The sequence below is a fragment of the Cotesia glomerata genome, linkage group LG7, assembly GCF_020080835.1.
Source record: "Cotesia glomerata isolate CgM1 linkage group LG7, MPM_Cglom_v2.3, whole genome shotgun sequence".
NCBI lineage: Eukaryota > Metazoa > Arthropoda > Insecta > Hymenoptera > Braconidae > Cotesia > Cotesia glomerata.
This window is the reverse complement of record NC_058164.1, coordinates 14,157,532-14,229,620: the sequence shown is the minus strand read 5'-3', so window position 1 is coordinate 14,229,620 and position 72,089 is coordinate 14,157,532. Positions and strand designations below refer to the sequence as shown.

The 72,089-nt window shown below is 36.3% G+C and overlaps 3 protein-coding genes and 1 long non-coding RNA gene across 4 annotated transcripts; all 4 read right to left on the bottom strand.

The window, feature by feature from the left end:
• Positions 1–32,432: 32,432 nt before the first annotated feature.
• LOC123268290 lies at positions 32,433–32,991 on the bottom strand. The gene is made up of 2 exons (XR_006510204.1): positions 32,954–32,991; positions 32,433–32,587 (listed from the first exon to the last, which is right to left on the bottom strand). It is a non-coding gene; the product is annotated as an uncharacterized LOC123268290 (long non-coding RNA).
• A 7,794-nt stretch (positions 32,992–40,785) lies between these two features.
• On the bottom strand, positions 40,786–41,202 carry LOC123269637. Its single transcript, XM_044735470.1, has one exon. The coding sequence runs from the start codon at positions 41,200–41,202 to the stop codon at positions 40,786–40,788; it is 417 nt and encodes a 138-aa protein (XP_044591405.1).
• Positions 41,203–43,292: 2,090 nt separating this feature from the next.
• LOC123269636 lies at positions 43,293–47,008 on the bottom strand. Its single transcript, XM_044735469.1, has 2 exons — positions 45,239–47,008; positions 43,293–43,727 (listed from the first exon to the last, which is right to left on the bottom strand). Exons 1-2 carry the CDS (start codon positions 47,006–47,008, stop codon positions 43,293–43,295), a joined length of 2,205 nt encoding a protein of 734 aa, XP_044591404.1.
• Positions 47,009–59,446: 12,438 nt separating this feature from the next.
• On the bottom strand, positions 59,447–61,181 carry LOC123269634. The gene is made up of 2 exons (XM_044735468.1): positions 61,059–61,181; positions 59,447–59,923 (listed from the first exon to the last, which is right to left on the bottom strand). The coding sequence occupies exons 1-2, from the start codon at positions 61,179–61,181 to the stop codon at positions 59,447–59,449; spliced, it is 600 nt and encodes a 199-aa protein (XP_044591403.1).
• Positions 61,182–72,089: the final 10,908 nt, after the last annotated feature.

Sequence of the window (72,089 nt, the reverse complement as noted above, 5' to 3'; positions counted from 1 at the left end):
ACAGGTGTCACAAGCCTGTACGAAGTCTTCAACGTCCTTCGACATCCCCGGCCAGTAAAATTTCGTTTTAATGCGCCCATACATCTTATCACGACCTAGATGACCAGCATCTGGTTTCTCGTGATTTCTTCTTAGTGTTTTTGGTACTTCGTGGTCTCTCAGTACCTTTTTCCACTCATCCTCGTCACCCAGGATCTCCTTAAGGGGATCGGGTCTTCTATAATAAAGATGATCCTCCAAGATTTTCCAGTCTGGAAAACTCTTAGAATGTTTCCTGACATTGTTGAATTTAATATCGTACCAATTTGATGTTTGAATGTGGACAAACCTAGCTGTTTGTAATCTGTCCTTTATTTTCATCCAATCTTCTGGAGAATCATCTTCATATAGCCGAGAAAGAGCGTCTGGGCCCTCGTTTGTCGTACCTCGTTGATGCTTGATGGTAACTTGGTGAGAAAAGAGCTCAACTGCCCATCTTGCCAGGCGTCCGCTTGGTTCTTTCAGTGAGTGCAGCCACAATAGAGAAGCGTAATCTGTGACCACCGTAAACGAAGCACCTTCGAGATAGCATCTCAGCTTCCTTACCGCCCAGACTACAGCTAAGCACTCCTTTTCTGTAGTCGTAAATCTAGTTTCTGCACCACGGAGCTGACGACTGAGACAAATAATCAAATGCTCTTTGTCTGTTCCGGGTTCTTTTTGAACTAGAAATGCCCCAAGACCGGTATCGCATGCATCAGTATATAATACATACGGCCAGTCGGGTTTTGGAATTGACAAGGGCTGAGCATCAACAAGAGATTGTTTAAGCAGTTGAAACGACTTTTCCTCTTCTGGACCCCACCCTCACTCCGAATTTGCGCCTGTTAATTTGTTCAAAGGACCTTGAGCCTTCGCAACATTCTGGAGGTGACGGTGGTACCAGTTAACGAGGCCCAGAAAACTTCGTAATTGTTTTTTGTTGGTAGGAGTGGGAAAATTAACAACTGGTGCAATTCTTTCAGGATCTGGGTATAACCCAGTTTCGTTTACCACGAATCCCAAGAATCTCACTTCATTTCTGCAGAACTTACACTTCTACGGGTTGATAAGGAGACCAAATTCTCGAAATACTTCAAAAAGGAGAGTTAGGACTTTCAGATGTTCTTCAAAGGTTTCACTTATCGCGATCCAGTCATCAAGATAAGCGAAAACTTGTTCAGCCCATTTTAGTGGAAGCTCTCTTTGGACTAATATTTCGCGAAAACGTGTTTTTACGTGGTCCATAGCTTTTTGAAAAGTACTAGGAGCTCCTACGAGTCCATATAGCATACGTAGCCACTCGAATTGGCCTCTACCCTCCACGGAGAATGCTGTTAGTGGAACTGAGTCAGGTGACATGAGAATTTGGTGAAATGCCTCTCTTAAATCCATAGTTGAGATGTAAGTGTAGCCCCATGGAGAGCACTCAATATTCTGAGCATGTTCGGCAGTGGGTGAGCTGGTGGAATTGTCACCTTGTTGACTGGACGATAGTCTATGCAGAATCTCCACTTGTTGTTGGGTTTGGAGACCATCAATGGCGAACATGACCAGACACTGAAGCTCGGGCGAATGAACTTTTTCTCCAGGAGTTCATCAATCTGTTTATTCAACTCCTCGTTCACAACTGGACTTCTACGATACGGTTTAATTCGTAACGGTTGTGTTCCTGGTTTTAAGACAATTTCATGTTGAATAATTTTCGTTGCTCCTAGATTTGACACTTCACCAAATTTTCTCAACTCAGTTTCCAAGAAGTCTTTTAGTTTTGTTTCTTGAAGTTCAGACATAGCACATAAATGTGCTGACTTCTCATGACAGTTGATAGTAATTATTAGGTTGGAATAGAAAGACCTCTGGAGAATCCGAAATCTTCCACGTGCAGTTCTTGCAGTCAATTTGTACCTCGAATTTTGTCGCGAAGTCCATCCCCAGGACCAAGGAATAACCTAGGTCGGGTAATACACTCAAATATTGTTCCCCAGCGACAGATCCGACTTGAATTATGAAAGGGGCTCCACCTCTACATTTACAAGTAGAGTGATTAGCAAGAAGCACTCCTTTCTTGGTCTGATCGTCTTGTAGCTCACCAGCAGCCAGATGTTTGATGTCCTTATACACCTTTTCGTTAATGTAAGACCTCTCACTGCCAGTATCCAAGATTCCTTGGAGCTTCACCCCAAATATCCAGACGGATATGGGTATCCGTGACGTTTTTTCCGGTGGTGACCCGTTTCCGGGCTTGAAAATACGTCGACTAGCTAGTGTATGAATGAAGGACGCAGTGAGAGGTTTTTCCTGTAGTATATGAGGTAAAAACGAAGCTTGTGATGGCTTGTTGGTGTCCGTAGGGACCGCTGGTTGAGATACTGCTGGTTCACAGAGTGTTTCGACTTCATCTTCCCACTCGGAGTCAGATGCTTGTTCTGGCTCTGAGTTATCATCAGAATTTTGTTCCAAAGCAAATATACAAGGATCGAGTAAATCATCAGACAGATCCGATACAGGATCTTCTAATAGTGCGATTACTCTCAATACCTCTTCTGAGCAAAGTGGTTTCACAGTTTTTGTGTCTTGTACACTAACTTCAGAGCCAGAAACAAACGTATTGTTTATTTTGTCCCTTTCTGGCCCACAAGAAGAGACTGGTATAAACCTCTCATCTCTTCTAGGGGATGAATCCAGACGGGTATCATTTTCAGATTTGTGAAATTTGTTTCCCTGACTATCAACATGTTCTGGTGAGCACGTGGGGAACTTCCGCGCTACCTCTACGCGTTTTTTTGAATTTGTTGATCTACATCTTCATCCAGGATTTCAGTAATAACTGGTCCTGATGTAGGTTGATTATTTACCGGGACAAACAGAGGACACTTTTCTCTAGTATGTCCTATCTTGTAGCACACATTGCAAACTTCTCTCCTAGGACTTGGACAAACATCAAATGTATGACCAATTACGCCACAGTTGAAACATGGTCTAGGTCCACATAAATAGCTCAAGCTGTGAAATTGGCCCACATTCTGTATTGGTACATTCAAAGGATGTGCTGCTGTTTGTTGATGCTGCTGAGGAGCAGCAAATTGTCCTGGTGGTATAGTATTAGAAGTTCCAGGTTGTGTATTTTGTGCAGGTGTTTGTTGGGTACCAGGTTGAGCAGCAGGCTGTTGTCTCGGATAAAACCCTCTACGGACATATTGTCTATTCGTTGGAAACTGGTTGTTAGCACGTCTGAATACTCCATAGCGATTATCGTACTCCCCTGAGTTTAATTGCATGGCATTAAATTCAGGAAGTTCGATATATTCTTCCAAAATTTCCATCTCTTCATTTGGCTGTTGAATCGCCCCAAAGCGAGGTTTCTCGGGTATTTCAATCTGGAATTGCGTCGCCATTTCTCAATAAATAATTTCCAATAAATAAAATAAATTCCTAATAAACAACATTGTAAATCAATAAATAATGATAAATAAATGATAATTCAATTGTTATAATTTATAATAATGGTCCAGTTGTTAATTTTACAATTTACTGCGTAGTTTAATTCACAAAGGAATTTCCACGCTCAAAATGGACGCCGGTGTACGTAACTGCGTAGCAAGCTTTGACTTCGGGTATACGAGCGGCGCTTGCCCGATCGTGAGCTGCCGATTGGAATTATTCTCAGTGTTCAGAAATTAATTAATATTTTATTAATAAAAATGAATTTATTTAAACCAATCTAGGATGTTAATAATTATTAACCGGCCGAATCAATAATTTAATTTCTCACGACTCCTAAACCTAAGAGGTCTAGATCATTCCTTAGGTATAAAATCCCTCAAGAGGAATGCTCACCATGCTAACGATCAAATCAATTAAAATAATTAATTATTATTGAGCAAATTATTATAAACAATTGAATTACCAAAATTTAATTAACAATGAGAAGTATTCAAAAAAGTGAAAGTCTCAATACCTGGTTAAATTTGTGCTGAGGAAACTCTTTGTTCGAAACTGGCTTCCTCCTTGGACTTTTTGGTTGCTGATGTTGTTGAACTGAGCACTGCACTACTTGTAACTCACCGCAGCTACGCGATCAGCCAAGAAACCTCAGACTTACCCCCACTTAACACTAATGGGTCACGAAGACCGAGACGCGCCAGTGCTGCGTCGAATAATTATCATGCGTGATCGGTTTTACCGATACAGGGTAAATAACCCTGTTACATAATATTACACTCGACTCTTAGTAAACCCTAATAATTGTCCTATAGAGTTTTTTGGTTCAAAATCTATAAATTGGTGACATTCAATTTCACTTTTCAACTCATTATTATTCGCTTTTAATTTTAAACTGAGTTTTGGCAATGATTTACGTATATATGTTTTATCTTCAATTTCATAACTTCCAGTTGGTAAAGTTAACGCTAGAGTCCTTGGTTTTGATGCTATTGCAATAGTTTGTGGTATATTATAATCATCATCAATCCTTGTAATAATCGATACATTTCTTTCGGCTCTTTTTCCATTATTATTTTCCACAACTTTTTTTCCCCCACCACCAACATTATATTATGCATTCACATCATTGCTATCATCATCATAAGGTCTTTGTTTAATAACGCCATTTTGCAGATATGTAACGTATAATTTATTAGCACCATTATCAATATTGGATATTGAATTAAATGTAAGCAACTCTACAAGTCCTAATACATAATTTTTGTCTGGTGATAATTTAAAAGGAGTGAAATATTTAGCCTCCAACACTGATGATGATCCTGTAAGTGTTAATGTAAATGACTCAGCCATGCCTGTTAACTCAAGCGTAATTTCCATGAATTTATAGTTATCCAGTGATAAATTTAAGACATAAATGTCCGCATATAATTGTATTGAAATTTTGATATTTTTTGTGATTATATTTAATGTTACCAACACCGAGATAATCCACAATTTCTTGTGGTGATTGTTAATTTCCAAAACTATCAAAATAAGTTACATTATTACAAATCTTTGTGTAACATACCCAGTGGGTACCAGGTCCATATTTGTCATCTAAGTTGACTATCGCTGATTCATTTCTTTTAGGACCAGTTTTTGGTAAATCGTTTTTCTCATGAAAACTCCTCTAAAATTTGGAATTTTCAATTCTCTGACATACTTTAATATATCCTTATTTGTAAGTGCTCGGTGTGGTAGCTCTACTTGTTTTTTGATACTCCTTTACCTTTAGGATAAGGTCTTAAATATAAACCCATTCCACGTCTGTAAGGTCTTAAGTATAATCCTTTAGCAACAGCAATTTCTTCCATTTTTGCATTATGTCTCTTACTCTCTGCTAGTTGATTTTTAGCTGCACTTGCACTATTTACAGCTTTTAAAATAGCTGCAGCTCCACCTGCAAGAGCACAAGTTGCTGAAAGACCTGCAAATAATGGAATCATAAACGGAATAAAGCCACCAGTTTTGACTGGAACTGGCAAAATACGTGGGACTCTAATATTTTTTCTTCCACCTGATTTTTTAACTGCCTTACGTGCACCAATCATTGCCGTTTTAATTGGATCACCACCAGCTGTCATAGATTTTTTAGCTTCTCCTACAATTTTCCTCAGTGCTACCTTCTTATTCATCTTTTTCTTTTTACCGATACTTTTCACGTTTGATTTTCTTTTTCTAACACCAGTCTTCTTCTTCTTTCTCTTTAAACCCATTCCAAATCGTCTCTTTAGCTTCATAATTTTATTTACACTCTAAGCGGCGGATTTTTCACCAATACCAGCGTCTTTTGATTGAACTCTTTGCCACGCTTTTTCAGCAAGTACTTTGTCAGCCTCGTGACGCGCTTCTAAGTTTTCACGATTATTCAAGTAAGCTATAATATCGTGTTCTTTGTACGCTGCATCCAATTGATTAATACCAGAATCACCACAAGCTAACCTTTTAGCTAATTTTGTGCCAGGTCCACAGTATTGATAGCCAGGTATATGTAATTCAAATGGGAGTTTATTAATAATTCTATTAACTAAACCTTTACCTTTGACACGTCTATGCTCCATCACAGTAGCATAATGACTAATAAAAAAATCGTATAAAAGCCTATACTTATAGCAAAAATCAAAGAGTTGATGATACTGCTGTGAGTAGTAAACATGAAGTTCCAACATCAACCAGCTAAATTACCAGTGACCAATTTTGATCAAATAGTTCAAGGTACTGGAGTGAAAAAAGTAAAAAGACACGGTTCTCTGTTACCCAACAGTGTACGTGCAGTGTTTTGTGGTCCATCAAACTGTGGAAAGACTAATGCTTTTTTATCCATCATTATACATCCGAATGGATTGAGATTTGATAATATTTACCTCTACTCAAAATCCCTTGAACAGCCAAAATATAAGATTTTAGAGTCACTATCGGAACCTATAGAAGGCATTGGATTTTTTCCTTTCAATGAGCATGGAGATGTAATAAAACCTGAAGATGCTAAACCCAACTCATTAATGATATTTGATAATGTGGCATGTGAAAAACAGGCTCATATAAAAGCCTATTTCTGTATGGGTAGACAAAAATGTCGATAGTTTTTATCTTTGTCAAACATATACACGCATTCCCAAACATCTGATTCGTGACAATATTAATTTTTTAGTTATATTTCGACAAGATGAAATGAATTTAAAACACATTTATGATGATCATGTAAATACTGACATGCAGTACAATACTTTCAAGGACTTATGCTCAGCGTGCTGGAATGATAATAAATATGGCTTTGTAGTAATTGACAAAGACAGTTAATTGGATATTGGAAGGTATCGTAAGGGTTTTGACTATTTCATTAGTATAAATTAACCTGTATCGGATAAATAATAATCATACATGTTAATCTGTTTGTTAAACTAACATGAAGTCGGAGGATATTTTAAGACAAAAGGATGTCTTACATCAAATCCCTCAGGCAAGTGATGCAATCTGACGCAAACATAAACTCTTGAAGTTAGGGAAAGATACAGCTGAAAAAGCGATGGATGAAATGTTCAAGCCGATAGTCACACCATTGAAAACTCTTATTGAATCATCAGGGCGAAAAATTAAACAAGAAGATATAAAAAAAGAGATAAAAGAAGAAACGAAAAATGAAAACTCAGACCAACAACCAGATGACTTTGGTAGTTTGATCTCTGATGATGAAAGTTTCATTAATAGCAGCAGAAAGCATCGATCCACAGAACCACTAGCTTCAAGTAGTCCTATTAAAACTGATTGTTAATTCAAAACTTACATACAAAAATTAAATCGAAATCACAAAGAGAACGATTTCAGGTATGGTGTTCGCAAAAAAAATAAAGCAATGTACATTGGAAATTCAAATATTTATTTCAACAATGATGAAATTAATGTTCAAGACAAAGTTTATCCTATGACTCATGTTTTATAGGAATTATTATTCAAAAAAGATCCTCAAGATTCTGTAGTAACACAGAATGATAAATATAAATAATGCTGTGAAGCGGGAAAGAATAGGAGTTACGGTAATTATTACGTAAAACGTTCCACATTCATGTAACAGGATATTGGTAAGAAAGGATTGGGAAAATAATGTGGAGAGGATCATCTTAATGTGAGTTTATAGAATATGCGAGAAAAAATTATTAGATAGCTCGGACTGGGATTCGAACCCAGAACCTTCCGAAGACATGTCGGCTACTCTACCATTTGAGCTATCCGGTCTATACTAAATTTCCTTTCGCTTATTCTATATACATTTAGACACACCGTCCATCTTACGGTAAGCATTTTTATAAATATAAATAATGCTGTGAAGCGGGAAAGAATAGGAGTTACGGTCATTATTACGTGAAGCGTTCTACATTCACGTAACAGGATATTGGTAGGAAAAGATTGAGAAAGGAATCTATACAACCATCCGGTCTATAAGAAGATAAATTAGAAATAATTTCCCACTTACATTCAGAAGTTGTATCATTGAGGATTTCTATTGATTTGTTGAAAAACGAAAATCAAGAATTAAAAAGAAAGAAACCGAAACATGAAGAATTAGGAAAAAAAATGGAAGATAAAAAATCGGTAATAGCATATGAACTTCACAGACCAGCTCGTAAAAATTATTAACGTCGCCATGTTGATATTCGAGGACTTGATGAGACTTGGCATGCTGATTTAGTTGAAATGATTCCTTATTCAAGAGTAAATAATAATTATAAATATTTACTAACAGTGATTGATATATTTTCCAAGTACGCTTGGGCTGTGCCTATAAGAAATAAAAGTGCTAATGATGTAACCAAAGCAATGGATTCTATATTTAAACACGGAAGAATTCCAAAAAATCTGCATGTTGATCACGGCAAAGAATTTTATAATCAAGAATTCCGTAATCTTATGAAAAAGTATAAAATTAATATGTACTCAACATTTAGTAATTTGAAAGCATCTATATGTGAAAGATTTAATAGAAAACTAATATGTGGCAAAAATTCACAGCTCGTGGTACTTATAAGTGGATCGACATGATTAATGATTTAGTAAATACTTACAACACTAAACATAGAACAATACAAATGAAACCTGCAGATGTAACTGTTGATAATGAACAAGACTTGAAAAAGAGTATTTACAAACCCCTTACTACGCTGAGAAAAAAATAAGTGAAAAAAAAAACAATTTTAAGTTGGAGCTAAAGTCAGAATTAGCAAGTACAAAAATTTGTTCAAAAAAGGTTACACAGCAAACTGGACAACTGAAATATTTACAATAAACACGGTGCAGAATACGAATCCAACGACGTACAAACTTGTAGATTACCAGGATCAGCCAATTAAAGGAGCATTCTATAGTGAAGAACTCAGCAAAACAAAATCCCCTGATGTATAACTAGTTGAAAAAATTGTAAAAAAGAAAGGAAGAAAATATTATGTTAAATAATTGGGATTTGACACCACCCATAACAGCTGGATTAATAAAACTGATTTATAAAAATGTTTAGTTTTATTAATAAAATTTTAATTAAAAAAAAAAAAATAAATTCGATTTTTCTTATTTAAACATTTAACACACAAAAATAAAATAAATATCTTTTTAATCGCAATCACTTAAAGTGTCCACATAACTTACAATAACCGTTTCTGCATCCGATAAGTCAATAGAAGAATCGTCAAGCATTTCATAAAAACACTCTAAATTTCGATCTTGTAGATCATCTTGTGCTGCTTGTCTCTCTTATTTCTCTTGTTCCTCTCGTTCCTGTTGTGGTATATAAACATTAATAATCCACCAATGTTAATACATTACTTGGATTCTGTATAAACGCCAACCGTTCACCATGATTGGAGGCTCAGGGTCTGTAACATTGATTAACTCAAACGATCAACGCAAAATTTCATCAGTGATGATCAGGGTGGCTCGATCATCATCTACACTGATAGTGCACTTATTGATGTCATCACCGCGCATCACAACGTTCTCTAATTGTCGCTCGATGTGAAAAAATAGACTCGAGATTAAATAAGTCTTAATCCATCTTCTTGGCCGAAGCACGTTGTATTTCAGGAACATTATCGAACGAAAGGCTATAAAAAATTATATTTATAATAGTAATTATAATAGTAATTAGAATAGTAATTATAATAGTAATCTTAATATTAATCAACTTACCAAATGATAAAATTATTTCCTTTTTAAATAGCAATGAGTCTTTACAATTTCCTACTAATAGATCATTGAAAAAAAAATAATGAGTATCAGATGATTCAATATTAATTACTTGAAATTTCCATGTTAACGTGTTGTGGTTGATCTCCAACCGTGTAATGACATTATCTACTTGAAAGCGAGATCCATGGAAAGTCTCTCTTCTTGAAATTATCTCATCAAATTCATCATTTATGTATTGTAAAATTGCAACCATTTTTATGGAAAAAAATTTCTTTATGAAAAAAATTATTTAAAAAAATTTTGTATGAAAAATTCTCATTAATAGAAAAAATGATAGGTGGTTCCAAAACGTATTTTTAAATATTTGAGAAAATAAAAATGTTTTTTTAACTCATATATGGAAAAAATAATAAAATTAAAAAAATTATAAACTTACGTCCATTTTTTCTTACGAAAAATATTACACTTTTTCCGAATAAAGTTAAAAAAAAACAATATAGCACTTTCAACTATATATTTTTTTTAATTTGAGAAATATTGTTTATTAACTTAGTATATTTTTTTTTAACTGTAGCAGTACGAGAATGTAATATGAAAAATATAATTTATTTGATGCTTATTCCAAGCAGAAGACTTATAAACTGAGACAAAAAATTATTAAGTATGATTAAATTGTAATACAAACATTTAAGAAGAATTTTTTAAAATCAATATATTAAATGGGAGAAAATAATAAGCATGGAAAACTATAGATCAGTGTGTATGGGAGCGAGAGAGATAGTTAGTAAAGTGAACTCAGCCATGCATTGTCTCAAAGTAAGGAAAAATATCTTTTCAACTTCTATAAGGAAATTACTAGTATCAGCAACCATCTTACCACTCGTTGACTATTGTTCCGTTGTATTGGTCGACTCAACTTCTGATAACAATTTAAAACTACAACGTGCGATTAACTGCTCTATCAGATTTATTTTTAATCTCAAAAAAGATGAGCACATTACACCTTTCAGACGTGAGCTGGGATGGCTGTCTGTAAAGTATCGCCGAATGTACTACATGAGCTGTTATTTTTACAAGTTACTTCAAGTTGAAAAGCCCAAGTACTTACGAGAGCTATTCATTGAAGACATTGATGTTAGACGTTCCAATAGACTAGCAGCTAAAAAACATACTTCCTTCAAGATACCTCATTTTGCTACCACCTATATGGAACACTCATTCTTGATCTCCGTGATTCGTCTGTGGGAAGAACTACCAGAATAAATCGTAAACTCAAGTAGCAGTGAAGTCTTCAAAAATAAAGTTTTTGACTATTTGCTAAATTTAGACAGTTAATTAATTGAACAATTGATAGATTAAATTTGTTGATTACAGTACTTCTATACTAATTAAAAAATTTAAATTGAGATATTAGTCGAATCAGTTTAGAAAAGTTTAAAATGGTTAAAAGTTTTTGCAATATTATTCTAAAATTTAGGTTAAGAACTATGTGCTTACATTTAATATTATTATTTTTAAAATGTAAATATTTTGTATTTAAATTGCCATTTGGCCTGTGCCTTGGCATAAATAAATTTATCAATCAATCAATCAATCTCTGTAAGTACATAAACACACTAAATTTTTCGCTCTGTCTTTAGAACATTTTTCTGCTTAAAATTGCCCCCGGGCATTTTTTGTTTCAGAAATATTGCAAGCAACAAATTGCAATCTGCAGATTGACCTTAAATTTTCCTTATTTGTTCGTTGTGGATTGCAAAATAATTAAATATCAATTTTTCATTATTGAAGAGGTTAAGTTGACAGTGATTTTTTGTGCAGTGGACTGTTAGCTAAATTAGCGTCAGTTGATGTCAACTTTCACTTGAAGTTTACGAGGTTTCGATAACATCATCGATTTGATAACTACTCTGTTGGTTACTGTCATCAATTTGACTCAATTATAGTTGAGAACTTATACAAGACCTACAGTGTGTGCATCAAGAAAGTTAAAGTGACACTATTCATGACTGGTTAATTACCTGGTCATTTACCTTTCACTTTATCTTGTATCAGTGATGACTTGTCAGTCGTGGTAACCTACCATCGAAATTGCTACAAGTGGCATCAATTTGTTGTCGTCAGAAAAGTAGTAAGATACATATAGTGTGTGTACATAGGATAGTATTTAAACTAAACTGACATCTTAAATTGGTTATTTGTCCAGTATCTGACTAGCAATTTATAATTTAACGTTAAAATTGTCTAACCATTTTTAAGGCCATATTACAGTATTCGTGGTATGCCATTAGCGTCTGATATATGTATCAAATGTAAGAGACCTGTCAAATCATCTGTTATTTGTAACACTTGTCAACAGCATTTTCATCCTGGTTGTGCACGAGATTATGTAAAAAACAGGCCGCTCACTGATTGCTGCAGGAAACAATTTAGCTATCTCCTGGGAAATTCAGATGCAAAAACGAGACTTGCTTCGCTAAAATCTACTAGCTCCAACACCTCTTCAGTTTCTAGCTTCAAGTCTGCCAGCTCTTCTCCTCTTGATCCTACATTTAAAGCTCGTGGATCTACCTCACTTGTTCGTTCATCCACAGCTCGTGATTCGACCTGCTTACAATCACCCATCACTCCAAATACACTGATATCACCTGGCTCAGACGCAGTATTTAATACCTCTATAACCTCACCAACGATGTCGTGTTTGCCAGTTGATTGGGCTGAAAAGTCTCTGGATGATAAAATTACTCTTCTGATGGAGAAATTTTGTAATTCAGAAGTCACGACCAATGAAAAACTGAACGATTTGAGTGTGAAACTGCTCGAGGTCAAAGAATCACAGAAGCAAACTGCTACAAACCTGACAGAATTAACTACAAATGTTAGAAAAAATACTAAGTCAATTGCTGCTATCAGCTTAGATCTTTTGAATTTGAAAGAAACGCGAAAATCTGATTTGGAGCAAATTTCTAAAAGACTATCTAATATAGAGAAATCAGCACCTGTATCGTCTGTTCCTCAGCAAGTTTTGGGTAGCACTTCTGAACTGGTGATTTCAGGTATTCCTGATGCAGTTGCAAATCATTTAACACCAGGTGATATTTCAGCTGAAGTGTTGAAAAGTCTAGAGTTGCCAAATCTGATTGGTAGTGTCTTGAATGCTCGTAAATTTGAAAATAAAAATAAGCAATTGCGAAATCAGAATACATCTAATACCCACTCTTATATTATCTCATTGATGTCAACTCCTGCTCGTGATTTCATCGTCGATAAGAAGAGCAAGTTAGGAAATCTTTTAGCAAAAAAAGTTTTTCCTGTACAAGTTGATGAGGCTTTTGAAGGTTCTATCTACGTTAATGAATTTTTGCTTCCTGAGACTTATCGATTGCTACTGAAAACCAAAGAAAAGGCGAAGAATAGAAATTTCAAATTTGTCTGGGCTAAATATGGGCAAATTTTTGTTAAGAAGGATGAGGATTCAGAAAGGCTTATTTTAAATCATGAATCTGATCTCGCAAAGCTTGATTAACATCTAACTGATTCTGCGAATATCTCTATTGAGAATACTTTCTCATTATTAACTGTACTAAGTTTAAATATAAATAGTATTATTGGTCACATTGCTCAGTTCATTGATTTAGTTGATAATACAAAACCTGACATTATTATCCTTGTGGAAACCTGGTTAAAACCTACCTTAGATGATGAAATTTTTTCATTGGATGACTATTTTATCATTCGTAGGGACAGAATCCTGAAGCATACAGATACTGATCGCTATATTCAAGGTGGAGGTGTGGCTTGTCTTATTCACAAATCATTAAAAGCTAAAGTACTCCATATTTCAACTTCTGATCATATAAATCAACCGGAGTATCTCATTGTTGACGTAATTTTAACTACAGGATCTCATCTTCTGCTATCTTGCATTTACCGAAGACCAAAAGGACTCTTTCTCAATGAGTTCTTTGATATTTATTCCAGACTTGCATCAAACTATAATAACATTATTATCGCTGGTGATTTAAATTGCAACTTGTTGGAAGATACCTACACTTCGAACCATCTAAAGAATTTCATAGCTGAATCGTCACTTCATTGTGTACCCTTTGGTGCTACTTTTCACAAAAACAATTGTGATTCCTGGTTAGACGTCATTTTACTGGATAATGAAACCAAGTTATCCTCGTTTATGAAGTCTGAGTTCCCATTTATTGATGGTCATGACTACTTACTCTGCCAATATAGATTGGATAGCTTAAAACCTCTTCCAAAGAGATTAACCTTCAGGAACTTTAAAAACTGTGATCACCTGGCCTTATCAATGTCGCTGATGGATGCGTTGAAAATTGACAATTTTGTGCTTGAAAATTCTAATCCTGATGGACTACTGAGTATTTTTAAAGCTGGGGTTTTGGACTCTCTAGATGTACATGCGCCCTTGCTTACAAGAAATGTGACGCGAGTGAGTAATCCGTGGTTTACCAAAGAGTTAAAAATCAAGTGTCAGGAGCGCGATAAAATCTACAAAAAAGCAAAGAGATACAAGGATCCAAACTTGATTGCTCTCTTTAGATTAAAAAGAAAAGAATTGAAAATCCAGCTGAATCAAGCTCGTGAAGATTACCTCAAAACTGCTCTTTCAAATTTGCCTTATGGTTCGACTGTCTGGAGCAAACTCAAACATCTTGGCTTAATCAAATCAAACCCCTCGTCACCGCTTAATTTCTTTGATGCTTGCGAGTTGAATGAGTACTATGCAAACATAGTTAGGAAACATCAACCAAGTGATGCAAATTTCTTAGATAATTTACCTATTGACCATACAAAGAAGGTTGACTGCTCATTTCATTGGACAAAGATTGATATAGTTGATGTCACCAAGGCATTGCACCTTACACTATCCAAATCAAAAGGTAAAAGTCCTGATGGTCTTGATCTGAGATGGCTGAAAGATCATATCCCCCAAATCTCACTCTTTCTTACAGATTTATTTAATAGATCTCTTGATTGTTGTATCTTCCCTGATATTTGGAAGATTATCTATATAATACCATTAAATAAAATTACACCACCAAGGTCACCGTCAGACAATCGGCCGGTTGCAAATCTGTCGCATTTGGCTAAAGTCTTTGAAAGAATTATTGCTAATCAGGTGACAGCATATTTGGAAGATAATGAGCTATTTGATCCTTTTCAGTCTGGATTTAGAAAACATCACAGCACGCAAACAGCGTTATTGAAACTCACTGATGATATTCGACAGGCAATGGACAACAGCAAACTCACTGTATTAGTATTGTTTGACTTGAGCAAAGCTTTCGACTATGTTGATCCCAAAAATATACTGATTGCGCTATTTGAGCTTGGTTTCTCAATGGAAACAATAAATTGGTTCTTCTCTTACTTGTCGGGTCGATCTCAATCAATATTAAACGATCTTGGGACTCCAATTCAACTACTCAAAACGTCATCTGGTGTTCCGCAGGGATCTGTTCTGGGTCCAATCCTGTTTCTAATAGTCATGAATTCCGTGGCCCAGCGGCTGGTATATTGCAAGCATGGTTTGTTTGCTGATGACAAATATATATACTCTCACTTCTTTTTCTATCAGCTACATGATGCTATCTGGAGGGTCAACTCGGATGCACAATCAGTCGCTGACTGGGCAAGAGACCATGGATTGGAAATCAACCTAGCTAAAACAAAGGCTATGATCTTGGGCTCTAATAGTAAGTTGAAAAAGCTTGAGGACTTGGATCTGCCACCAATAGAAGTAAATGGTGTCATAATACCCTACGTTAACTATACCAAGTGCTTAGGTATTCAGCTAAGCAGAAATCTGTCATGGAACTACCACGTCACTCAGATAGTTAGTAAAGTGAACTCAGCTCTGCATTGTCTCAAAGTAAGGAAAAATATCTTTTCAACTCCTATAAGGAAATTACTAGTATCAGCAACCATCTTACCACTCGTTGACTATTGTTCCGTTGTATTGGTCGACTCAACTTCTGATAACAATTTAAAACTACAACGTGCGATTAACTGCTCTATCAGATTTATTTTTAATCTCAAAAAAGATGAGCACATTACACCTTTCAGACGTGAGCTGGGATGGCTGTCTGTAAAGTATCGCCGAATGTACTACATGAGCTGTTATTTTTACAAGTTACTTCAAGTTGAAAAGCCCAAGTACTTACGAGAGCTATTCATTGAAGACATTGATGTTAGACGTTCCAATAGACTAGCAGCTAAAAAACATACTTCCTTCAAGATACCTCATTTTGCTACCACCTATATGGAACACTCATTCTTGATCTCCGTGATTCGTCTGTGGGAAGAACTACCAGAAGAAATCGTAAACTCAAGTAGCAGTGAAGTCTTCAAAAATAAAGTTTTTGACTATTTGCTAAATTTAGACAGTTGATAAATTGAACAATTGATAGATTAAATTTGTTGATTACAGTACTTGTATACTAATTAAAAAATTTAAATTGAGATATTAGTCGAATCAGTTTAGAAAAGTTTAAAATGGTTAAAAGTTTTTGCAATATTATTCTAAAATTTAGGTTAAGAACTATGTACTTACATTTAATATTATTATTTTTAAAATGTAAATATTTTGTATTTAAATTGCCATTTGGCCTGTGCCTTGGCATAAATAAATTTATCAATCAATCAATCAATCAATCTCTCCGTAAGTACATAAACACGCTTAATTTTTCGCTCTGTCTTTGGAATATTTTTCTGCTGTAAATTGCCCCCGGGCATTTTTTGTTTCAGAAATATTGCAAGCAACAAATTGCAATCTGCAGATTGACATATAAATTTTCCTTATTTGTTCGTTGTGGATTGCAAAATAATTAAATATAAATTGCTCATCATTGAAGAGGTTAAGTTGACAGTGGTTTTAGTGTGCAGTGGGCTGTTAGCCAAATTAGCGTCAGTTGATGTCAACTTTCACTTGAAGTTTACCAGATTTGAAAGATATCATCTATTTGATAACTACTCCGTCGGTAAATTGTTATCAATTTGACTTTGGGCATCGAATTGATACAGTTCGAGAACTTATAAAAGACCTACAGTGTGTGCAACAAGGAAGTTTTAGTGACACTATTTATGACTGGTTAATTACCTGGTCAAATTGTCTCTGAACATCAAATTGTTACGGCTTGAGTATCTGCAAAATACGAATAGTGTGTATATTGAGAAGGTTTAAGTGACACTATAAATAACTGGTTATTTATCTTGTTTCTGACTGGTAAATTGGAACTTAACATTAAATTGTCTGATCACCTTATAGTAATTTTACTCTCAATCTTCTGGTTATGCCATTGGTGTCTGATACATGTGTTAAATGCAAGAGACCTGTCAAATCATCTATTATTTGTAACACTTGTAAACAGCATTTTCATCCTGGTTGTGCACGAGATTATGTAAAAAACAAGCCGCTCACCGATTGCTGCAGAAGACAATTTAGCTATCTCCTGGGAAATTTAGATGCAAAAACGAGACTTGCTTCGCTAAAATCTACTAGCTCCAACACCTCTTCAGTTTCTAGCTTCAAGTCTGCCAGCTCTTCTCCTCTTGATCATACAATTAAAGCTCGTGGATCTCTTTCTCTTGCTCGTTCATCCACAGCTCGTGTTTCGACCTCTTTAAAATCACCCATCACTCCAAATACACCGGTATCACCTGGTTCAGACTCAGTGTTTCATTCATCTATTCCATCACCAGCAATGTTTCAGCTACCTCCCGACTGGTCTGAAAAATCACTTGATGATAAGATGACAGCTATGATGGAACAGTTCCTATCATCGAACATGTCAGTGAATAAGAAACTCGAAGATCTTAGTACGCAAATTACTGATCTCAAAAATTCACGAGCTGCTACTGTGGTTGACCTTTCGGAAGTTAAGGTTAGTGTAAAAACAAATGCTGAGTCGATTTCGATGTTGAACTCGGAAATTGAAAAATTAAAAGAAGATTGTAAAACTAATATGAATACAATGCACAATAATCTAGCAGATCTGAGCAAGCTCGTTACTCTTGAGAAAAGAGCAACTTCATCTACTTCATCTCTATCAGGACGCAAGTTAAAAAATCTTTTGGCTAAAACTGTGTTTCCGGATTATGTTGATCAAAACTTCAAAGGTGCTATATACGTCAATGAATTTTTACTGCCAGAGATACATAAACTGCTTTTACAAACTAAAGAGGAGGCCAAATCAAAGAAGTTCAAGTATGTTCGTGTGACAAGCGGACAGATTTTTGCGAAGAGAGATGACGGCTCTGCATTATTAGTATCTGCAACCATCCTTCCGCTCATTGATTATTGTACTGTTGCATTGATAGATTCATCATCTGACAGCAATTTAAAACTTCAGCGTGCAATGAACTGCTCAATAAAATTTATCTTTGATCTCAAGAAAGATGAGCATATTACACTTTATCTACGAGAGCTGGGATGGCTATCGGTGAAGTATCGACGAATGTATTACATGAGTTGTTACTTTTACAAGCTACTTCAAGTTGGGAAACCCAATTACTTACGAGACCTGTTCACAGAAGACATTGATACCAGACGCTCCAATAGGTTAGCAGCTAAAAAACATTCTTTTTCAAATTACCTCATTTTGCTACTACCTATATGGAGCATTCATTCATTTATGGTAACTGTGATACGCCTGTGGGAAGAACTACCTGAGGAAATTGTAAATTCGAGTAGCATTGAAGTCTTCAAAAATAAAGTTTTTGACTATTTGCTAAATTTAGACAGTTGATAAATTAAACAATTGATAAATTAAATTTGTTGATTACAGTACTTTTTATACTAATTAAAGGATTTAAATTGAGACAATAGTCGAATCAGTTTAAAAAGTTTAAAATGTTTAAAAGTTTTTGAAAGAAAGTAAATTTAAAATATTATTTTTGCAATATTATTCTAAAATTTAGGTTAAGAATTATGTACTTACATTTACATTTAATATTATTAACTTTTAAGATGAAAATATTTTGTATTTAAATTGTCATTTGGCCTGTGCCTTGGCATAAATAAATTTATCAATCAATCAATCAATCTCTCTGGTCCAGACTCAATTGGAATCTTTTTCAGCTGTTGTTAATTGAACAATTATTTTAGTTTATTAGTTGTTTATTGGTTGAATCGAATAAGCGTAAATTTTCATTATTTTTATTTGATTTTTGTTTTAGTTTATGTATTTACATTATTTTGTTATTAATATTGTATTTGTATATTCTATTGTATTTAAAATTGCCATTTGGCCTGTGCCTTGGCATTAATAAATTATCAATCAATCTCTCTCTCTCACTCTCTCTCCGTGAGCGTTGACTGTACAAGGTTGCACTAGTTAGTCATACAGTTAGTTGTGTCTTTGTTTGACACATACTTTACTGAACACTGGCGTTCTCTCTCTCTCCCGATTAATTTCGGGTATTCTCGATTCGGTGGCTAATAGATTTCTGCCTTCAGAGATTTCATCGGCTGTTTTAAATGCTCTAGATCTGCCAAATCTGGTCAGTGATATTTTGAGTATTTGTAAATTTGAAAATAAAAATGGTCCAAGACAAGATAAGACTAGGTATCATTCCTTTATTGTTGATTTGAAGTCTTCTCGAGTACGTGACTTCATTATTAGCTCGAAACGAAAGTCAAAAAATCTATTGGCCAAAACTGTGTTCCCGGCTTGTGTTGAGCAGAATTTTAGAGGTACCATTTACGTCAATGAGTTTTTACTGCCAGAGACATATAAATTGCTACTATAAACCAAGGAGAAAGCTAAATTACAAAATTTTAAGTATGTTTGGGTGACAAGCGGGCGGATCTTTGTTAAAAGAGATGATGGCTCTGAAAAATTTAAAATTAACTCTGTTTCTGATCTCACTAAATTTCTTTAACATTCAACTGATTCATCTAGTATCTCAACTGTAAATGACTCATCCCTGAATGTACTAAGCCTAAATATAAATAGTGTTACTGGTCATACTGCTGAGTTTCTTGATTTAGTTGATAGTACAAAACCTTCCATTATTGCACTTGTAGAGACTTGGTTAAAACCTTCATTTGATAACAATATTTTCTCACTTGATGATTACTTCATCATACGAAAAGATCGAATCTTACAACACAGATACCGATCGTTACATTCAAGGAGGTGGTATAGCATGTCTTATACATAGATCTTTAAAAGCCAAAGTACTTTACATCTCAACTTCTGATCATCTAAATCAGTCGGAATTTATGATTGTCGACGTAACCTTAACATCAGGGTCTCACCTTTTATTATCATGCGTCTATCGAAGACCTAAAGGACTTTTTCTCAATGAATTTTTTGACATATTCTCTAAACTTTCTTCAAATTTTAACAACATTATTATAGCTGGTGATTTAAACTGCAACTTGTTAGAGGATAGCTATACTGCAAATCACTTAAAAAATTTCATAACAGAGTCGTCATTGTATTGTGTACCCTATGGTGCTACTTTTCATAAAAACAAATGTAACTCATGGCTAGATGTCATTTTGCTTGATGATGAAACTAAATTAGGCTTGTTTACCAAATCTTAGTGTCCATTTATTGATAGTCATGATTATCTGTTATGTCAATACAAACTGAATAATTTAAAATCACCGCTGAAGATAATCTTCTATAGAAACTTAAAAAATTGTGATCATCTGACCCTATCAACTTCACTTATGAACTCTTTAAAAATTGATAATACTGTGCTTGAGAATTCAAATCCTGATGAATTACTGAATATTTTTAAAACTGAGGTTTTAACTTGTCTGGACTTGTTTGCACCTATAAACACAAAAAAGGTTATGCGTGTGAATAATCCTTGGTTGACTAAAGATTTGAAAGAGAAGTATGAGGAACGTGATGAAATTTATAAAAAAGCCAGAAGAAACGGGGATCCAAACTTGCTTGCTCTTTTTAAATTAAAAAGAAAAGAACTGAAATCTGAATTGAATCATGCTCGTGAAGAATATTTAAAATTTCCTCTCTCACTTCTACCTCATGGTTCAACGGTATGGAGCAAACTTAAACACTTTGGATTAATTAAATCAAATCCTTCATCACCGCTGAATTTCTTTGATGCTTGTGAACTAAATGAATATTTTGCAAATATAGTAAGGAAGCATCAGTCTTGTGACGGCAACTTCATTGATTCTTTGCCGAGAGAGCATGATAAAGTGGTTGAATGTGCATTTAACTGGACCAAAATCGACATTGTTGATGTAACAAAGGCACTGCATCTCACGCTAACCAAATCGAAAGGTAAAAGTCCTGATGGTATTGACTTGAGGTGATTGAGGGATCATTTTTCGCAAATCTCTCTCTTTCTCACAATTTTATTTAACAGATCTCTCGACACTGGTATTTTTCCTGATATTTAGAAGATTATTTACATCATACCTTTAAATAAGATCACACCACCAAGGTCTCCGTCAGACACTCGACCAGTTGCAAATTTGTCGCATTTGGCTAAAGTCTTTGAAAGAATTATTGCTAATCAGGTGACAGCATATTTGGAAGATAATGAGCTATTTGATCCTTTTCAGTCTGGATTTAGGAAACATCACAGTACGCAAACAGCGTTATTGAGACTTACTGATGATATTCGACAGGCAATGGACAATAGTAAGCTTACTATATTAGTATTGTTTGACTTGAGCAAAGCTTTTGACTATGTTGATCCCAAAAATATACTGATTGCGCTATTTGAGCTTGGTTTCTCAATGGAAACAATAATTTGGTTTTTCTCTTACCTGTCGGGTCGATCTCAATCAATATTGAACGATCTTGGGACTCCAATTCAACTACTTAAAACTTCATCTGGTGTTCCGCAGGGATCTGTTCTGGGTCCAATCCTGTTTCTAATAGTCATGAATTCTGTGGCTCAGCGACTGGTATATTTCAAGCATGGACTATATGCTGATGACAAATATATATACTCTCACTTCTTTTTCTATCAGCTACATGATGCTGTCTGGAAGGTCAACTCAGATGCACAATCAGTCGCTGACTGAGCAAGAGACTGAATAAAGTAGTCAGTACTTGTCTCGGATAGCTTAACTGGTAGAGCTCTTGGCGCGTAACCGAAAGATCTGGGTTCGATTCCCAGTCTGGGCTGTCTGATTATTTTTTCAATTACGGAAAAATTCCCACTGAGTAGGTCCCCCCTTTCCCCTATCCATTCTTTCCCAACTCCCTTAAAATTTGCTTTAATATGGCATATCAGGAGCCAAAACGCAAATTGACATTTTTGACGTGATGTTGAGAATCCGCTGCAGCAGGATTCTATTCGCTACTGACATCACCAAGATGTTCAGACAGATTGAGGTCGACTCGCTTGATTGGCCGCTTCAGTGCATTCTCTGGATAGATGAGAATGACTTAATAGACGCTTACTGTCTCAAGACAGTCACATACGGAACCGCTAGTGCACCTTTTGACGCAGTACGTGTGCTTATCCAACTAGTAAAGGATGAAGGAGACCGCTTTCCGCTAGCTGTTGCTCCAATGTTGAAAACACGCTACGTAGATGACATCTACGGTGGAGCAGACAACGAAAAAGACGCTATCCAGGCTGCAGTACAAACAAAAGCTCTGTATGCAGCAGGCTGCTTCCCGCTTGCCAAATGGGCTATCAATAGTCCACGGTTACTCGCTGAAGTCGCTCCAGAAAAGCAGCTGGATAAACCGCTTAAAGAAATCAGTGATGCACCAGTAAAAGTCCTGGGCATGTACTGGAACTCACGCACTGACGCTATCCAGTTCAAGTACACACTCAAAATGCTAATGCATAATTATTATTAGTTTTGTCAAGTTCAGTAATTATTAGCCAGGCCCACCAGCAATATATAGTTCCACATACTAAACAAATAATTCCATCAAAATTTAAGATTTTAATTCTGTGTTTACCTCTTTTATTTTTTTAATTTAAAAGAAATTATAAATTCTAAAGCAACGAAGCAACTTAACAATATTGTAGAATCATTTTTGCGATTTCATGTATACATAGACAATTTTATAAATCTACATATAGATACTATTATTATATGTAAATATTGATAATTAATAATTAATAAATTTGATAAAAAATTTTGTTCACTACGAATCGATCATGTATACGATTTGCATTACTTGTAGTTTGTAGTTTGTTATAACAAACTTTGCTCTTCGAGTAAGTCTCTTAAGTAAACAGGTAGTGAATAAGTCTTTTAAGCGTCAGGTCCACGGTTCGATCCCCACTCATGTCAATTTTTTTAACTTCCCGCTAAGAAAATTGAAAATTTTCAAAAATCGGGAAGTTATTGTTTTCATTCCGTTTTTCGAAAATCGAGTTTTCATCAGATCTCGACATTTTGAGGTCCTAGGAAGCTTTCCTGACTATTTCCGCGGTGATGTCACTCTGTCTGTATGTGTCTGTGTGTGTGTTTGAATTTGTGTGTGTGTGTGTGTGTATGTGTGTGTATATATGTAAATCTCTCATAACTTTTGAACGGATCATCCGATTCGATCGAAATAAGCAGCGTTCTAAAGAGTTCTTTTGCCCCTAGAATTCTAATATTAATTTACAAAATTTGAGTCGATCAATTTTGAGAAATCTCAAAAATAAAATTTTCAAAAATTCATTTTTTTGAAATATCTTTAAAACTGCTTAACCGATCAATTCCAGAACTAATCAGCTCTTAACCTCACAAAACCACGTCGATTAGCACCAACCAGGTCAAAATCGGTTGATTTTTTCGTGAGATATCGTTGTCGATAAAAATTGAAAAAAAATTTTTTTTTTCAGAATTTCTATAAAATTTTCAGTCTGACTAGTTTACGCTTGAAGATTTATCAAAGAACTCAAAAAACTGTGTTCTATAAAACTGTGTTCTATGAAACTTGCATTGATCTTACCCCGTTTTTTGAAAATCGAGTTTCCAGCAGATCTCAACGTTTTGAGGTCCTAGGAAGCTTCCCTGACTACTTTCGCGAGGTTGTCACTATGTCTGTATGTATGTATGTATGTGTGTGTGTGTATGTGTATGTGTGTGTGTGTGTGTGTGTGTGTGTGTGTGTGTGTGTGTGTGTGTGTGTGTGTTTTTTTTTTTTTTTTGTAGGGGGGGAATCCTTTTTACGGATTCTAGGCATAGCTGTTTGGCCTGGATATGTGGCGACTCGACGCAGCGTCATACTAACTCGACACTAACGCCCCTACCCACTAAACCCTAAACCCCTTTTCCTTCTTTCCTCTAATCCCTCATGGAAACCGCCGTCAGGCATTACTTCGTGAAGGGAGGATCTAGCTACTGCTCTTCCTTCTGGTGGCTAAGGTGTTAACTATCTTCCTTCTATCTTCTGCTATTTGCTCTTTTTCTTTCGGTGGAACGCAAGTCTTTAAGGACTTCTGTTGCAAACGTGTTGGTAGCGTTCCAGGCAGCTTCTGATGACAACATTGCTTCTACTAGTGAATCTGGTTGCATTCTCTGGTTCAGGATCCTCTCCAGTTCTTCACGCTGTGGATCGAAACGAGGACATACAAAGAAGACGTGCTCCGCGTCTTCAGCAGCTCCTGGCAGGACGGGCACTCCGAAGAGTCATCGTGCTTAAAGCGGTGTAGATACTCTCGAAAACACCCATGTCCCGACAACATCTGCGTAAGATAGTAATTGACCTCACCGTGATTCCGGTTAAGCCAAATGTCGACCCGAGGTATGAGACGGTGCGTCCACCTACCCTTCTCTGCAGCATCCCATTGTAGTTGCCATCGGCCTATGCTCTTCTGCCGTTCTTCAATTCTAAGTTCTTCCGGGCTCAGTGCAGTTGGACCTTTTCGTTGGTACAGGGCCCGTCTTTCCTCTGCTAGAACTCTAAGAGGTAGGGTTCCAGCAATGACGCACACTGCTTCTTCTGATAGAGTGCGGAAGGCACTAGCTACTCGTAGGGCACTCTGTCGGTATATTGGTCCAGCTTTTCTCCATGATTCTTGGATTTCCAGTGCATCAGCCCAAATGGATATTCCGTAAGTGAGCACTGATGTGACTACTGATGACAATAGTAGCCTCCTGCTCTGCATTGGGCCTTCGATGTTAGGCATCAGCCGTGCGAGACTAGCCCTCACTACTGACGCTTTGGCACTGACATGTTCCACCTGCTGTTTGAAGTTGAGTCGTGCATCCAGCATCACTCCCAGATAATGGATAAATGGTTGTGATGTGATTTCTTGGTCACCGACATTAATCTTAATTGTTTCAACTTCTTTTCGGCTGGTAATAAGCACTGCTTCGGTCTTCTGCTTGGCCAGTTGTAGGTTCACTGTATCCATCCACTGGTTGATCTTCTCAAAAGTGATGTCAAACAGACGTTGAATCTCGTCGAGGTGTTTGGCGACGATCACTGCGGCAACATCATCCGCATACGCTACCAGTTTGACACATCTTGGAAGCTTCAGTCTCAGGAGCCCGTCATACATGATATTCCACAGAAGTGGACCAAGAACAGAGCCCTGTGGCACACCACCGGTTATATCATACTCTTTTGGACCATTCTTTGTATCGTATTTCAGCACTCTATCTGTAAAATAGCTAATCACTAGTCTGCGAAGATATGTTGGCACGTTCTTCTCGTCGAGAGCTTGCATGATGCAGTCCCAATTAGCGGAATTGAAAGCATTTTTGATGTCCAAGGCAGCCACCAGGCAGTACTTCTTCGTTCCACCCTTCCATCTAGTTCCTGCGATTGCCTCTTTGGCCGTATTAACAACCAGGTTGATCGCGTCTAGGGTTGATCGTCCTTTCCGGAATCCATACTGGTTGTCTGCCAAGAGTGGGTCGACTACTGCATCTATTCGCTGATGGATGATACGCTCAAATATCTTACCCGCCGTATCTAGCATGCAGAGTGGTCGGTAAGATGACGGTTCTTCTGGCGGTTTCTTTCCTTTAGGTAAAAGTACTAACCGTTGCTGTTTCCACTTACGAGGAAAAGTCCCCTCCTTGAGGCATGCGTTGTAAGCGTCTAGAAATAATGTTGGTGCTGCCTTTATGATGGTTTTCAAGGCTATATTAGGGATTCCGTCCAATCCCGGCGCTTTATTATTTCCTACCCGATTACAGGCCTCCATGTGTGTGTGTGTGTGTGTGTGTGTGTGTGTGTGTGTGTGAAAGTATGTGAACTACTTATAACTTTTGAACGGCTGATTTGATTTCATCGCGATTTGTGCCATTTGAACGGGCTTGGCCAAACTTAGATTTGAAGTATAATTTAGGCCGATTCCGATCAGTAGATTTTGAGAAATCTTAAAAAATCTAAGAACAAAATTTTTTTTAAATGTGGTTTTATTCGGATAACTTTTAAACGGCTCCACCGATCGATTACAAAAACTGATAAGCTCGAGGCAATAACAAAACCACGTCGATCGCCACCAAGCTGGTCGAAATCGGTTAATTCGTTCGAGAGATATCGTGAACGAAAGAAAACCGAAAAAAGTGTTTTTTTGAAATTACTCCAAAATTTTTGGTTTGATCTAATAAAACATGAAAATTCGTCATGAGGCTGATAAAACTGCGTCAAATGCCGCCAACCGCGTGAAAATCAGTTGATCCATTCAAAAGTTATTGTGGTTTGAAAATTCCAAAATTAGTGTTCTATGAAACTTCTATCAGACTTTTGAGCTGGGAGAGCTCAAATGCATAGAAATATTATCTCTTCGAACTCAGCGAGCTCAAAATATCACATAAATTATATTTTGAGCTCAAAAATCTCAAAAATGTCACAAGTACAATTTTAAGCGCCCAGGTATGGAATTAGCGGGAAGTTGCAGGGATGGCCTTTAGGGTAAACCGTTTTTCTAATTTTTTTACCCGGATGGGTACATAGTCTGATATACTTATATCTGAGTATATATAGTCTGATATGGCCAATTTCCATATCAGGCCTCATATATATATAGTCTGATATATATGGGTCATTCCACCAAATAAGAACATTTTTACGGGGCGACCCTTGCGGATTATGTTTAAAATTTATGGAAGTGTTCTCTATCATAAGACAAAATTCCCTGAGAGTTTTAGCTCTTAATACGCAGCGGTCTTGAAGTTATGATTTTTTGAAATTTTGGAAAAAATTTTTTTTCAACTTTTTCGTCAATTTTTCTGATATGAAAAACATTTTTAAACAAAATCGACAAACATTGTATTTTGTAGGAAAAATTCTCAGCTTTTGAATGAAAATATTCATTTTTTCATAAACTCATCAGAAGACCCTTAAAAATCGAATTAAAGTGGAAAAATTGATTTTTTTCGGTGAGCAGCCCAAAATTCTTCAAATTTGAATTTTTTTTCTGAAAGCTGAGAGTTTTTTCACACAAAATATAGCGTTTTGCCGATGTGCATATTTTTTGTTTCGTCATAATTAAATTAAACGCAAATTCATTATAATTAAAATACTTTTATTTTTGAACTTTTTTGAGATGTGGACACAGTTTTGATGAAAGCATAACCAATTTCATCTTTTAAAGGCACAAAAGTGTATAATGACTGTGTACCTTTCACCGTTTTCGATTGAAAATATCGTACGTCTAACACATTTTTTTTTGTTAAATAATCGTCATTAGCTATAAAAGTAAAGTCAACGCTTGTAAAATTTTTCGTTCCCCAGGAAAACAAATCTTGTGGTTTCAGTATATGCTCTTTATTGTTTATTTGTAATGAAGCTCTAGCAGCATATCGTTTTAATGAACCCGCAAGACCATCGCATGGTCCTTTGCCATGGGCAGTTGCAAAAAAATGCCACTCAGCGTTGATTTCGAAGTCAGCATAATGATAACATAAGTTTGTAAATGCTTTCTTGTTTTTGAATTGTTGTGGAGCTCCATCAGAGATGTAAAAAATCGTATTTATGACAGCAAACTTCTTTTTAAGAAAGGCAATCAATTGCTCTTGAAATAAATAAATTAAAACTGTGTCGTGCTTAAGACAATTTGAAATACCAACAAAGCTCAAATGCTTAATAGTATCATTTTCGTTATAATAAATCACCATTGGAAATATAGTAACTTGATCATTATTCCAATGAAAGCCTTGAGCTGCTTCCTGCACAACGAATGCATAATTTTCCGCAAAGTCAAATACTACGGCGAATTCCCCGCTCTTTAAATTTAGTTTTGTATCAGAAAAAAATCGACTTTCTGTTTTCGCAATAAAATCATGTTTCAAAAGCTTATCAAGTTGCGTCACTAAAGTCTCGATGAAGTCTTCGGAATCTGAAGTAACATTCACAATAGTACAACGGTCTGTTGATGTCCACATTTTATATTGGATTTCATTAACATCAGATTCATTAAACGACACACGAAAATAATGCGCGATTTCTTCATTATTTGGACAACTATTGCACATTCTTGAAAAGCACGATTCTTTTGGATTGTTACAAACTAATTTATTTAATAATTTTTTGTAAATTGGCTGAGATTCTACAACCCAATCGGTGTTTTTCGCAAATTTTGGAAAATTACATCCTAAATGGAATAAATGTAATAAGATTAATAACTAGTTTTAGTACAATTATAGAGAATGTCAAATACACAAGTACCTTCTAACATCAATTTTACATTTTGATGAATAGTACAAACACATACGACATGTGTACCACTACTTCCAGCAAGAATACAATAAGTAGGCCTCAAACTAGCGAATTTAGAAAATCTTGATTGCCACTGAATTATATTGCGCTTTGAAGCTTTGGTACAATTATTTTAAATTACAAAGAATCAACTTTTTTTGTACCCTAGTTCGATTTCCATCACAATCCTTCACAGATTTAAAATCTTTCATGCCCGCTAATTGTTTTGAGTTTTCTTCGCTTTCATAAAAATCAATGACAAGTTTTTTGACATCTAACTTAAGCGGCTGATTGCCTGGAACTTTTGTTGGATTTAAAGTATTAGTAGTCATTTCACCAGAGTCTAAATCAACATTCTCAGATTCACTGATATCATTTTTAAGATTCAGTATCATTTTTCGAGAACAGTTAAATTCAGATGTTATACGACTGACTTCCCAACTGTCGGGTAAAATTGAAAGCAGCTTCTTTTTTATTGATCTGTAAAGCAAACGATCGATCGTATTAATATGAAAAAATGAAGATATTTTAAAATGATCGATTGTTAAAAAAATTTACTTGCACTTTCAGCGTTATATAATTTCTTCACTTTAGCTATCATGGAACAATGATCTTGATTAATCTTTCTGTAGGTAGATTCAGGTACTATTCTAAATTGTGATTGGAACTTATTCTCTAGGGCAGCATAGCTCGCATCAAGTTTTTTTACTCCATAATTTTTTTCAGAATATAACCTTAAATTAAACACATAGAAAAATAAGTAAGTAAGTTTTCACTCAGTAAATGAAAAACTTAATCAATAGAAAATTTTGACCTGTCTTTTTCAATAAGAGGAATTTTCAAAAATCGCTCTAAAGAATGATCATTGTAATCACATAGATTGTCGCTAAAATTACTGACAGTTCGAGATAAACTGCTTCCTTGAGTACAAATTTCAGCTAATATACTCAGACTTTCAACACTAATTTGACTTGAAATAATTTCCTCTTCCTCTGATGTCGGCGGAATATATTCTTTGACACGGAATCGACAACGCACACATAACATTGAAGTGTCATCTAAATCAGGAAATTTCCAACGATCTTCGTCGGGAAATTTTCTTAAATCTTTAACTCCTTTTTTATCTAAAAGTTTCGTTTAATTAGATATCAAAAGTCAATATTAAACACAAGGCCATTAATTTAATTGGTTCTACGTAGAGGTTATACATAAGAGGTCAAGTGCACTGTATTAGTTACTTACGTGACTCATTGAATGGATTACAACAATTTACTGACCGTATACGTTTACTCATGGCGATGAAATATCAAAGTAACGCAATAATTATTACTTGAAAACTTGAGCAATTATATATTTATTAAGAACAAACGATCCGAAAAGAAATCGCTCAAGAAAGAATCACAAAATGAAAGTAAATAGAGGGAGTTGTGAGCGCCATCTGCATGATAAGTGACAAAGTATAGACTCATCTTTTAAGCAGGTGGTTCAAAATTTCTGAGTACTATAATTTTAGTATTAAAGAGAAAATTATATTACTATTCTGAATTATATTACTGCATAGTGAATCTAACATTTAATTTAATTGTGACGAAACAAAAAATATGCACATCGGCAAAACGCTAAATTTTGTGTAAAAAACTCTCAGCTTTCAGAAACAAAATTCAAATTTGAAGAATTTTGGGCTGCACACCGAAAAAAATCAATTTTTCCACTTTAATTCGATTTTTAAGGGTCTTCTGATGAGTTTATGAAAAAATAAATATTTTTATTCAAAAGCTGAGAATTTTTCCTACAAAATACAATGTTTGTCGATTTTGTTTATAAATGTTTTTCATATCAAAATTTTCCAAAATTTCAAAAAATCATAACTTCAAGACCGCTGCGTATTAAGAGCTAAAACTCTCAGGGAATTTTTGTCTTATGATAGAGAACACCTCCATAAATTTTAAACATAATCCGCGAGGGTGGCCCCGTAAAAATGTTCTTATTTGGTGGAATGACCCATATATATATATATATATATATATATATATATATATATATATATATATATATATATATATATATATATATATATATATAATCTGATCAGAAAATTTTTTGACGGGAATACGATGTATTGAATACATTCTTAATAATATAGCCACATATTTGTATTTTTTCTGTCTCTAATCGCATTTATTTGTTAAGCAATTTTCAGTCATATTATGATAAGTATTTTTGTTTTAATGAATAATTTGCACTAAATATTGTTTTTGGTCTATTTTATGACTCAAAATGTTCATATTTTCTCGAGTTTATTGAAGCGCTCTTTCATCTACATTGTTAACAACGCATATTGTTAAGCATGGGCCAATATCGGTGCGCCAAGCTTGGTTGCCCAGTACTGGGCCAGGCAAGGCCCCGTCATTCAGCTCTGGCAGTTACTACAAGGGAACTTATTGATTATTAACGATGTATAATTCTTCCAAACTATCATTATTGGTGGTCCATGTCTCAAAGTTAACCTCTTGGGAATTTTTATTTATGTTGAATCGAACAAAAAATTTAATCGAATTTGAATTGATAAAAATCAATTTATTTAACAAAAAAATCATTTTTTTTTGTAACTTCCCGCTAAGAAAATTGAAAATTTTCAAAAATCGGGAAGTTATTTTTTTGTAAATTGATAATTTCATTATCTGAATTAACTTTATAGCGTTTAGAGGGAGTGAAAATCGAAATTTTCATCACATTTTCATGGCTTTCATCATTTGTCGTTTTACGTGAAGTGATATATTTGGATCAATAAAAGCCAATGCAGCTTGTTCATCAGTTAAATACCACAGATGGTTTTTGAATTTGTGCAATACTGTCTCAGAAATTTTCATGTTAGTTGTCCTGTATTGATACACATTCTCTATATAATTAAAATCTTGATATGAAGTTTATTCTACAAGAGGTGTCACAAACCAAAATTACACATAAATAAATACCATGAATGAACAAATATCCAAAAGATTTTGTTGCGCTTCAAGATCTAACTTGAAACGTGCATGGTAAAATGCACCTGGCTCGTAAAATTTGACCTGATCGGCACTCTAATAATGCGACTAAAAATTGCTTAACAAATAAACGTGAATAGAGTGTAACGTCCCGCTGAAATTGCGGTTTTAAAATTTTTTTTTATTTTTTTTATTTTCATTTCGACTTAATCAAATTTAGTAATTTTTTTAAAAATTAGATCCGAGAGCGATCCGCTGCTTCGTTGGCGGTAGCCATCAGCGAAGCAACGGAAATCTCTCGAGATAACGCGGCTCCGAGAAGTTGCCATGGCCTGCGAACAGCAAAAACAATCGCGTCAGCGTGTGACCCGGGCGTCGACGACTTTCTCAAAAGGTAACCTGAGATGCATCATGGCGTTAGTATACTTTGTATAATTATTAAGAGCGAAGCAAGGCAGTAGACATCGGGACTCCTTAGAGCACAGACCTCTGACTTAGCTCCTTTCCTAAATGTATTTGAATAAACTTTATCAATTTTACTTTTTATTGGCTCAAAGGCTATTCAGTTCCTAACCCAATCCAATCCTGAACGCTCAAGCGTTTACTCTCATAACCTCCGAGGAAGATTATCTCGCATAACTGGTCGCGTTGTGTCTGTCAAGTGAGTTAGTGAATTTGTTCATTCAAGACCCATCGAGGGTTGCCGAGTCCTACTTCGGGTCCTGGGTTGGAGAGTTCCCCAGGTCCCCTCACCGTCGACCTACTGCCTAGACGTTGCTGCGGAGCGTCCTCCAGGAGGGTCCGCTCATCGTTTTAACCATACAAGGCAAGGCGCCGGCCCAAAAGGGATATTATTTGAGGTGACCTATGGGATCGATAAAGGTAAGCTACGAATAAATTAATCAGAGATCTCATCTGTGGGGTGCACCTGGCGTCTATCGACAGCCTAATGTCACCCACCTGGAAGTAAAATTAAAATGGGTATTCCGCCAATTTTCGGGGACGTTACAAGAGACAGAAAAAAAAATAATTATTTGTAAAATGGCTTAAGGGGGTATTCTGGTCTAGAAGCCTAAATTTTAGGCATTTTTCAAACTAACATAAAAAAAAAATTAAGAACATTTTTACTATAGGTTATTTTATATGATGTTTATTAACGTTTCAAGAATATAAAAAAAAATTGAAAAAAAACAAAATGATAAATTGGACAAATTACAGGTCGGTGAAGTGGGGGCTACAAAAAAAACGGTGCACCCTGGTTGACATGATTCCAGCCCTTGTAGTGATCTGAAACAAAAAAATTTGAAAAATTCTCAATCTGTAAAGATGTCGCTATCGCGTTGACCTTAGTCAAGAAAAAAAAAAAAATTCACAAAATGGCGTCGACATGAAATATCAATTTTTTTTTACCCCCTTTTTTTGACCTTTTCGAATTTTTTAAAAATACTCCAAATTGAAATTTTTCAAAATCCAAGGCAGACGCGATAGAGAGATATATAAAGAAGATTCCCACCAAATTTCAAAAGAATCGATTGGGTAGAACTTGAGATATCATGTCAACTACTTCAAAAAAAGTAGTTTTGAGAAAAACGCGTTTAAAGTTTGAGAAACAATTATAGTAGAATAACTCGTATAATAACATTCAATACTCACTTTGGATTAATCGGCGATTCCAGATCCATACATTGGGCATTCCTCAACTTCATATTCGATGTTTTGTGAAGTTCTTTCAGCTAATCGAGCTGTTCTGCCTTCTTTGGAAGCAGCAGTAGCTCGTAGCTCAGAGCGCTCAATCCGAACTTCGTTACGTCTGATAGCAAATGAATGAGCTTCAGTACCAACGGTGATGCCCATAAGTTCCATCATTTTTAAGATGGGTAAATAACCTTCATTAAAAATGGCAACAGCTAAATAATTCGCAATTTGAATTGTTTGCGATCCAGCGTGAATATGCTTGGGAGCAAAAGTCCATATTAATGAATTGAGTGATTCATTGTTATTTTTAGTTTCGGATCCCAAACATTGATGTAGTAAATCGTCAGACGATAAACTGGTATAAATGGGCTCAATTACTTTCAGTACTTTTTCATCCAGGGGGGGATGTTCGTGGACAAACTCTTCAAGAGTGTTCTCAGCTGAGGCTTGTTGCCATTTACACCAGCTTGACGAACCAGTTGGGCAGTACATGTGTTGTGGATTCTTATCGCTTGAACTTTTATGATAATAAGTAGCCCATATTTTATTCTTCATACTCTGCAAACAATCAGGATGCCGACGAATTGCCAGACCGTAGTATAAACTCAACTCATTGATTACTTTATCTGTCAATTTACCAGCTCCTCTGCCGCCAATACCACTATTGTCTTTTTTTGCTTTACGCAACCTGGAACCCATACGTTTCTGGACATGCCCAACACACTCTTTTTTTTCTACGACTGGATCATCATCATACGGGTTGATATCAAGAATACCTTTAAATGTCTTGGAGTCTCCATCTCCAATATATTTTATATACTTTACCCCGTGCTTCTCGACCGATCTGTTGAACATCTCGACAACAGCATCTATCTCCATTTTCCCAGCACTTCCCCGATGATTGATGGCACATGAATCTTCATGTTCCTCATACCAATCTTGATAAACTTGAGGATCAGATTTCTTCTTTTCTTTCCACAAGTTACAGCCTTGGCAAAAACTAGATTTTACGACAGTATCGATAACTTTTTTACTGTATTTACCAATAAGGGTTGTAACGCCAAAAAGTGAAGTAAACCCTCGCTTCTTCCAGGTGCCATCTCCAGAAACCGTCAAGTGTTTTGGATTTTCATTAGGCTCAAATTCTGATAATAATTCTTGCTCTTCTTTTACAGCTTTTGATATTAGCTGATCATAAATTGCACTTGCGGCTGTATGTAAATTATCAAGACAACTGTAGTAAGTACTGATACATAAACTTTTGCATATATCCATGACACTACAAAAAATATTTATTCCTTCTCTTCCTACTCCTAAAAGTCTCATAGCTGTAACGATCCGGCGATTAATTTCATAAGCTTTGTTCACCAACGGACATGATTGAATGTATCGAACATTTTCACAACTGCACTGTAATGTAATTTTAAATCCTAAACCGCGTGGTGCCGTTTGAGAAAATTTAATTTCTTCTTTGCAGGTAGCACACACAATTAAAGTTGAGAGAGTTTGAAAAACTGAGAAAAATTCCAGAAGACAGTACCCAAAATTTTTGTTAATAACTATTTCCTCATCTCCAAACTTTTTTAACTTTGCTGCGGAAGCACTCGTATAACTACAATCTTTTTCAGCGGTAAATTGATTTGATGAAAATCGTTTCTTCTTGTGCCTATCTGGACGACTACTGCTCCCCCGCGCACTTTTTCTATCCATTTTTAAGCAAATAAAAAAAACAAAATTTATTATTTCACAAAACTATCCACAGAGCACTTGTCTACTTCGCTTCAAGATTGAAACTAAACTGAACAGAATAATAAATTATAAACAATATCAACATTATAACTTTCGCATTGAACAGTTCCTGGTATATTTAGTATGTATATTCCTAGTATATTAAGTATGTATAAAGGTATATATAGAAGTATAAAAATATATATTGAATATATATGAAGGCTTATGTCGAAAACAAAAGAGTTCTTGGAAAGAACGAGTGCTCAAGTCTTCCAGGAACTGCCACTGTTTATTGTGTGATTCGCGACGATCGGCTGGCTTAGATGCTGCGTCACAAAATCGACTGTATCTTCGAAAATAATTCGAATTTTGAAAAACCCATTTAAGGACATATTTTTAAGGGTCTAAAATTTGAAAATATGCAAAAAAAAATCGATTTTTTCAAATTTCTAGACCAGAATACCCCCTTAAGCGGCAGTATTATCAAAATTGTATTTAATACATCCTATTGTTGACGTTACAGTAACTATTAATCTTTTTAACAAAATTTTTGGAACATTTATAGATGAAATAAATGATTACACATGAAACTGTATAGCAAGACTGAAAAACTATGATAATAACTATAAACTGTAACGTAGATTTTCTCACGCGGTAAATTTTCACGGTAACTCATAATTCACTACGTTACACTTCGTCCATCTCAGCCATCTCTCGATCCCCAGGAACCCCGACAGGCGCCAGCCGACTTTTGTTTCACCGGTATCGGCAACCGAGATACGATAACTTAATTTTTATGTTCCCAGAAGACCAAGAGCAGCCTCGACGGTAACGGAATACCTCGGTGTCGCTCAGTTATGCAGGTTATGGAGAGAGGGTCGTGATTCGGTCTCTCAGAGGAAGCAATTTCTTTACAAAACGGGACTAAACGATACCTAGTACCATAATCGGTACTTCGAACTAACACCCAACTTTATTAACCGATAAAATAAAATAAATCGATATTAAAATATATCGCGGAAGCAGTCCCAAACGAACACGAAACAAAGACTATAGCTCAGGCCATTGTCTACGAAAATAGCAAGCGTGAGGCACGCCAGCTACGATACGAGAGACCAACTCGACTCTCAAACACGATGCTCACTCTACGAGAGCTCGTAACTGACTCCCTTCACGGTATATCACTAACGCTGCCTAGCAGCGACGGCACGTCCGTCCTCCACGAGGACCCAAAGCCAGACCCTTCTTTAATCTGGTCCCAAGCTGGACTTCCACACAAAACCAAACCTTACTCTTTCACTACTCCAGCCAGACTGCCTCTCACCGTACCCCTACTACATTCATACCATTAGCTACATGCGCTCAACTCACTTTCACGCTACTCCCAGACATACAAACTCCACACTCATTCCCACTCACACAACTAGTGTCCCAGACCTACCAGCGATTCCGCTCCCCTGGGAGCCTTGACAGTACTCGCGACTACCCTCGAGCATCCAGCAATCGAGGCCTGTCAACCGCAAGCTACCGCATGAGCCTGCCAAACTCCCGTACTTCGGGGCGACGACATTTCAGTCGCTCCTCCGCGATAATCACCTCGCTCCAAGAGGCTGAACCTAAGTTCAGTCATCGGTAACTGACCGGGAGACACGTTACATCGGTCACTTTTCCGCAGTGCAGCTCGATATCCTCGAGACAACTATCTCACAAGCACACTCTCACGATAGTTCCCAATATTCCGAAATTACCGTACTCACACAATAAAACTCACGATATAATACAAATATACTACTACTGTAACACTACATAAAATGTAACGTTACAAAACACAACTTAAAATACAAATAACTCTTACAGAAATGATTTTATCGGAAAATCATAGGAGAACTTTTTTGTAAAACATTCAATTTCCTATCAGAAAATACATCGATAATAGTCGTAGTGGCATTTTTTTCGGAGGAAAAAAATTAATAACAAAAGATTGCAAATTCTTATGTTATTTGAATGGGAAATGTAACTCGATTGGGGCAAGGTTTAATTTGGTAATTAAGAGCTTATTTATCTAGGATATTATTTTTTAGGTTAAGAACTAAAAATCTAGGGGGCGTCAGTAAAAAAAAAAATTAGGAAAACGGTTGACCCTATAGGCCATCCCTGCAACTTCCCGCTGCCTCCATACCTAAGTGCTCAACAATTCACTTATTTCTTAAGCTCTTCGAGCTCAAAAATATAATTTTTGTGTAATTTTGAGCTCTCTGAGCTCAAATAAATTGCTGTTCTGTGCTTTTGAGCTCTTCGAGCTCAAAAGTCTAATGGAAGTTTTATAGAACACTATTTTTTGAATTTTAAAACCGCAATAACTTCTGAATGAATCAACCGATTTTCTCGCGGTTTACGACATTCAACGCAGTTTTTTGAGTTCTTTAAAAAATCTCTGAGCGTAAACTGGTCAGACTGAAAATTTCATAGAAATTCTGAAAAAAAAACATTTTTTTCGACAACGATATCTCACGAATAAATCTACCGATTTTGACCGGGCGCGTGGCAATCGACGTGGTTTTTTAAGGTTAAGAGCTGATAGTTTTGAAAATTGATCGGTTCAGCCGTTTGAAAGATATTTCAAAAAAACGAATTTTTGGAAATTTTAATTTTGAGATTTCTTAAAATTGATCGACTGAAATAAGTCTGTAAATTAGTATCAGAATTCTAGGAGCAAAAAAACTCTTTAGAACGCCGCTTATTTCGATCGAATCAAATGATCCGTTCAAAAGTTATGAGAGATTTACATACATACATACACACACACACACACACACACACACACACACACACACACACACACACACACACACACACACATACACACACATACATTCACAGATAGGGTCCTGAGATATGACACGAAGAATGGTCCAAAGAAGTATGATGTTACTGGAGGTGTACCACAGGGTTCTGTTCTCGGTCCACTTCTCTGGAATGTCATGTACAACGGATTGCTGAGACTGAAACTACCAAGAAATGTCAAACTGGTAGCGTACGCGGACGACGTAGCCGTAGTAATTGTCGCCAAGCATCTGGATGAGATAAAACATATGTTCGCAATCACCTTTGAGCGAATTAACCAGTGGATGGACACAGTAAATCTACAACTGGCTAAACAGAAGACCGAGGCTGTACTTATCACTAGCAGAAAATGAATGAAAACGATCAATCTAAACGTCGGAGACCAAGAAATCACATCCCAACCATTCATTCGATATCTGGGAGTGATGCTCGATGCCCGACTTAACTTCAAACAACAAGCTGAACACGTGACCGCCAAAGCATCAGCAGTAGTAGCTAACCTAGTACGATTGATGCCCAACATCGGTGGCCCGAAGCAGACAAGGTGGTCATTGCTATCATCAGTAGTTACATCGGTCCTCACACATGGTATATCCATTTGGGCCGACGCACTTGAGATCCAAGAATCATGGAGGAAAGCATGTCCAGTTTACTGACTGAACGCGCTAAGAGTAGTCAGTGCCTTTCGAACAATATCAGAGGAAGCAGTGTGTGTCATTTCCGGAACTTTGCCGCTCAGAGTCCTAGCTGAGGAAAGACGGAACCTTTACCAACGAAAGAAGACAACCACACCAAGTGCCGAGGAACTCAGAGCTGAAGAACGGCAGAACAGCATCACACGATGGCAATCGCAGTGGGACGCCGCGACAACAGGGAGATGGACACACCGTCTCATACCGAAGATCGACGTTTGGCTAAACCGAAGTCATGGCGAGGTCAATTACTATCTGACGCAGTTGTTGTCAGGAAATGGATGTTTTCGGACGTATCTTCACCGCTTCAAGCATGATGATTCACCAGAGTGCCCGTCCTGCCCAGGAATCAATAAAGACGCGGAGCACGTTTCCTTTGAGTGCCCACGATTTTACCCACAGCGAGATGAGCTGGAAATGATCCTAAAGAAAAAAATCCAACCAGAGACAATAGCAGAAGCAATGTTGCCATCAAGAGCCTCCTGGAACGCCATCAGCACATTTGCAACAGAAGTCCTCATAGACTTGCATTCCATCGAAAGAAGAAGAGCAAATGACAACAACTAGAAGAAAGGTAAAATAACACCTTAGCTACCAGAAGAAAGAGTAGTAGCTAGATCCTCCCTTCACGAAGTGATGCCTAACAACGGTTTCCATAAGGGATTAGGGGAAAGAGGAAAAGGGGTTTAGGGTTTAGTGGGTAGGGGCGCTAGCGTCGAGTTTTAGTATGACACTGCGTCGAGTCGCCACATATCGAGGCCAAACAACTATGACTAGAATCCGTAAAAAGGATTCCCCCCCTTAAAACAAAAAAAAAAAAAAAAACACACACACACACACACACACACACACACATACATACATATATACAGACACAGTGACATAACCGCGGAAATAGTCAGGAAAGCTTCCTAGGACATCAAAACGTCGAGATCTGATGAAAACTCGACTTTCGAAAAATGGGGTGAAAACAATAACTTCCCGATTTTTGAAAATTTTCAATTTTCTTAGCGGGAAGTTAAAAATCAACTTGGTAAATAACGGATACCCCAGTGTGTATGTATGTAACCCTCTTATAACTTTTGAACGGTAGGACCGACTTGATCGTGGTTAGCGCCATTTAAAAGGGCTCAACAAAACTTAGATTTTGAATTTACTTTGGATCGATTCGAATCGGTAGATTTTGGGAAATCTCGAAAAAACTACAAAAAAAAATTTTTTCAAATAGGGTTTCTTTGGAATAACTTTTAAACGGCTCCATCGATCGATTCCAAAAACTAATCAGCTTTTAACATTTAAAGACCACGTCGATTGCCGCCAGTCCGGTCAAAATCAATTGATTCGTTCGTGAGTTATCGTTGTCGAAAGAAAACCAAAAAAAGTGTTTTTTTGGAATCACTTCGAAATTTTCTCGTTCGATCAATTTATACTTAAAAATATATACTTAAAAATATATATATACGGTCTTTCAGAAACTGCGTTGAATCCTGCCAACGGCGTGGAAATCGGTTCTTTCATTCAAAAGTTATTACAGTTTGAAAATTCAAAAAATTGTGTTTTATTAAACTGCTATTAGAGTTTTGAGCTCGAAGAGCTCAAAAACGCATTGTGTGCTTTTGAGCGCTTAAGTACAAAATGAGCGGGAAGTTGCAAGGATGGCCTTTAGGGTCAACCGTCGTCCTAGTTTTTAACTTCTCGCTAAAAAAATCGGAGATTTTCAAAAATCGGGAAGTTATTGTTTTTATCCCGTTTTGCAAGAATCGAGTTTTTATCGACGTTTTAAGGTCATAGAAAGCTTCCCTAACTATTTCTGCGATGTTGTCACTATGTCTGTATGTATGTATGTATGTATGTGTGTGTGTATGTTTTTTATTAGAGGGGAGAATTTTTTTTGCGGATTCCAGGCATAGCTGTTTCGCCTGGATATGTGACGACTCGACGCAGTGTCATACTAAAACTCGATGCTAACGCCCCTACTCACTAAACCCTAAACCCCTTTTCTTCTTTCCTCTAATCCCTCATGGGAACTGCCGTCAGGCATTACTTCGTGAGGGGAGGAACTAGCTACTGCTCTTCCTTCTGGTGGCTAAGGTGTTAACTACCTTCCTTCTATCTTCTGATATTTGCTCTTCTTCTTTCGGTGGAACGCAAGTCTTTGAGGACTTCTGTTGCAAACGTGTTGGTAGCGTTCCAGGCAGCTTCTGATGACAACTTTGCTTCCACTAGTGAATCTGGTTGCATTCTCTGGTTGAGGATCTTCTCCAACTCTTCACGCTGTGAATCGAAATGAGGACATACAAAGAAGACGTGCTCCGCATCTTCAGCAACTCCTGGGCAGGACGGGCACTCCGAAAAATCATCGTGCTTAAAGCGGTGTAGATACTTTCGAAAATACCCGTGTCCCGACAACATCTGTGTAAAATAGTAATTGACCTCGCCGTGATTCCGGTTAAGCCAAAAGTCGATCCGAGGTATGAGGCTGTGCGTCCCCCTACCCTTCTCTGCTGCATCCCATTATAGTTGCCATCAGCCTATGCTGTTTTGCAGTTCTTCAATTCTAAGTTCTTCAGAGCTCAGTGCAGATGACCTTTTTCGTTGGTAAAGGGCCCGTCTTTCCTCTTTTAGTACTCGTAGAGGTAGGGTTCCGGCAATGGCGCAGACTACTTCTTCTGATATTGTGCGGAAGGCACTGGCAACTCTCAGGGCGCTCTGTCTATGAATTGGATCCGCTTTTCTCCATGATTCTTGCGTCTCTAATGTGTCAGTCCAAATGGATTCGCCATATGTGAGCACGGATGTTACTACTGATGACAGCAGTAGTCTTCTGCTCTGCTTTGGTCCACCAACGTTAGGCATCAGTCGCGCTAGGCTCGTTCTAACTATTGGTGCTTTGGCAGTCACATGTTCGACTTGTTGCTTGAAATTGAGTCGAGCATTAAGCATCACTCCTAGGTGAACATCATCTGCATATGCTACCAGTTTCACTTCTGCATAGGCAATGCTATTTTCAAGAGACCATCATACATGATGTTCCATAGCAGAGGACCTAGAACTGAGCCCTGTGGTACACTAGTAATATCATACTCCTTAGGAGCACTTTTTGTGTCATATTTCAGGACTCTGTTTGTGAAGTAGCTTGTTACCATCCTACGCAAATACACTGGAACTCGTTTCTCTTCGAGGGTGCGCACTACGCAGTCCCAGTTAGCAGAGTTGAAAGCATTTTTTATGTTTAATTCAGCCACCAGACAATACTTTTTTGTGCCGCGATTCCATCTCTTTCCAGCAATTGCATCTTTAGCTGTGTTGACGACCAGGTTGATTGCATCCAGGTTTGACCGTCCTTTTCAGAAACGAACTTGGTTGTCTGCCAGGAGTGGATCAACTACTGCTTCTATTCTTTGGTGAATTATCCGCTCTAATATCTTACCCGCCGTGTCTAACATGCAGAGTGGACGGTAAGATAATGGTTTGTCAGGTGGCTTCTTTCCTTTCGGGAGCAGTACAAGTCTTTGCCGCTTCCACCTTTCAGGAAAGACTCCTTTCTTGAGACACGCATTGTAGGTATCTATAAATAATGCCGACGCTGCTTTAATAGATATTTTTAAAGCAATGTTTGGAATTCCATCCAATCCCGGCGCCTTATTATTCCCTACACGATTGAATGCCTTCATCAATTCTTCCTCTGTGACAGGTGGAATGTCTTCAGGGTCAGGCTGCAGTGACGAATAGATCAACTTACGTTGCTGAGGAAACAACGTACAGACAATTTTCTCTAGTAGTTGTGGACATGTAGGTGACGGCATTGGTTGACATTTCAGGTGGGTCATGACTACCTTGTACGGTCTGCCCCACAGATCTTTCTCTACCTCTTCGACGAGTTATTTCCAATAGCGTCTTTTGCTATCCTTGATGGCTCTGTTCAATTCTCGGCGGCTCTTTTTGTACTCTGCCACCAGTTCTGCAGAGTTAGGTCGACGGTAGCTACGCTGAGATATTCTTCTTCTTTTAAAAAACTCTTTACAAAGAGTGCTGATGTTATCGTTCCACCAGTGTACCGAAGATCGATGATTCATGCCACGTTTTCGGGGCATACAAGATCGCAGGCCTCGGTCACTCTCTACATTAGCTCTTTTGCTTTCTCTTCAGCACTCCCTGTGGTAGTCGGGTCGCTATCTAAGGCTACTATCAAAGTAGCTGGGTCAAAAGCTTTCACTTTCCATCCAACTGCGTTAGTTTTTCTGGTTGCTCTTCGAGAGTTCTGGCCAGTTGATACTTCCTAAAGGACGACGTAGTGGTCGCTGACAGTGTAGGTGTTCATAACTACCCAAGAATAGCTTCCTTTCGTAAGACTACTGCTGACGAACGTAAGATCCACTATAGAGCTTGCCTTTCCTTTTAAATATGTTGGTGTCTCACCAGTGCTAAAGAGGACAACATCTAGTGTGGCCATCGTTCCAAGTAAAGCCTTTCCTCGTGCATTGTTGAACTTGCTGCCCCAGTCAAGTGTTGCCTTGCATCTATGGTTAGACGATCAAGAAAATCGATGGAATGTTTCAAAGAAAGACTCGGCGGGGCATAGCAGCTGTAGAAACGAATTCCGTCTACCCATGCTGCTACAAATCCGGCTTCTCTGTTGTTGACTGCCTTCTGAAATGGTAATTTGTCACAGGGCTAAATGACAGCATTGTTGGTACTGTCCGATTCCCAAGGTTGGGTACTCAGATGTTCATATGGTTCTGCTATCAGTACGAAGTCTAGCTCTAGTTCGCGCATGGTTTGTATGAGCAAATCATGCGCAGCCTCACAATGATTAAGGTTGAGCTGCGGTATCTTCATGCTCGTTTATTTGTCATTTTCTCGAGTGCCTCTTTGAAAACCGGGCATCTGTATGTGCCAGCATGGTGGGCAGCGTCCTGCGCACCTTGATCGTCAGCGTATAATACACATTTGGTTGGATTTTTTTCTCAATCAGCAATCTTGCAATCAGCAATCTTGTGTCCTTCTCTTCCGCACCTTATGCAGTGCTTAGATCAGTCGATTTCACTTTTGCACTGTGATCCAAAGTGCCAGCATTTGAAGCAATGTATCGGTCTCTTTGTTGCTCTTATTTGACAGTTGACCCAGCCAATCCTTATTTTGCCGTTTTCTTCCGGTAGTTGTTGTGCTGAAGCTGCTGGTAGTGTCACTGTAGCCGTTTGCGTACCTCTGTAGGCCTTACGGATCTTGATAGCCTTTAGTGGTATTTCGCAAGTTTCTCCGATTTCCGTTTTCAACGCATTCTGAATGTCCTCCTTCGTCGTGTCATCATCAATGTCTCGGATCTCGATGGTCTCCTGCGGTCTTTTGCACATTACTTCGGCCTCTTTTTGAAGAATACCCGTGATGGCCTTTCGCAAGGCTTGCCCTTTGTCAATACTCTTCTTTGAGAGCGTAATCAGCATGTCTCCGGTTTCTAAACGGATGTACTGATCAATTTTAAAACCTAATCAGCTATTAGCACGAAAAAATTACGTCGATCGCCGTCAAGCCAGTCAAAATTGGTCAATTCGTTCAAGAGATATCGTGAACGGAAGAAAACCGAAAAAAGTGTTTTTTTGGAATTACTTTAAATTTCCTAGTTTTATCAATTCAAACTCAAAGAGCTTAAAATAACACATAAATTGTATTTTTGAGCTCGGAGAGCTCAAAAACATCATTAGTGCAATTTTAAGCACCTAGGTATGGAATTAGCGGGAAGTTGCACGGATGGCCTTCAGGGTCTACCGTTTTTCTAATTTTTTTTTTTTTTGTAAGAAACAGATTTCACTTTTCTTGAAAATTTTCAAATTTCTTTTAATTTTATGTTATTTTTTGTAACGATATTTTTTCTCAATACTAAACAATATTATCGATCGTACATAATAATATTTATAATTGCGAGCTAGGTCAGCGGGCTCCAGGATCCGTAAGGATGGGAATGCTGAATCAGACACCCTCAGATTTATTTTTCCAAATTAAATTAAAATAATGTTTATTAAAATAATAAAATAAATAATAATACAGGGTGGTAACAATATAATTTCCAATTAAAATCCGGTAAGATATTCCTGCGGTCGTCTGCAGGTGTTCTAATATCTCGTCGTTTAACAATCCATGGTATTCTGGATTTTACTGGTGTCCTTGACTGGTCGGAGATTTCGACTAGCCTAGCGAGTCGAAATCGTACTGCTTTATTAAACCATGTGTATATTCACGCACTATCCCATGGTGTACTGCTTCTTCTCGCTGCTGCTTGGTTATCTTGTTTCTGGAGTCACTTTGGAGTTCCTGGTTACTTGCCTGCTGACTCGAGAAAGATTGCCTCTAGAACTCCGCATCCCGTCTTATATAGGGCTTTTGCCCCAGGGTCAGGAGTGAGGGTACTGTTTTCTTATTGGCTGATTCCTGGTGGAGAGGAAATAGATTTTCTCATTGGTCCGGGAGCTCCAACGCTCCCTTCCACGGTCTTTGACTTGTGCGCACCTTTGCAGTGCATCGCGATTTCCGACCCGCTTACTTGGCGGTAACCGTCAAGCGCAAAAAAAATCTTTTTTATATTTTTTTTTCTTTTTTTTTTTTTTTTTTTTTTTTTTTTTTATTTATAGTCGCATAAACGTCTAGGTCATGAGCGACTACTAAAAGATACAATATTGATATAAAAGATTTACATAATTGGATATTATAGAAACAGTATTGGGGAGGTCGGTATAGAACTGTAGTTCTATATTTTTGTGGTAATTTTTAATTTTTTTAACAGTTTTAGTGTTTTTTTGAGGTTTTCCTCGTCGTTTAAAATTCTTGACAGTTCCATTGGGGTAGTTAACCAAGGGCATTCCTCTAGAAGGTGGTGTATTGTGATGGGGGCCTCGCACTTTGGACATTTTTCTCTCACTAGTCGTGTCATTAAATGATTGTGAGTTAGATATGTGTGACCTATTCTTAGTCGGGTGTATATTACTTGTGTTCTTCGGTTGTTTGATGTTGGGGATGGTTCCCATACATTTTGTCTTATTTGGTGTAATAATGATTTTGTGTTCATCCATATGCCGTTCCATTGTGCCCAAATATATGTGTTTACCAGATTTTTAAATTCATCAGGTGTAGCTGCTATGTCTGTTACTTTAATACCTTCTGTTAGTGCTGTTTTTGCTGCTTGGTCTGCTTCTTCGTTACCTTGCAGTCCTTGGTGTGAAGGTACCCATGCTAGCACTGTATGGAACCTGTTTATGTTGTTTTGATGGAGTTTGCTTTGAATAATTTTGACTCTGGGGTCTTTGCTGGTGGTGTTGGCTATGGCTTCTAGTGCTGATTTGGAGTCAGTTAGGATTATGGCTCTATGTATATTTTCCTGCGTTATAATATCGATTGCCTTGTCAATTGCTATTACCTCGCATGAGAATATGGTGGTGAACTCTGGTAGTTGGTACATGTATGTGTCATCATTGAGAATGATCGCACAACCTTTTTTTCCGCCTTTGACTGATCCGTCAGTGAATACTTTAATGTAGTCATTATATTTACTGTACATCTCATACGTAAGGTCTTTGTATAATTGTTCGCTTGAATGCTCTTTGCCGAATGAGTTGTCGTACACATGAAGGTCGATTTGTGGTTCGGTCAGCTCCCATGGTGGGATCGGGTGTATTGAGCGCTTGTGGACTGGTACTTTGATGAACATTGGATCGCTGAGGATGTTGAGTCTGTCATTTATGGGTAGGTAATTCTTCTTAGATTTGTTGTTTTCTGGCTGTATTGGAGATGGCGTGTTGTTGTGGAAGGGGTTGTTTTTGTTGTAACATGGGCTGTTGGCTATGTATTTTAGTATTTGGGTGGTTCTTCTTAGAAGTAGTGGTAGCTCACCGCTTTCAGCAAGGATACTCAGTCTTGGGCTAGTGCGAAATGCACCAATTGTTACTCTTAAGGCCGTAGTTTGGATGGAGTCTAGTGGTTTGAGCGTGCTTTTTGCTGCTGATCCGTATATAGTTGCTCCATAGTCCATCTTAGATCGGATTACTGCTTTGTATGTAGTGGTTAGTATTTCTTTGCTGGCTCCCCGATTATTGGCTGCGAGGGCTTTTAAAATATTTAACCGTTTTTTACATTGGGCATGCAAATTTTGTACGTGTGGTTTCCATGTAAGTTTGGGGTCAAATGTTATTCCTAGTAGTTTCAGTCTAGTTGTTTTTTGGAGTTCAATCTCTCCAAGCGACAGATTTGTTTCTGGATTTTGTTTTAGTCTCGAGAATACCATATATTCCGACTTGGTGGAGGAAAATTTGAAGCCTGTTAGTTTACAGCATTCAGTTAACTTATTGAGCCCATCTTGGAGAATATCGGTGATTGTATTGATTTTGCCTGTACATATGAGGGAGATGTCATCAGCGAATGCCCTTGTTTTGATGGGTTTCGGCATTAGTGAAATTAGGGGATTTATTGCTATCAGGAAGAGGGTAGTACTTAGCACTGATCCTTGTGGAAACCCATTTTTTAGTTCCAGTGGGTGTGATAGTGTTGATCCTATTCGTACATGGATTTTTCTGTTTGTTAGAAAATTTTTTAAAAAGTGGATTATGTGACCGTTGAGCCCCAATTCTGTTAATATTTCGATGACTCGGTATACCCAAGCCATGTCATAGGCCTTTTCGATATCAAGGGAGACTACTATTGCTTGTAGGTTTTTTGAAAGTGCGCTGCTAATGTCCGAATGGATTTTGTTGAGGTGATCCATGGTGGATCTAAAGTTACGAAAGCCGAATTGGTTACTGGATATAATTTCTTGTGATTCAAGTAGCCATTTTAGCCTGCGGTTTATCATTTTTTCAAATATTTTGCACGAACAGCAGGTCAGGGAGATAGGGCGATAGTTAGTTGCGTTGGAGTGGTCCCGGTTTGGTTTAGCTATAGGAATAACTATAGCTTGTTTCCAGATGTTAGGGAAGGTATGCGATGTCCAGACTTTATTGTAAAAATTTAACATGTAGCGCAGTCCATTTTCCGGTAGATTTTTTTATTAAGGCTGTTGGTATATTGTCAGGTCCTGGGGTGTCTTTTTGGCATTGTCTCATTGCTATTTTGAGGTCATTCATGTTGAAGGCGTTGTTTATCGATTTCATATATTGGGTTGGATCTTTACTGTTGTTGATTAGATCTTCTAAGGCGATAGTGTTTTCTTTGTTTCGCTTGAACGCTACGAATTCGTTGGTGTGGTTATTGCCACTGGAGTTGTTTGCGAATGTGTTAGCTTAGATGTTGGCGACTTGGGTATTTGTTGTGAAGGTTTCGCCTTTTTCGTTTCTCAGTGGCGTGATGGTAAATTTTGTATTATTGCCTTGGTATTTTTTATAGAATTTCCAGAACGTGGTGACAGGGGTGTTGCAGTTAAAGGACGCGAGCAAATTCTGCCAGGATGACTGATAGCTATCCTTGATGGTCCTTCTGCAGATTGCTCTTTTTTTTTTAGTAGATTTCATAGAAATCTAACTATTGCATTGGTCCTCATGACGGAACTTTTGAAAAATTTTGCTATATTTCGACTCAGCTCGTCAAGCGAATTCAGAAAATACATATGGTTCAAAAGTTTATACATGTATGTATTTATATATATATATATATATATATATATATATATATATGTCGGAGATGAGAATAGCTGGGTTCTTCCCAAGGGATGGGAAAATCCTAAGCACTTTTAGTTTATAGCTAGAAAATAAAACTTAGAATTTTAATTTTTACGACTTAATCCGCTAAGGAAATTTTAGTTAAACTTTCCTTAAGTCTTTTATGACGGTAGGCTCGGGTTCGAAAGATCACATCTGCGGGTCTAACGTAGCCACGGTCAAGGGACAGCAATACCCAAGTGTACATCTTCGGAATGTACAATTGCAAAACGTAGCTTGTACATTTTTTTCAGAATAATTACCTGAAGGAGCTACGGATTGAAAAATAAGTTTTGAGAAGAGTCAGTTCTCTCTGAACAGTGAGCGATAACTGATTGCTGTCCTTCTGACCGTGGATTCGTTCTCTTATCCAAGTCTGTCGTCATTTTATTATTTCTAACGTTTAACATTAACGATATCTTATTTGTTAATATTGTTCATATTGCTAGTTCAGTGTATTAAATAAATTATAATTGTTAATAATTAAATAATAATATTAAATTATACTTTTAGTGTAGTGACTAGATAACATTGTGTGTGTATGTGTGTGTGTGTGCTACGCTTAAGTAAAACATTGTTACAAGAAACTATAATTGTGTATTAATAAAGTTGTACGATATTTGTGTCATCTAGATATTGTGATTAAATAATAAAATGTCTCAAGATAATAATAATAGTATGCGCCCTTCTCAACCCAACGCTAATCCGACATCAGAAGTGGGATCGACGCCGAGTATATCAATGCAAGAGCATATGGCTATTTTACGTGAGCTGATTCAATCAATTTCGCATAAACCTGACACAAATTCCAGGAAGTTTACACTACCACGTTTTAACCCAGAAACCTCTGGCTCTGATCCGGCTGCATGGAGTTCAGCTGTTAGCATTATGATGGAAGAAAATCCATTGCAAGGCAGTGCACTATTTTCCGCGCTTAGTAGCGCCTTAGAGGGTTCCGCTGCACAGTGGTTGACTCAAATTATGGTTGGAGGAACTATTACTTGGTCTCGATTCAAGGAACTTTTTATTTCCCGTTTTGGTGGAAGAGAAACCGCAGCTTCTGCCCTTATGAAGATTTTTAACGAACAACCGTTAAAAGACGAGACAACTGGAGCTTTTGGGATTCGTTTACGCTCTCTTCTCAAGGCGAGGTGGGAAAATTTGAGTATGGCGGAGATTATCAACGGCGCTGTTCTCTATCGATTAACATCGCAAGATCACCGAGTCGAACGCACAGCGCTTACGAGTGAGGTAAAAACGGAAGACCAATTTCTTAATGAAATGAGGGCTTACTCGTACGCAAAGAAGCGACCGTTGCAATCGTCCGAGAACTCGTCAAGTTCAGACCCGAAACGCTTCAAGCCAACGGAGACACGGATTAAATGTCTTTTCTGCGGTATTTCTGGTCACAAAATATCTGAATGTCGCAAGAAGTCATTTCTGGACAAGAGGAAAAATTCTCATAGTCCAGAAGGAAGTCGACCATCCACCGCGATAAAAGTAACCTGCTTTAAGTGCCATAAAGAGGGTCATATTGCACCAAACTGTCCGTCAAGGAAGAACAACAGCAACAGCGGCAACAACAGTGGAAATCAGCACTCGAGCACCGAACGCCGAGTGGACTTTTGCACCGTGGATGTTCCAGTGGGTACAATGACCCATATGGGTGAGTCGTTTCCATTTTGCTTTGATTCAGGAGCTGAGTGCTCACTAATTAAAGAATCGGTTGCCAATAAATTTTCTGGAAAACATATCAATGATATAGTTTTAATGAGAGGTATCGGAGATAATTGTGTAAAATGTACATTACAAATTTTATCTACTGTTCGTATAAATAACTTTACATTGGAGATAGTCTTTCATGTAATTCCCGATAATTATTTAAAACATAATATAATGATTGGTCGTGAAATTCTAGGTCAGGGTTTCGAAGTAAATATTACGCAAAATCATTTTACCATTTGCAAGGCTAAAGTAGTCAATACATGCGAAACAGTTCCTAGTGAGATTAACTTCAACAAAGTAGACACTGACGTCACGGGTAATGATAAAACTAGATTAATTTCCGTTTTAGAAAATTTTAAAGATTCTTTTATCACGGGTTTTCCCCGAACCGAAGTTACTACAGGTCAATTAGAAATACGTCTCATAGACCCTAATATTACCGTTCAGAGAAGACCGTATCGACTTAGCGTTGAAGAGCGGGAAATTGTCCGTGAAAGAATCGAAGAATTACTTAAAGCAAAAATTATAAAACCTAGTAATTCACCGTTTTCTAGCCCTATATTACTCGTTAAGAAGAAAGATGGTTCAGATAGACTTTGTGTAGATTACCGAGAGTTAAATAAAAATACCGTTGCAGATAGATTTCCTTTACCCTTAATTTCAGATCAGATCGCGAGATTACGGGATGCTAAATATTTTATAAGCTTAGATATGGCTAGCGGCTTTCACCAAATCGGTATCCACCCAAATTCTACTGAATTCACTGCTTTTGTTACTCCCGATGGTCAATATGAATATCTAAAAATGCCATTTGGATTGAAAAATGCACCGTCTGTTTTTCAAAGAGAAATTCTCAAAGCTCTGGGTGATTTAGCTTACTCTTGGGTTGTAGTTTACTTAGATGATGTGCTTATTATTGCGAGTTCGATAGAGCAGGCGTTGGAACGGTTGGAAACCCTTCTAAACGTTCTGGTTAAAACTGGATTTTCATTTAACTTTGCTAAATGTTCATTCCTTAAAACATCAATCTCTTACCTGGGTTATGAAGTCACTAATGGTAACATAAGACCCAATCCGCGTAAAAATACAAGCTTTAAATTCTTTACCTGCACCAACTACTGTTACACAATTAAGACAATTTATCGGTTTAGCTTCTTATTTCCGTAAATTCATCCCAAAGTTTTCTCAAATTATGAAACCTTTATACTCTCTTACCTCAGGAAACAAAAACATAGATTGGCAAGATAAACACGAAACCCTACGACAAAAAATAATTACCATCTTAACAAATGAGCCAGTGTTGATAATCTTCGACCCTAATTATCCGATTGAACTACACACCGATGCTAGCTCTGACGGTTACGGGGCTATATTAATGTTAAAAGTAGAAGGTAACAATAGAGTTGTAGAATACTATAGTAAAAGGACTAGCTCAGCCGAATCCAGGTATCATTCGTACGAGCTGGAAACCTTAGCCGTAGTAAACTCAATTAAGCACTTTCGGCATTATTTACATGGTCGAGAAATTACAGTTGTTACTGACTGCAATTCTTTAAAAGCGTCTCAAAATAAAATCAATTTAAATGACCGGGTTCATAGATGGTGGGCTTTTCTACAATCCTTCACTTTTGAAATTGTTTACAGAGAAGGGAAACGAATGTCACATGTTGACTTCTTTTCTCGTAACCCAATTGACATCACTCGTAAACCTTTTGATAAAATTGAAGAGAAGGTAATTAATTTTACGGAAATATCGGAAGATTGGTTACTAGCAGAGCAACGTCGTGATCCTCAAATTTCAGAAATCGTTTCTAAATTACAAGACGATGAAATCGCGGAAGACATTTTAAAGACGTACGAATTAAGATCCGGTACCCTTTATCGGAAAATTCAAAGAAATGGGAAAACCCTTTGTCTACCCATTATTCCTCGAGGTTTTCGATGGTCTGTTATTAATCACGTACATCAATCGATCATGCATTTAGGTTGGGATAAAACTCTTGAAAAACTGTACGAATATTATTGGTTTGAAGGGATGGCGAAATACGTTCGGAAATTTGTAGAAAACTGTCATACTTGTCGAGTTTCTAAATCCAATTCAGGCAAGGTACAAGCCGAATTACATCCAATACCTAAAACCAGTATACCCTGGCATACTGTTCATATGGATATTACGGGCAAGCTAAGTGGTAAGAATGACTCAAAAGAGTACGTTATTGTACTCATTGACGCATTTACAAAATACGTATACCTGTACCATACCCGTAATATAGATTCTCTTAGTACAATCAAAGCACTTAAATCAGCTATATTTATTTTTGGTAGTCCTTGTCGAGTAATCGCTGACCAAGGGAGATGCTTTACCGGTAAGGATTTCCAAAATTATTGTAAAAGTCAAGATATTAAATTACATTTAATAGCTACGGGATCTTGTAGAGCAAATGGTCAGGTAGAGCGCGTTATGGGTACTTTAAAGAACATGTTCACTGCAGTAGAAACTACCGGACGGTCATGGCAAGAAGCAATAGGCGAAATACAGTTGGCTCTGAATTGCACTACCAATCGTGTCACCAAATCAAGTCCCTTAGAATTATTAATTGGTAAGGTGACAAGACCTTACGGATTTTTAGCGCATGAAAATACCGAAGTTAGAGAAGTAGATATCTCCAATGTAAGGCAACAAGCTATAAGTAATATCGAAAGTAATGCTCTCTATGATAAAAATAGATTTGATAAAACTAAGGCTAAAGTAGTTAAGTTTAGCATTGGTGATTTCGTATTATTGAAAAACGAAGAAAGAAATCAGACTAAGTTAGATCCGAAATTTAGGGGTCCATTTGTAATAGCGAAGGTTTTAGAAGGAGACAGATATATTTTAAACTCAGTTAAAGGCAAAAGAACGTATAAATACAGTCACGATAAATTAAGAAAAGTGCCGCAGAGTTGTGTTCCTAGCGAGTTGGATCTTAGTGATCCTGAGGACGAAAATGACTCAATAAATGTAGAAAGCTCTGAAGAACATGGACAGTAATTTGAACCAAATAAACCTATACCACTTGTCCAGTATGACAGTGGAGTCTAAAGCAATTTAGATGTGTTTCCTTTACACCACTTGTCCAGTATGACAGTGGAGTCTAAAGCAATTTAGATGTGTTTCCTTTACACCACTTGTCCAGTGTGGCAGTGGAGTCTAAAGCAATTTAGATGTGTTTCCTTTACACCACTTGTCCAGTATGACAGTGGAGTCTAAAGCAATTTAGATGTGTTTCCTTTACACCACTTGTCCAGTGTGGCAGTGGAGTCTAAAGCAATTTAGATGTGTTTCCTTTACACCACTTGTCCAGTATGACAGTGGAGTCTAAAGCAATTTAGATGTGTTTCCTTTACACCACTTGTCCAGTGTGGCAGTGGAGTCTAAAGCAATTTAGATGTGTTTCCTTTACACCACTTGTCCAGTATGACAGTGGAGTCTAAAGCAATTTAGATGTGTTTCCTTTACACCACTTGTCCAGTGTGGCAGTGGAGTCTAAAGCAATTTAGATGTGATTCCTTTACACCACTTGCCCAGTGTGGCAGTGGAGTCTAAAGTAATTTAGATGTGTTTATCCTGTCATTTGCAAAGAATAAAATTTAAAGAGAATCTACAGCTTGCGAAACACAACTGGCATTAGCGATTACACAATTTAAAGTTCTTTAAAATATTTTATAAACTCTACTATTCTTCGTTGTTCGGTTGGATCCCTGAATCGGCAGATTATTCAAAGTAGATCATTCATTATTTGAAGTTGTTAATTTAAATCTAACGTTAAGCAAAAACCAAATTTTAAATGCACCCGAGGACGTGTGATCGTCAGGATGGCCGTGTCGGAGATGAGAATAGCTGGGTTCTTCCCAAGGGATGGGAAAATCCTAAGCACTTTTAGTTTATAGCTAGAAAATAAAACTTAGAATTTTAATTTTTACGACTTAATCCGCTAAGGAAATTTTAGTTAAACTTTCCTTAAGTCTTTTATGACGGTAGGCTCGGGTTCGAAAGATCACATCTGCGGGTCTAACGTAGCCACGGTCAAGGGACAGCAATACCCAAGTGTACATCTTCGGAATGTACAATTGCAAAACGTAGCTTGTACATTTTTTTTTCAGAATAATTACCTGAAGGAGCTACGGATTGAAAAATAAGTTTTGAGAAGAGTCAGTTCTCTCTGAACAGTGAGCGATAACTGATTGCTGTCCTTCTGACCGTGGATTCGTTCTCTTATCCAAGTCTGTCGTCATTTTATTATTTCTAACGTTTAACATTAACGATATCTTATTTGTTAATATTGTTCATATTGCTAGTTCAGTGTATTAAATAAATTATAATTGTTAATAATTAAATAATAATATTAAATTATACTTTTAGTGTAGTGACTAGATAACATTGTGTGTGTATGTGTGTGTGTGTGCTACGCTTAAGTAAAACATTGTTACAAGAAACTATAATTGTGTATTAATAAAGTTGTACGATATTTGTGTCATCTAGATATTGTGATTAAATAATAAAATGTCTCAAGATAATAATAATAGTATGCGCCCTTCTCAACCCAACGCTAATCCGACATATATATATATATATAAATACATACATATATATATATATATATATATATATATATTATATATATATGGGATATAACGCGGCTTGTCAGGACGATAGCGTCGCCAATTTACAACGGATCTCTACCAAACTCAACATACTTATTCTACAGATAAATACCAAAGTCAAGTTCGAAGATGAGCTTAATCGGTCAAGTAATTTAGAAATACCAGGATTTCAAAATTTTGAAAATCATAAAAATTCATATTTCTTCACTTTCGAACTCGAATAACTTTTGAATGGGATAACTTATTGCAATTCTATAAATTGCATCCGAAAGCTCTTAAAATAAGCTTCAATTTCAGTATCAAATAATATGTGTAGTCTCAAAATTATGCCCCATTCCCCTATGCCAATTATGAAATTTGCTATTGCACTGGTTTTAGTAGTTGTCCGTCGATATATATTTTTGTCGATTGCATATAAGTTAAAAGCCCTAGTTCTGTATACAATCTTCGTTATATTTTTTTCTATTCATGATGAAATCTACTTCCATTTCGGCTGCCGAATGGTCTTTTTATTGTAATTTATTTTGTTCTCTTCATTGGGGTTTTTTTTAAGGTGGTTAAAAGCCTTTTTTTTATTTTTGACTGCATCTTTGCATTTTTGATTCCACCAGGGCAATTGGCGATTGTGTTTTATATTTCCGCTAATTATTTTTGGTATTGTTGCTTCTGCTGCTTCGTTGATGGCATTCATGAAGTTGTCAAGTATTGAATCGGTCGTGTCAGGGCTGGCGCTAGGGTCATCTAGTTCTTTTATGATGGCTTCAGCAGTACTTCTGTACTGAGACCAATTTGCATTCTTTAAGTTCCATTTTGTTATAGCTATACTTGGTTCGTAGATTTGTTCATTGGTTAGTTTGATGTTGATGGGGTAATGGTCGCTGTCGTAGAGTTCATTTACGGCTGCCCATTCAAGTTTGCTGGCTATAGCAGGGGTGCATAGTGATAGATCGATGCAGGTGTCCGTTCCTGATCTTATTGAAAAGTGGGTTGGACTGTCGTCGTTTAGTAGAAAGAGTTCGGTATCATCGATAAGTTGTTCAATTAATTTTCCTCTATTATCAGTATAGTTGGATCCCCACATTAAGTGATGACTATTGAAGTCTCCCAGAATGATATAGGGCTCTGGCAGAAGACTTAGGATATTGGTAATTTCTACGATGTTTAGAGGTTGGCTGTTGGGTAGATAAATATTGCAAATTGTAATTTTGACTGGTAATTTGATGGTAATGCTATTGCTTCGAGGGGAGAGTTTAGTGGGACTATATCTGCTTGTATGGTATCTTTAACATAAATGGCGACACCGCCACTGGAATTAGTGCAGTTTGTTCGGTTTCTATGGAATTTTGTGTATCCTTTTAATGAGCCGTTAGATTTTTCATTAAAGTTGGTTTCTTGGAAACATAGAATATTTGGTTGGAGTTCATTTTGTAGTATTTTTATATGTTCGAGTCTTGCATAGAATCCATTTACGTTCCACTGTATTAGATTTATATTAGATTGTTTGTTCGCCATTTGAGATATGTGGGGGTATGTTGAGGGCTGTCTAGATGTCAGTGGCGTTGGACTCGGAGTCTGTTTTTGAGTCGTACTCTGAGTCGGTGTCATCTGCGATCTTTTTCCCGAGGCTTTTTATTATGCGGCTAAATCTATTTTTTGATCGTTGATTTTTAAGTTTAGGGTAAAGGTCTGACATCATTATGATGAGATCTGTGGGTTCCTTGGTGAACTCGGTTGCTGCTACTTTCGCGGGAATTTTGTTGACGACTTTTTCTATGAAGTTGCGTAATTGTAGATACGTGAGTGGGTATTTACTAGAGTTGTTGTTTATTACTTCCTCTAATTCATTTAGTGGTAATGTGTTTGTTTTGGTTGTTTCGTTTGTTTTGGCTTTCTTTTTAATTTTAGGTTCCATGGGGGGTTGTTTGGGGATTATAAAGGACGCTGCCTCTCTGCTTGTTGTGGATGGAATTGATTCGGTATCAGAGTGGAGACGTTTGTTTGTGAAGATTTTCTGATCGTCTGCAAGTTGGTTGTCCGGGGTTGGTTGGCTAGAGGCGGGGATGTCTATTGTGATATTTGGTGTTTGTGTCGCTTGGTTTGTTTCTTCGCTGAATTTGTGTACTGTGTCCATCGGTATATGTGGGTTATTTATTTTTTTTATTTGGTTTCTTTTTATTTCGGGGAATTCTTTGGGTGATAATACTTGATTATTATTTAATACACCTTGTTCTTTCTCAAGGTTTTCTGGGCATTGTTTTGCTCTGTGACCAATTTCGTTGCATGTGAAACATTTGACCTGATCACTCGAGAAGTAAATCCAGAAGTTGGTGTTGTCATACTTGATTTGTAGTTGCCCTGGGATTATTTCTGCGTCTTCGGGTTTAACGTACATTTGACGCCTGAAACTGAAGCAGTGTGTGTAGTCTTGGTCACTCACACCTGCTCGAAGCGACAAAATACCCGATACAGGTTTAATGTTACTTGAAGTGAGTAATGCTTGCTCGATGACATCATTGGGGATGAACGGTTGTACATTTGATATTATAATTCTCTTGTTTTGAGTAAATAGTGGCTTTATCGGAAGTCTATTGTCTTGAATGTGAATGTACTTGTGGGTATTAATGAGGGTTTGAGCTAATTCGCTACTTGCTACATATATACAATTTCTGTCTCGGGAAATCTTTGATACGTAGTGTACGTTTTTTGGTCCAATTTTAGCTCCAATTTCTTTGCAGTATTCTTCAATTGGCACTTTATCGATAGCTTCAATTATGATAGCTTGCTCTTTGGTTGGTCGTTCGGTTACTGTGGCGTAGGATCTTTTCTGTTGGGTTGACATTTTTGTGTTTCTGGTCTTCTCGGTGAGGAGAGCAGTTCAAATGAAGGGTTGTTATAGCAACCCGTGAGTTTTTATTAACCACCTCACTATTTCACTGAAATTTAACGGTCACTATAGTCTTAAGAACTCTCAATTTTACTTGTTAACACTTATTCGATAACTCGCTATACCTAAGGCACGTCTGTCACCTTCGGGTGTCAACGGTAAAACTGTTTTTTTCTTTATTAATTTTTGTTTAATATTAATTTTTTTTCCTTCTGTAACATTTTATCAAAAAAAAAAATTTGAAATTTAATTTGAATTGAAATTACTTAATTTTTTTTATTATTTCCAAAATCTTGTAGTAAGAAAAAGATTTTACTTTTCTTGAGAAGAAAAAAAAAGAAATTTTTCTCTTTCTCTTATTTTCGAAATTTATTTATTTAAAATAATTGTAGGTTTACGATGTTTGTCACGATATCGGATCCGATATGTCATTTTGTGAAGAGCCGTACTGATGCATTGTGGGTCTTCTCTGTTGTTCCTTACGGCTATCCTGAGAATGTATTCGGGCATAAAGTGAAGACTTTTTTCGAGGTATGGTAAAATATTATTAATATTATTTTTATTTTCATCGAGTTGTTTTTGTCGTGTATATTAATTTTCCCAATTCAATATTTTAGTTCATGATGATCGGCTGCGGGGAGGAGTTCGACTATGCATTTAACCTTATCCACTTGAGGCTGGCATTGATCCTGTTCCCCATCCGTGATTGAGTGATCATCCGGATTGCATTGCAGGAATGCAACGATCACATTCAGGAGTCCAGGAATGTGCGGATCCTTCTTCATCTTCGGCCGCGCTTGGAGAGTCGGAGATTTACCTGCAGGATCGGGGGACGATCTTCAACGTTTTTTTGCGGATGAGAATTGACTTTCTTGCAGGTGTTTTCCTAGTTGTTGAGCGATTCAATAAACTATTAGAACTTCATTTCTCGACTTTTTATTACTTCTCTCCCTTTCTTTTCTTTTTACATTTAATTTTTTTTTTTTATTTCATTCGAGTTTTCATTTATAGTTCAGTAGTCGGATACCTGGACGAGGAGCTGGTGTTGGACTTGCTACCGTGGTTTGAGTTTCTTTTGTTTCAGCACGCTCCTTGCTTTTAGCAGTCTCACTCTCTGTTGGTACGTTTTGAGGACTCGTGTTTTCCGTTTTCAGGGAAATTTCTTCTTCCATTTCAACTGTCTCATTATTTTGCGGGGTGATCTTCGAGTTTGGTTTGGTTTTTTGTCGGTGATATGGGCGGTGTTTCCATAGTGTCTTGAAACAGCCAATCCGATAACGGTAACCCACAAGTGCATTGATAATAACCAAGATAGAGACGATGGATCCAGTGCTTATTAAGGTTATGTATCGATGCTGAAATTCTTTCTGGTGATGAAGACCAACGTTGATGAGTCTATTCCGTGCGTACTCTCAAAGAGTGGCAGGACCGATGGACATCGGGAGAGACGGGCAGATCGACAGCACGCCTGATCCCAAACATCAACGTCTGGCTTTCTCGGGAATACGGAGAAACGGACTTTTTCTTGACCCAGCTATTGACGGGACATGGGCAGTTCAATGCCTATCTTTTTAAGATGGGACTGCACAGCACACCAACGTGCAAATACTGCCCAGACAAAATTGACAACGTCGAGCACACATTCTTTGAGTGTGACCGGTGGAAGGACTACAAAAGCAGTACTGATGAATCTATTGGCACCACGCTCTCCCCTAAGAGCTTAGTAACCTATGATCAATAAATCCATGATCAAAAAAGAAGATAACTGGTCAGCTTTCGCAGCCTATGCCCAGCGTCTTTTAAAGAAAAAATTCGCAGAAAGAGACTAGTAACTAGGGAAAACCGTCGTGAGACGCAACACGGACTGGATTGAAGTAATGCTAACGCGGTCCCGATCCAGTCTTCCCCGTAACATCTATGGAGAAAGAGAGAGGAGGATGTTTAGTTATCTATTTAAATAATCAGTTTCACATCAAATATTTTTTACTACTAATTTATCTTATAAGTCTGTTTCATCAATCCATGAATTATGAGAATTTTCAAACCCTAACCACTTAACGAACAATTTGTTTCCTCGTTTTTTTATAATTTTTTCAATTAGGTACACATCCGAGTATTTAACTTTACTAAGTTCTTCAGCGTAGAAGCATCCCTCGATTGGTTGATTTTGATAATCGATCAGCTTATACGTAGTGGGATTGGTATTTTGCACTGTCTTAACTGTAAATATTTCTGTTGTCCAGTTTGGAGTGTATCCTTATTCAAAAACATGTTTATACTTGCTAATTCGAACTTTATTTCCTTCTTTAAATTTATTTTCCTTCAACTTCAGATTGTTTGTCTGAAGAGGTTTGTAAACTGTTCTTAGAATTACTTGTTCATTAGAAGTAGATACATCAACAGGTTTCATTTTAATTGTACGATGCTTAGTATTATAATAATAAGTCACCAAATCATCGAGTATATAAACCCATTCATAAGTACCTCGCAAGGTGAATTGTTGCCACATTATATTTTTAAAAGTTCGATTGAAACGTTCACATATGGATTCTTTCAAATAGCTGAATGTAGAGTCCATATCTATTTTATATTTTTTCATGAGATCTTTAAGTTCCTTGTTATAAAACTCTTTACCACTATCAACATGAAGATTTTTCGGTTTGCGAGCTTGTTGTATAACACTTTTCATTGCGTTTCTAACATCACCAGCACTTTTACTTTTAATAGGTACTACCTAAGCATATTTTGAGAAGATATATATTATTGTAAGTAGATATTTCAACCCATTATTGAATTTAGCATGTGGAATCATCTCAACCAAGTCAGCTTGCCATGTTTCATCAATCCCGCGAATGTCAACATGACGACGGAGATAATTTCTTCGAGCTAGCCTGTGAAGCTCCTCAGCTATAATTTCTTTCTTATTTACTATTATTTTTTAATAAACTCTTATCGATAGTCATTGTATGATACACTCTTTACAACAGCTTACGAATGAATGATGGGATCATACTAAGTACTTTAATAAATAATGTGAGCTTCTCGTAACTCCTCAATAATGGAGACTATTTCATTTGAGTGACTACTGTTACCAGCTTGTTGAGATGCTATCAGTAAGCGTAGCCTATCAACCAGTTCATTAGAATCATCCCAGTAAACATAATCAATATTTTTCCGTTTTCTAGTGTAACGGGTAATTTTTGAGGTGTTTAAAATAATTAAACCAACGAAACAATACTGCGACTCAAACGCCCCTTGCTCGAATCTGAAGCTCGCCGGATTCCAGGGTCAAAAAGGGGGTTGTCAACAATATGAAGAACTCAATTAAAATGTAAATAAACTATAGATAACTAAGTCTAGAGAAATAAATTCGAAAGTCAAATAGGGTATGATAGAGACAAATTAAACAGTTTATTTATCAAAATCAATTTAAATAAGTCAAAGAAAAACAAGATTACAAATAAAACAAATAAACGTGGTACAATTTTTGGTTATATCAAAACCCAAAACGAAATCTAGATTAAACAATTGCCGTAGATAAAACAAATAATCCTACGTCGGTAGCCGCACGCGTACCTTCGGTCAGTAACGAAGGCCCGATCAAAACTGGCCTTTACAAAATAACCATCCTCACACACACACCGTCACACGTCGTGAGTGTCAAAATCGCGAACTAATCGTCAAAAGCTGGTTACCCGCTTCCCCAGGAGACTAGCCGTCACCCCTGGGCCTAAACCGCTACCCCGAGAGCGAATGGAGAGTGTCCTCTTCGCCCCCACCTACTCGGTGGATGATCACCTACTGGAGTTTTGACAGAAGGTCAAAAATCCAGGGAAGTCAAATCTTGATAAGAGTGCAAAGGTACTTACCAATGTTCTAGACGAAACCAAGGTAATATCCCTCCAGGTGTTATTTGTTGGAAGAGTATTCACCACAAATAACCACTCTGTCATAAGACTTGCTTTTCCGAGCCAAATTTTGGCGGTTATCATTTTTTGCCTAACTCTCTTGTAACGAAACGGAAGAGTCGTTTTAGACACCTGTCCGGTGTCCTCGAACTAGCATTCAAAAATAATTATTTATTATTTTAATCGCAATTTCCTTCATTTTCTATCCATTCGTCTCGCCAAATTCTAAGTTTTTATTCTTGAAACTCAATTCTTTATTATTTTAATCGCAATTTCCTTCATTCTCTATCCATTCGTTTCGTCAAATTCACAATTCTTTATTATTTTAATCGCAATTTCCTCCATTATATATCCATTCGTTGATTTTTCCATACTAAATTGTCCTCGGGACTTATAAAATCTTCGCTTACCTAATTTATTTCTTACAAAAATAATAATCGTCATTTCTTTCATTTTATATCCATTCGTTGATTTTCCATACTAAATTGTCCTCGGGACTTAGAATAATTTTGCCAGTCTTTTACTTTCTTTTACAATTTAATCATACCTTCGGTAACAATAATATAAAATTATTAAATAAATACAAAAATTAAATAATAATCGCCGCACTAATAACAATAATTGTTTCTATTAATTTTTAAGTAAATAATAAAAAAAATAAACTAAAATACTCAGATACAAAAGTAAAATTTGGGTCATACTAGAAGCAGTCATAAAATTGGGTAAGCCTTGGCCCTCTATGAATGACTGAGTCAACTTGGAGATGTATTTTTGATACTTACTAGACTTTTCTGTGGAAAGATTATGATCCGGCTCATAGTGCTTTCTATGTGTATTTGTTGAAATCAAAATATCTTTATAAATTTTCAAATCGTTTTCATTAATTAGTCGTTCTAGCGGATCACTCTTTAATAATAGCTCAATCAGTCCTAGAGTTAATGGAATACTTTTATTTTTCACTATCAAAGTATTATTCTGGAACTGCACCGTTGAATCACCCAAAAATAGTTGTTGACCCTTTATACGAATTTCAAATCTGGTGTCTAGCCCCCGAGGATTTTTTTTACTTAACATTGATAGAAATTGAGACACATGGTCTTTCTATTTTATTGGTGTGCTTGTCATTCCTGGAGATGGCGACATGATAGTTTGATTAATCATGCTTTTACTTGATTGATCTAAACTAGAATTGTCAGTTGAAATTTGAGGAGTATCATTGTAAATCGTCTCATATTTACTTATTTCAGGTTTCCGCAGAGAATAATTTTGTGAATCCTCCTGTTTAATTTCATATTTTATAGCTTTAGAGTTTTCAACTAAAGCTTGTAATGGTGTCACTATGGGTTTAAATACTTGATTTGCTGCTTGTTCAGAAGAATCCCTCCGAATTTTTAATGTTTTATATTTTTGTCTAATTGCATCACTAACTTTGGATATTTGATTCAACATCTCAGTTTGTTGAGAAATACTTTTTTTGTACGCCATGTTTTCACACCTGATAACGTAATGTAACTGTTTAGTTTCAAACATGATCATCTAATTTATACTTATGAAGCAGTCGAAACCTTTTCTTTAACGACCATGATTTACTTCACTATCTTTATCAACCACCACAAATCCATGCTTATTATCACTGTTTTTATCATTCCAACATGCTGCACATAAGTCTCTGAATTCATTATATGGCATATCAGTATTCACCTGATCGTTATAAATATGTTTCAATTTCATTTCATCTTGACGAAACAGGAGAAGAAAGTTTGTATTGTCTCTAATCAAATGTTTCGGAATTTTAGAATAGGTTTAAGAGAGATAAAAGCTGTCGACCTTCTTATCCCGTCCCATACAAAAATAATGTCTGATATGATCTTGCTTTTCACAAGCTACGGCATCAAATATCATAAGTGAATTTGATTGAGCCTCATCAGGATTGATAACTAATTCATGATCACTGAATGGGTAATAGCCTACACCCTCAACCGGTTTTAATATAGATTTCAAAAACTTATACTTTGATTGATTTAAGGAGTTGAAATATATATAAATATTTTCAAATCTCAATCCATTAGGGTATGTGATAAGAGCTAAAAGTGCATTAGTCTTCCCACAATTTGATGGTCCACAAATAATTGCTCGAACAGTATTTGGTAAGAGTGCTCCATGACGCTTTTGGACTTTTATTTTCATCAGCTTCTACAATTTGATCAAAATTTATAACCAGTAGTTTAGCAGTTTGCTGTTCAAACTCCATCTTGAGATGTTGACTAGCTGACATTTAAATCATAACTCGCTAGATTGATTATAAATATCGAATATGTCACAGGGTTTTTATTCCCTGTGTGCGTCCCTCCCTGCGCCTAAATTTGGCAACAGATCCACACTCGGTGTGTCTCTGAATTTATTATTTTATATTGATTTATGAATTTATTTATTGAATTTAATATTATTAGTATTATTTATATTTGAAATTTCTAATATTATGGTTATTAATTTAAGAATTAATTTTATCTTTATTTCAGACATTTATAATGAATTATTTGTAATTTATTATTATTATTATTATTTGTGTGCATTGCCGTAAATCATTGGCATATAGTACCTAATTTTACTATGAGTGATAAATCATAGCCTTTACTCGCACGGGTGAGGCCCTACAATATCGATCGCGAGCAAAGAGTTCATTGAATTAGGGAAAATGGCTAGAGAGGCCCTTGTTGTCGAACACGAGGCCTCGAACGGTTTACGGTGACAAAAATTGAGCAGACACGCGGTGGCCCGCTTGGTGTGAGGTAGGCACGCGGGACCTCCGCTATTGTAAGGAGTGTGGATTTGGTGCCTTGGTTTGAGTTTCCTTTTCTGGTGAGTACTCACAAGTTGAGATCAATTAATATCCGCACACCGCTGTCTCCTGGCTTAAATAAGTTATTCTTTTACTGTCCAACTAAATCACTATCGATTGATCGGGTCGATCCCGTAGCGAGTAAGGGTTATCATAAGGGAATATTTGTACCTGTCCCGAAAGCCGCGTGTTGGGTCCTCGATACGGCCAGCAATTTTTATAATTATTATTGTCAAATTAGGTTTATTATTTTGCGTCATTGACAATTATTATTGTCAAACATTAACTATCATTACAAGTATTATTTTCAAGCGCAATTCAGATTTAATATTCTTAAATTTTAATTACTGTTACGATTATTGTTTTGATTGCGGTTATTATTATTCTCGAACGCAATATTGTAAAATAAGTTAAAGAAAAAATTATATGTTAATCACGAATTCCATAAAGGATTTATTTTGTTATTTAAAGGATAAATTTAGTTTTAAGTAACTTCGTTTTTGAATAAATAATTTATTTATTTTTATTGAAATTTTCTGATCCATTAATAATTAATGTATGAAAGCTGATTCCCGGATTCTTTTCCTATGACTCATCTTCCTATCTTAGTCAAATAATCTAGGATATTAGCTTATAATTATTTAGTTATTATTTTTGATTCCAAATAATATACTAATCTCGACTTTGATTATTTCGTGGTTTATTTTCCATTCTCATTAATTTAAATCGTTAATTGATCGTCCGGCGCGGCCCCTGGAATTTTTATTATTTTTGGTGATTTTCATAAAAAATTACCTGGCGTCCAAATGTGCACTAACCCAGCCTGAGGGGTTTCCGGGTTAATTTTATTATATGTTTAAAAAGGGCGAGCGTGAAATACCCTACCCAGCCGATATCTCCGCCATCGGTCGAATTTAGTTAAATTTTGGGGAAAAGTATTGTTACAAATATTTATATAGTTTAAGTCAGTAATCTTTTAATCATGGTTAAGAACAGTCGCATTAATAAAGCTAAAATTAAGCGTGGTGGGAGTATTGTTAATAGTATGATCAATAAACTACCAATAGAATTACATATACCAGGATATCAGTATTGTGGACCAGGCACTAAATTATCTAAAAGACTGGCTCGAGGTGATCCTGGTATAAATCCACTAGATCAAGCATGTAAAGAGCATGATATTGCTTATTCTAAACATCCTAGCAATATGCAAGCACGTCATGAAGCTGATAAAAAGCTGGCTCAACAAGCTGCACTACGTCTTCATGCAAACGACGCTAGTCTTGGTGAGAAATCTGTTGCTTGGGGTGTCAACAAGGCTATGAGAATTAAAAGGAGTCTGGGTATGGGTTCATCTGTAAAAAATAAAAATTTGAAGCGAAGAACAAAACGTAAAGCAGCTGGAATAAAAAGAAGAGTTGGAAAAACTAACTTGAAGAAGAAAAAAATCAGAATTTATAGCTTAAAAAAACCAATATCAGTGCGAAAAATAGTAACTTCAGCTAAAAAATCGATGCGTAAAAGTATTGAACCAATTAAATCAGCTTTACATGCAGCTCGAAAAGCTGTGAAGGATGCTGGTGATAAGAAAAATGTAAGATTACCGCGGGTATTACCAATCCCATTAAAAAGTGGTGGGATATTACCATTTTTAATACCAGATTTCGTAGCACTCGGTACAGTAGGTAGCTTACTTAAGTAGGTACCTCTACTTAGAGGTATAGCATTCATTGTGCGCGCTGTAAATACAACTTAATCAGCTAAACATGATTTGGAAGAAAGTAAGCGTCACAATACTACTATGGTAGCAATAGCTATAGGCAAAGGGTTATAAGTGAAACCATATAAACAAGAAATGGTATTATATTTAAGTCCTGATTCAAACAACTATTAACGCTACTACAGCGAGCACTCTCAAATTATGATTTAATGAAATATGCTAGAGATTTGAAAATTCCATACTTTCGAGGAGTTTTTATAAGAAATGATTTACCAAAGTTAGGTCCATGGGTAAATGAATCTGCAATCATAAATCTTGATGATAAAGATAAAAATGGTACTCATTGGGTTGCTTATAAGGAATGTAAAAATAAAGTAATTTATTTTGAAAGCTTTGGTAATCTTCAACCACCTAGTGATCTCATGAAATATCTCGGTGTGAGTAGCGTGAAATATAACCATAAAAAATATCAAGATTACCATACAGTTATATGTGGACACTTACGTCTTAAATTCTTATGCAATCAACTATAAATTGATGTGCTGGATTTGATCGGTTATCAGTTATTGCTGAGTCATTAACCTTAACACTTTCGGGGAACACCTCTGTATTGGGAGCTCAATATTTTCCACCTATTGAGATATTATCGACTAAAAATTATGTTTTGGGATTAGTGGAACTTCTAACTTATAATTCAATACCTAATATCGATATTGGTTCTAATAAGATTTATATAGAAGGTGTAGATAGAAAAAATCCTACGAAACGTGATGGGGAATCTTACCCTAATGATGCTGCACGGAGTTGAACGTCGGCTGATAGAGTAATAACAATACCAACTGGAAGTTATGAAGTGTCAGATATTGAAGATTATGTAAAAAAAAACACATACCAGAAGGTTTTAAATTTTGTTTAGAAGAAAACAATAATGAATTACGAAGTGAAATTAAGTGTAATAAACCTGTTAATTTTAATCGTGAAGATACAATCGCTAAAATATGAGGATTTTTGAATCGTCGTTTGGAGCCATATGTACTTCACAAATCTGATTTACCTGTATCAATTCTTAAAATTAATGCCCTACGAGTTGAGTGCAATATTTCTGGTGATGCATATATGAATAGTCAAAAAGTTCAAACAACCCATGAGTTTTTTCCTCGTGTTAAACCTGGATATAATATTGTGGAAGCAACATCACACATCATTTATCTCTCAGTCACCGTCAAGTCTATACATAATCTCCAACTAAAGATAGTTGATCAAGACGGAAAATTAGTTACTTTTCGACGTGAAACGATAACAATAAGAGTATTGAAACGGAATGTTATGTTTCCCTTGGTCGCCCCTATTATCTCTTAAGGGCACCACTGGATTTTTGGACTCAGTATGCAGAAACTGGACCAGAACATGGAGTAATATGTCAGGGTCGTGAGAGATTGCTGAAAGGAACCAAAACTTAAACACAGAAATTCGTTTAACAAAATTATTTATTTATCCAATCCTTTTTACAATTGAAATAATGGCCAAAATAACAATATATGAAATTTCATGAAACAAATTCACACTCACACCCCACTCTTATACGGTATATTTCGCGCTGTCCAGCTAGACCCTCACGTGGCTGTAGTACCCGATGCCTACTAGACTCTCACGTTACTCTATCTACTTCGCGCCGTCCCCTGAACCCTAACGCTACTCTAGCTTAGTTCACGCGGTCTCACGGACCCTCACGCCACTGAGCTGGACCCTGACGTGACTACACACGCTGTCCACACAGTGCACGCTGTCCCCCAAACTTCACGCTACTCTAAGAGAACTACCCCGAAGCCAGAGGAGTATACCATGAAACCGAGATAGTCTCTTTACTCACACACGACCACACTATATCCCTTAAATTCCAATAATAATAACGCTTGATTCCAATTTATAAATCATTTTCCAAAATATTATTTTCCGAATTAATATTTCTTAACTTCTAATTCTCTAATTAACTATTTTTGTTTACTTAATATAAATTTCCTATTTCCTAAATCACTGCCGTATCTTCAATATTTGAAACAATAATTATCCAAAGTACAATTCCGAATTATCGAGGATTAAATCCATTTATTATGTCCGAGAATTACTAAATAAATTTTAATCTTTATTTTAGTGAAAATTGAATAAATTCCGGTAATTGAGCAAACTTAAATTCTTCCTAAATTATTTGTATTTAATCGAAATTATTTTATTTAATTCTGAGCCATTTTATTTAATCCATTTATCAGCGGTGAATTTTACTATATTTTATTTTCATTGTAAATGTGAAATTATGACAGAAGAGTATTCTATTCTATTTTATTTTATGTCTCTTGAAACTTAAATCTTGAGTTTACTTTATTTTAACCGAACTAAGACCATTGTTTCGACCTTGAGTGTCCTCTATTCAGCGTTCTCGCTTGGTTTTGCGTCTCTGTCGCAAGTTTTTAGTGTAATTTTTTTTCTGACGAATTTTTATAATTTTTATTTTCTACCCTTTCTTTTACAAAATAATTTAGATTAACAATTATATTGATTTTAATGATTATTTCCTGACTCTAGATTTATTTAAATTATGACAAATATTAAATAATGCGCCAAACAATTTATTAAAATAATTTTAGTGTGAAATAAATTTTTGTCTTAAATAATTCTATTTTAGCGGTTTACTCAATTCTATTTCTACTGGCTTAAGCCTAATTAATGTCCAAAGATTCTCAATAAATAAATTTTACACATGACATAAGAATCTGGAATTAATAACCCGAATTAAATTCCTGGTATTACTAATTCAGACAGGCCTGTGTGTCAAATAAGTAGTGACAAAGATAAATTATTTTTCTTAACAAATTAATCAATAACCCGAAATAAGTCCTAGTATTATTAATTAATTGATTTATAATTTTTCTAATTTATAGTAAATTTAATTTTAATTCTTACAACTAGCGATTGTGACCGAACGCGAAATGGCGGTGACCTTCAGCCGACATGTTGCCTGGCTGACGCCGCAGACCCGAAGAATAAAATCAGACATGATATTTGTGCCTGGAGTTTCCTTAATAATACTCTGTGCACTCCCTCGAAGAGTTGCAACTCCTTTTTGTCCGTGGTGGTGCAAATTTCTCTTCGGTAGGTTACTCTGCTTGGCGGTGAAACTTTAGTCACCGTCACTCGTCCTCCGGATATTTTATAAAGCCTGTAACCGCAAATCGGCATTATAGTCCGGTCAATTTAGACATTCGAAGTTACATAAAGTCCCAACAAGCTGAATTTCTGTGAAGTTGTTCAAAACATAATTAAAAACAATGTCTAGAAGTTTCCCATCATTCCCTTGTAAGGAAAAAATTTAATTCAAGGTCAAAGGTCAAAAAAATGAATTTTTCGCGATTTTCAGCAAAACGGTAAGTTTTATCATAAAAGTACCTAAGACGAAAATTGTAGATCATAAAATTATCTATAAAAAATGTATCAATATTTTTTTTCTTACGAGCCACCGTTTCTGAGATATAACGATTCAAAAAGTTATAAAAGTTGTTATCGTCATAATATGCATGAGTACGCCACGTATATACATCTAGAGTTGTAATATTTTATATAATATATATATGTATGTATATATGAAATTTCTTACAAATACCCACAACAAGTCTCGGTTCATTTCAATGTTAAAAGAAAAGTTTACGGCTGAAAATATATAGGTAAAACAAGCTAATAATGATGCTGATGTATTGATTATTGTAACAGCAATAGAGCAATTCAATTTGACAAATACAACTATTGTTGTTGGTGAAGATGTTGACTTACTTGTATTACTCACTGCTCGAACGCCAACTGAAAAAACTATTTTTTTCTTAAAACCAGGAAAAGCTCAGCATCAATCAGATATATATTCATCAAAAAGTTTATTTACTTTAGTAAAGTGTAAAGATCATGTACTATTTTTACACGCAATAACTGGCTGTGATACGACATCTGCATTTTACAGGAGAGGTAAAACAGCAGTTTTCAAAATGTTTGAAAAACAAGATTCAATTCAATGTGCTGAAGTTTTTAAAAAGAGTAATTCAACTCAACAAGAAGTTATTACCAACGGCATCCGCTTTCTTCTTTCTATGTACGGAGCTCCTAAAAAAACTACCTGTTTAGATAAGCATCGATATGCATGTTTCGTTAAAAATACTAAAAATAAAAAACAAGTTCAATTAGCTTGTCTTCCTCCAACCTCAGTTGCTGCTCACCAACATCTTTTTCGAGTATATTACCAAGTTCAAGTGTGGCTTGGTTATCAGCTAGACCCTACAGACTGGGGTTGGAAGTTGGTCAACAATATATTAGAGCCAGTTCAAACTTTACTTCCACCTACGCCGGAAAAACTGCTGAACACTATTTTTTGCAACTGCAAAAAGGGATGCAGTGCTAAATGTGGTTGCAAAAAAGTCGGACTGTCTTGTTCTTTGGCATACACAAATTGTCAAGGCCGGTCGTGCTCTAATATTGAATCACAAACAATGGAGGATCGTTTGACTCCGACGAAGTATCATGCGATACATCGCTATTGACGCAATTTACTTGCATCCAAAATGAAGATGAAGAAGAAGCAGGAGAAGAAGCAGGAGAAGAAGAACAAGAAGAAGATCAAGAAGAAGAACAAGAATTTGAAACTTACGAATAAGACGAATAAACTTCAACACTTTTTCTTCATTTACATCGCTTTTATCTTTCCCAATCTTTGAAAATTTTCGTTATTTTGCAATAGTTTTACATTAAACAGGATCACAACTGACCCGTGGAGTAGGCCTACTGGGGAAACCACGTTAAAAAAAACGCGCTAAGTACACTACCTCATAGGTGGCGTGGAAACGTGTGCATATTATGAAGATAACAACTTTTATAACTTTTTGAATCGTTATATCTCAGAAACGGTAGCTCGTAAGAAAAAAAATATTGATACATTTTTTATAGATAATTTTATGATCTACAATTTTTGTCTGAAGTACTTTTATGATAAAACTTACCGTTTTGCTGAAAATCGCGAAAAACTCATTTTTTTGACCTTTGACCTTGAATTAAATTTTTTCCTTACAGGGGAATGATGGGAAACTTCTAGACATTGTTTATAATTATGTTTTGAACAACTTCACAGAAATTCAGCTTGTTGGGACTTTATGTAATTTCGAATGTCTAAATTGACCGGACTATAAGTAGTTCATAAGTGTTAAGTAAAATTATTATGAAACGTGTAACATCTTGATTGCTGCTGTTCAAATAAAAACCAACCCGACACGAATCTCGGGTCATTTTATACTGAGAAAGCAGCCGTTAATCATCCATTCCTGGCCCTCAAATTCAATATCCAGACTCGAGAGTGCTCCCAGCCGCTCTTCAAGGCCCGAGTCAGTAAGGAACAAGTCATCTAACGGTAAGTGAAAAGTAATTTATTAATCTCAAGGAATCTATCGAATTCAAGAAAATCAAATCTCTACAAAAATTCTCAGTCTCTTCAAAAGGCGTGGTATTTCGTATCTCGAAAGCTCCCACAACAAATAATTTAACAACGAGAATTAAAACCCCTCGTTGTGTATTCTTAAAAAGTTAGTCCAATCCTCCACCGTTACTCCACTACCGCATTTTTAACGCCTTCGGACATAACATAAGAAAACTGGTGGCAGCAGTGGGATTTCGAACACGGAATATCTATCGTTCTCTTTGAAAAAATGAGAAATTTTCAAATCATTTCAGAGAAATTTTAAATTTCAATTTTTTTTTTTTTTTTTTTTTTTTTTTATTATTTTTACTTTCAGAAATATTTTTGCGCTATTTCCTGCAATTTTTCTAAATTTTTCAAAACCAATATAAAAACATTCGTCTTGAAATTTCTCTAGCATTCCCTAAAACAAAATTTTTTTTTATCAGTAAGTTGTCAATTTCGAAATCATTAAAAATAATTTATACATACTTTGATCAAATTTCAAAAATTTATTTTTAACATTCGCTGATCTCGGGGTTTTCATATAACAATTGATCGCGTTGGTGACTCCATAATTCGATACTTGCGAGCTCGTTTCAGTTCGAGACTCTCGTCAGCAAATTTATTAATATCCTGAAAATAAAAGTCCAAGCATTATTACAATTATATCAATAAATTGCCATCAGCAATTTCAATTAAATAAATAAAAAATTTTTTTTTCATTATTTTAAAATATCTCACTTCTTTTTGCATCAGAAATAAAAAAAAAAAAAAAAAAAAAAATTAAAAATTAAAAAAATTTCGAGTATTATAAAGCCTTAATTCAACTCCTAATCTTGTATATCACTTTCTTATGTCCAAGTGGCAATTATTTAGACGCGGGCGTCTTATAATTTGCTACTGCTGATATTCGAAAACGCGCCGTACAGTCGGCGATTCTCGTTTATC

Coding starts and splice junctions, on each gene's coding strand:
- LOC123269637 (XM_044735470.1), bottom strand. CDS start 41,202: ATGCTTAATGCTCGACTCAATTTCAAGCAACAAGTCGAACATGTGACT.
- LOC123269636 (XM_044735469.1), bottom strand. CDS start 47,008: ATGGATCACCTCAACAAAATCCATTCGGACATTAGCAGCGCACTTTCA. Junction 43,728..45,238: donor CAAACAACCGAAGAACACAA/GTAATATACACC, acceptor AAAATTGATCAG/TACATCCGTTTAGAAACCGG.
- LOC123269634 (XM_044735468.1), bottom strand. CDS start 61,181: ATGATAACCGCCAAAATTTGGCTCGGAAAAGCAAGTCTTATGACAGAG. Junction 59,924..61,058: donor TGGTTTCGTCTAGAACATTG/GTAAGTACCTTT, acceptor AAATATGCTTAG/GTAGTACCTATTAAAAGTAA.